This window comes from Lepeophtheirus salmonis, chromosome 8 (genome assembly GCF_016086655.4).
Source record: "Lepeophtheirus salmonis chromosome 8, UVic_Lsal_1.4, whole genome shotgun sequence".
Lineage (NCBI taxonomy): Eukaryota > Metazoa > Arthropoda > Copepoda > Siphonostomatoida > Caligidae > Lepeophtheirus > Lepeophtheirus salmonis.
This window is the reverse complement of record NC_052138.2, coordinates 29736715-29805667: the sequence shown is the minus strand read 5'-3', so window position 1 is coordinate 29805667 and position 68953 is coordinate 29736715. Positions and strand designations below refer to the sequence as shown.

Genomic DNA, 68953 nt, shown 5'->3' with positions numbered 1-68953 from the left:
CTGGATATATATTAAATATGCACATTCTATGAAGACAAAAAAAGGCAAATATATACAAAGTATAAGTATAGAATATCTAATTGTAAAATACCAAAAATAAAATAAATTTATAAAATTTAAGAAAAATTATTGATGCCTCAATATTTCCTACTATTGCACAGGTTTTTGATAATACCATTATGAAAAATATATTATAATTATAGGTTAACTATAACAAATAATTAAATTAAGCCTGCAAAATAGTAAATAAAAACCTCCTAAGACCTTTCAAATAGGTATTAAGTCAGCAGATAATTTTAAAATTATCAGCAATGAGAAGGAAATAAAACATGTTCTTATTCTAGTGAGTCACTTAGTCCTTAAATAAAACCTATTATAAAATATATTTATTTTCCTATAAATTAGTATTTCAAGTAGAAGAAGATACTGACATTTATAAGATTTAATCAAATTTGTGATTTATTAATCGATTGTAATTATATTATTCTCTAAATAGAAGCCAAGTCCACGGGAATTTTTTTTTTTTATTGGAAGAGCCTTGGTTTTTGGAACTTTTTTTAGAAAAAATTTCAAAAATTAAATATCGAATATTTCAAAAATCCAGAGCTATTCACAAAATTTTTTTTTTTTTTTTATAAAATAATGTTTTTCTAAAAATCCATACATATATACAAAAATTGAATTTAAAATCTTTTTTCAAATATTGAATAAATTTCAAAAATTAAATATGAATTTTTTGGGAAAAAATTTCATATATTAAATATTTTTAAATAAATTTCAAAATTTAAATATTTAGATATTAAATTTTGGAAAAAATTTCAAAAAACCATTGCTATTTACAAAAATTAAATTTTTGGAAAAAAATTTGAAATTAATTTTCAAATATTAAATTTTTTGAAAAAAAAATTTAAAAGTCCATACTTATTCACAAAAAAAAATCAAATATTACATTTTTCGCTCTGCCGCATTGCCCGATTGACAAAAAATAATTCTTATAAAGGGCATATATTCCTTAATTTGAGGGAGGCTACAATCCCTCCAGCCTACCCCCTGCGGACGCCCCTGGAAGCTTACAATGCTTAGACTGAATTTTATTTATTGTCAAATCGATTATAAAGAGTTTTATTTAGAATAATTAATCGCCCAAAGTTTGCTGATTATTATCAATATTTTGTGTATAAAAAACATTATGAATTATGTATGTATTATAAAAAAGCTTTTCAATTGTTAAAGACTTACTTAAAGTTCTAAGTAAAATACCCAGACAACTTCATTTTTTAAAAGTTCCCTGTCAATCCTCACTCTTAATTTAATTTTGTAATTTAACACATGTAACATTGAAGTTTGTACTTTACTACGATCCCTTTGAATTATCTTCAATGTTTCTTAAATCTTTGTGCCAGCAAGACTCTAGTTTGATTGTAGCTAACATGTCAAACAAAAAAAAATATTATGTGTAAATGTATTACTTAGAATAAGTATTCTATATTTTTATTTCGCACTTAGTACTGTCATGAAATGGATTTCCTGACATGTATGGAAAGAACATTATACTTTTCCATAACTTATATGTATTTATTTGTTATTTTATTTGGTTGAATTATGACAAAAACTTTACCTGCTTTGTAAAATTATTTAACGTCAACTGATTAATAATTGGAATAATGTTCCATTATAATCGTTCAAAGATATTTTAAATTTACGATATTATATCTTTTTCCCTAATAATTAAATTGGTATGACTATCTGCTACAACCTAACAGGTTAATATTATGACAGAGTTGCATATTTGTGTCATACAAATTAAAAATACATTTACAACCAGAAAAATATTTCCATTATTAAAAATCTTTCCTTTTTACATTATTATTTTTTAAATTAATTTTTATGTGCGTATGCCTTGTATTAATAATGTAAATCCGTTGTGTTTTTTTTAGCTGGCCCGTTAATTCGTAATTGGTAATATAAAGAAGTAATTTTCTTTTCCTTTGCAGTTGACATTATTATTTAATTCCTGAGTAGTGAATCCTTTCCTAAATACGTATTTCTTCCCATGGGTGAAGTCTAACTATTTAGAGGGAAACTATGTTTTCCAGTAGGACTCGCCCCCGGGAACAAGCTCAGGACCATGCAGCAATGAATTGATGGGAATTTTTCCGATTTCTGGAAACACAATTTGTGGTCTCCTTCCTCCCCGACATGAATCTTCTCGACTTTGGTAGCTGTGGCTAAGTTCGAAAATAGGACCTGTGCCATCCCCCATCCCAGCGTCGATGCGTTAAAGATCCACCACCGAGAGACAGTGGGAGGCCGTGTCCGAGGTCCACGTCGTCAATGTGGGTGCAGTCTTCAGGCCTAGGATCGTGGACATGATGGCAGCAGAGGGAGGTCATCTGGAGAAATAACAATGAAATTAGAAAATGGGGGATTGAGAACCTAGACTGACAAAACATTTAAGTGGCGTTTTGGTTCTGTTGCATCGGATCCGATTCTAACGGTCCAAGAATTGGAATTGCTAAGACCCCTATAGAACCCTGAACTTAATAGAACGAGAAGGAAGGAGGCTAAAACGGCACCCTAAAGTTTCATTTTTAGTGTTCAGAAAAAAATTTCATTCAGCGTTCTCTTCATTTAATAGAACCTACAACATTTAAAATAGCATAAGCCCAGGGAAAATATAAATATTGTAATTATATCTAAATTCAATATATATTTATTTTATTATGCATTTTTACAACAATTTATACCAAAGATAGGCAATAATGCTTACTTCAGAGACAGAAGTTAACAACTCGACTTCCTATCAAATAATTAACAAAAAAGAAGAAAGAGTAGATTCAACAACCGTTTTTCCTTTCCTAATTGCTAAACTTAGTTTTTTTCTTTACTGATGAATACTTAAGTCTGTAGAGCGCTCACTAACAAAAAGTGCAGTCTCTTAAATACAAGTTAATTCATTTTGACATACCAGCATTTGTATTTTATTCAAATATGAACATATACTGAAAGTACATATGAATTATGATATGCATAAAAGATAAATAACAAACAGAAAAAGTGCTACATATTCGATGCTACATGTAACAAGCCGTCAGAAAGTCTTGGAACATAATGAGCATTGAACAATTAATTAGACCTAGCGGCTTTAAATAAAGTTCTAGATGGTTTTTTTTTTTAAATTTGGAACTTGTTTATTACTCATTACAAAACATTATTATCAATTTGAGAACCTTCATGCTCAATCACACACTCCCCGCGATCCGGAAACGCTTTGCACACGTTGACAACGTAGTGATTGGACATTGATCGCCACTCTTTCTCAACCGATTGCTTTAGGGACTCAATACTGATGTGACATTATCTACAGGCCTTGTATTCAACTCGCTACCCGATGCTTTTATCAAGGGATTCAGGTTAGGACTATGCGGTGGCCAGAACTTAAAAAACCAGTAGAAAGCGAACTTTTTTGACGGCAATTCGTTTTCAGTTGTAACATAAGTTTTATTCTTTAGTTTTAGCTCAGGGACGTCCGCAAGGGGTGATGTGAAGGGGCTGTAGCCCTCCTTAAATTAAGGAATTTTTGCTTTTTACTACAAAATTTAAAATATATTTCCTGAAATTTTTTTCTATAAAATTTAATTCTTGTGAATAGCTTTGAATTTTTGAAATTTTTTTCCAAAAATTTAATTTTTGAAATTTGTTTCCGAATCCTGTGGACACCTCTTTAGCTATAATTAAGGGTGATAATTTTGGTAAGAATAGAAAAGCGTGCGAGGAGAAGAGAAGAAATACTAATGACATCATTGATTAAATAATATACATCTTCTTCTATCAATCAAGAACGTTATCATTCCCGCCTTTATTATTCAATATTAATATAATATTAGATGGTGATAGTCGATAGAGAACTGAATAAAATGCCTAAAATAACGTCGTCTTTTGTCTGAATTTCTGAAAATGGAGGCCCAGGAATTTGGGAATTACTTACCGGATGAGAAACAGATGGTTTGTCGGATTTGTCGAAATAAATGTGCATTTAGTCTCCTATCTAGAATTACACACCAGTCATTATCCTCATCTCATATCAAGAGCATGGATATTCATCTAAAAAATCAAGTTAATGATGAATACATCAAGTTTACTCTGATCTCACAAGGATGCTTATTGCATGTAATATAACCTTATCCACTGCTAATCATCTATGTTCAAAAAATTTATGGAGAAATACACGGGTAAATCTATCCCTTCCCGAGAAACCATCATTAAATTAATGGAGGATGTTGGTACTGATGTCATTTATAGAAATACATATAAAAATGTTTTGAGTCATCCACACCAAATGACGATCAAGTTATCAGTAAAAAGTATAAAATATTTACTAATTTCGAAATGGAACTCTGAATTTTGTACTATCTAACAGTAAGTATTCAATTTTTTTTTAATCTAACCATAAAATATGATTCTATTTTAGCCAAAATTATCAAGAATTATGACACACAACTCATTCAATGGCAAAAAAGTGCTTAAATGGTCACAACAACGGGAGTAGTAGCTTTGGATGGTTCGCAACTAGTTTGTCTGAGACTAGTTTCTTCACTTAAAGACTTGGGTATGATCATTAGGTTTTCCAATATTACATAGTCAGTAAATATTACTTTTTTATCACTTAAGGCTTAGCTATGGTTGATAGGCTCCAAGAAATGGTGTTCAGAAAACTCATAAAAGGCAAAAACAACTACTTAAATGGTCACAACAACGGGGGTAGTTACATTGGGGGTATCATTATGATTAGCAATTGTGTAAATCCTTCATGATAATAGTATGTTGTTATATAAGCATAAATAACGGGGGAAATATCTTTTTGATGCTCTTAATAAGGAGTAATATCGCCGGACATTACTACATAATTAGCTTTTGCTCTAAATCTTTGAGATGGATTTATTTCTAACATTTTTTTTATTAGTATATTTATTGTCTAATTTTATGATTTTGACATTTACTTTATTAATAATAATTAGTTAGGTCTCATCGGTAAAGATATATCTATCCTGTGCACAATTGTATATAGCAACTTCCACATGAAGAAGAGGGGTGGGTGATTATCTTTTTGATTAAACTCCACGTCTCGCTTGTGTTTTGCAACCTAAAGTTATGACATATTTAACTGGATTCTGGTGTCAGAACAATAAAATATTATTTGGATCAATCTATAATTTCAATATTCTGTATACCGGGTGTCCGGAAAGTCCTGACTGATTTCTAACTTCCAACTTCATTAAGATCTACAAGGACTAAAAGTAGAGATACAGAGAAATGTTTTTAATAAAAAAACTTCGCTTGGTTATAATCTATAATATGTTTTTAACAATTTGGCCTTTAGCTTCCATAACAGCCACAACACGGGGACGGAAGGAGGAGCAGGTGTTCTTGATATAGGTGGGGTCCATCTTGGCCTAGGCCTTGGTGATACTGGCATTGAGAGCTTTGGTACTGCTGTGGCGTTTTTTGCAAGCCTGCCTCTCAATGTGCGCCCAGATGCTGAAATCCAAGGGGTTCCGGTTGGGGGACAGAAGTCCTTAGGCCAGAATTCCACATTCTCCTTCAACCACTTCTGGGTGTTCTTGGCTGTGTGTGCGGGTGCCCCATCCTGCTGGAAACACACCCTCTTGCCAGGATACTCCTTCCTGATCCATGGGATCACCTTGGTCTTGAACACCTTGATGTAGTCCTCCGAGGTGAGTCTGTAGCCCTCTCGGAAGAGGACTGGAGGCATGGCTTTACCATCTGAGCCAACAACTCCAAGCATCATGATGCTGGCTGGGTGCTTGGTCATGGACACATATTTCTCAGATCCCACATAACCATTAAGGCTAATGTAGCGATCATTTTTGCGGTTGAAGACTGGATCCACTGTAAAAGTTTTCTCATCGGAAAAAATGAGAATTCTGTCCCCATTGCTTTTCATGTTGTTCAAAATCTTCTTGCATTGGATGTATCTGGCCTCCATATTGGCCATGGACAACATGGGACGGGTGGTGCGGACCAAGGACTTGCCCCCAATGTCCTTGACAATGTTGGCAGCAGTAGTCTTACCCATGTTGTTCTTCTTGACAGTTGTTCTGATACTCAGAAGAGGGTTTATCTTGATCTGGGCCCTGATCTTCTTCTTAGTGGCCTTGGTGGCCTTTAAGACATGTCTCCTACTTCGAGGCTTGTCTTCAAGGCCTTCCCCCTTGTCCAACCTCCTCCTGATCCTGCCAATGGTGCTGGCGGACATGCTGGTGGCCTCAGAGATCTCCTTGTGGCTGATTCCTGCACGAAGCAGAGCAGCTACTTCATGTCTTTTAGCCTCCATGTCAAAAACAGTTATGAATTTCGAAATGTTATTGAAACAAAACTTGTTAATCTGAAAACGGTCTTTAACTTTTATTTACGCAACCTTTACGTAAAAAGTCTCTGAAGCCTCGAAAAAAGCCATCGAAGGTACCGGTCAAGACTTTCGGGACACCCGGTATATAATTTATTGTTATTAGTTATATGATTCCAATTGTTTAACTTTGTATATTTAACATAAATGTATGATGGTTTATTTTTTAGTATGTATGTAGATTATATTTAATTTAAGCCTTCTTTTTTAAACCTGGAACTTCAAATATATTTCGAAATACTCTACTTTGTCGTTTCATTAGCTATTATTCTGAGAATAAGGTTCATAATGAATTACAATTTTATGGAGTGTGACGTTTTCAAATCTACTGTAACGGATAAAAAAAATGTCTAAGTCAATTATACGTAGTATTTCTTCATTAAACATTTTGCTAATAAATATTTTCGTTATACCCTCAAAAATCATAATAAAGCAGGCAGATGATAATCACATCAGTATTTTAAACAATGATACCATATGTATTTTTTCCCCTTCTCCTTGCACGCGTTTTTCTCTACAATATTATCAACTTTAGCTATAATATAAAGCAATTGGAAAAAATAATGGCTCTCAAATTCTTTATTTAAGATAAATTTACACCTTACCATTAATGTTGTAATATTTAAAAAAGTAATTTTGCAAATGTACAAATGTAAATCCAGATTATGATGAAGTGCTCTCATATTTTGAACTTATGTGAGAATTGAAGATATTATGTCGATTTACTTCTTAAAAACATAACAACGTATTTCCAATTTATTAGTTTGACATTAATTATAGTCTTCCTATTCACCTTTCTGTATAAGTTGGTATACCAAAGGTTATTTACTATTGATACCTCTTAAACATAATATATCATTTTTTAATAATATTTCCATTGTTACGATGAACTCTTACGAACTTTAAACGAAATTTGCGGCACTTCAAAAGAATTAACCAGAATAATTTGTTTGGGGATAGTTAATTCGTCGAAGTATAGAAATTTAAGTAATCTAGATTCAATATCTAGAAAAATCCTTTCAGATTGCTTTTTCATTGACAATCACATATGTACATATAATGTATTGGAATCAGTTTTGCAAATATGTATATTACTATAATCTATTCTCTTGTATGGTTTTATTCTTAAACTCCGTTTGAAATGATATGTGTATTGTGAAATGTGTTAAACATTAACAAAATGAATGAAAAAAAAATAATAATAATAAAGATTAAAACGTAATTATTTATTTATCTTCTTTGGAATATGCGTTAATTATTAATTATCGCTCTATATAGACATGTTAAGTATATATATTATAAATAAAAGTTACAAAGTTTCAAAATAATAAAATTCAGAAGTAAAATAAACTACAAAACAATAAAATATCACATATCTTTGTCCCAAGTTACAATTAAAATAATATTTAAGAATTCTCACCTAATATCAATTATGCTAAATATATTTCTCATACAAAATACTGACAACTATAATAATTATATGAACCTATCTTCATTTTTCTAAAATAGAACAAATATTTTGTTGCATTTTTTAAAGCACCTTCGATAATGTAAGCGAAGGAAGGTGATTGGTATGGTATCTGTTAGAAAAAGCGTAGGCAGTCTTAATCAAAATACATTAAGTGTGGTGCTTTGAGTATTAAAATGAATTGCATTTAATGAAATATTGACTTTAAAACTATAGATCCGTTGGTTGAGAAATGAGTCCCATACCACTTCGAGTATTTCCAGAAACAACTATTTCATTATTTCCACCTACTGTATCGCTGCTACCCGTTTTTCTAAATTTTCGGCCAATTTTTGTATGTTCATCTAGGGCTTGGCGATTAGGAATATCTGAACTGGGTTTACGAGGATTACCTAAGCATAAAATGTAGAGAATAAGAATGTAACAATAAACTCCTATTAAAAAAGGATCCTACCCAATGTAACTAATGACGATGCAACGGCAATACCCGTATAGCCATTCGGCGCATAAGGTTTTCCACCTGTAGGAAGTCTGACAATTAAAGATAAAATCGCTGCACGGTTGCCAACACAAGGCTCCAACGCGATAGGACTAGGCCATGAACGCTATAAGGTGAAAGTTGTATAATGTATCTAACTAATTAGTCTCTTAAACAGGGACTTACCTTCCGTCTTTTACGAATATGAGTAGAAGAAGTGTCGTCGGGCATGCTAGACATATCAGGTAGCCTTTCCATATCAATAAGGACGGAACCAAAAGGTCGGCTAGCCATTTGTTCCATTTCGACAAAAAGCCTTTGCCGTCGTCTATATCGATCATACTTTTGCTTTATTTTCCATAGAATAGCAGCTCCCAAAAGAAGCCCGAGGAAACATCTAGTAATAATAAAAAAGGATGAAGAATTCAATAAGCAATATAGAATTGGATAAATATCTTACATTGAAAAAGTGATAAAAAATTGAAGCAAATTCAGCTTTCCATATTGAGAGAAGGAAACCACTATAATGAGTGGGGGTTGAAACTCATAAACGTAAACATAAAACGTTGTGTTCACTTCAGATCCAAATGAAAACTCCGTTTTGGAGTACCTTTAATAGATCAAATTAATTTACATATAAACAAGTTGTTTTAATATCTGAATGAAAGAAACCCAAAACTTAAGTTTACCTGCTCTTGAATTTCTCACTACAGTTGTAGTTTGCAAAAAGTTTCATTTCTTCAGATTCCTCTCCATCTGGTTTCGTTTGGCGATATGCTAAATCCATCTATTAAAAAAATTATATGAAGGTTTAGATAAAATATGGTATTGTTAATTCATTCATTATGTACCTTAGCTGGAACAGAGCACTCTATTGAAAATTCAACATCAGTATCTGCTTTAGTAGGAATATTTTTAAAATTGATAGCCCTATAATGATGATCCTCGGGCTTTGAGAGATTAAATGTAAACTGATAATCAATAGTTAAATTATCTAAATAAATAAAAAAGGTATGGAAACAAAATTAATTTATTAAAATAAAATAGCTCAATAGTTCTTACAAAAGCAGGAACCGGAGACAGGATTGCCCAAGTAATGATTGACTTTGTCACATTTTTCACACTGATCTCCAATTATGCCTTTGGTAGAGCAAAGACATTTTCCAGTTCTATGGTCACATTCTTCAGCTTGTTCATTACATTTACAAGCTACAAAAAAAAAAAAAAAATTAATTATTTTATGATCATATTTATCTGAAATAAATGTTTACTTACGTCTACACTTTCCACCATTCACGGGATTGCCAAAATATCCTTTAGTACATTTTTGGCAATGTTCTCCAGTCGTGTGATTTAAACAATCATCACAAACTTTTTCTTTTGTACTACATTTACTATGCCCATTACATTGACAATCTATATATAAAATAGAAATCGAATAAATAAATATAGCTACGGAAACAACCCCAAAGATATTCAAATAGTAACCAAAAAACCAAGTCTATTTTGAAATAGATGAAGATTCACTCCGACCAACATACAGTGTATTGGAATGTTTCTATTTCAAATTAGGTTAAGCATTACATCAAGACTTTAAAAAAAACCTTCTATATCATTCCAATATCGTTCTTTGTCGACCAAATTAATTGTTTTACTAGGCTTATTTCTGCAGTTAAATATATCTGAATATGTATATATCTAACTCTTGCACTCGTCTAACCGTCGTTAAAAGTAGGTCATTTTAATATAATAATTACTAATACAATCGATGTAATAATTTACTATTGCTGAATGTACATTCGTTTAATTGAAAGTATACGTAGGTCAATCATTTTGGAAAATTTATATAGCGTGAAATTATTTTTAGAATTTTCACTCGTATCATTAAATGAATTAATAATCAAATAAAGAGTAATTATCTTACTAGGACATGAAGTAAAATGCCATTGTTTTCCTTTAGATGCTGGACATATATCATTGTCAAGCGCCCAATGATTCTCTCTTTTTTCTTTGAGCTTTAGAGGACCACTTGCACCTCCAATATGACAAGATCCGAGTCCTGTACGAGAACCATCATCACACCACCCACAAGCAGGATTACTACGACAAGAAGTGCATGTTTGATAATCTGCACAGATGGGTAGGGAATCTTAAAGATGAAAGAAATATTAAATTTAAATAAAAAAAAAAGTTAAATCCATACCATTTTTTGGACATCCGTCCTTGGTGGTTGTCCAGTCCATACATTGTCCGTAAGGAAACGCGGACAAATAAGCATTGCGGTCAACACAGAGTCCTAAATTGTGACACCACATGCATTGCTTAGCAGTACAATTACTGCATGAATCAAGTTTATTACATGAGTCAAAACACTTATTCATAAAATCTAATTAAATACAAATTGTAATTATTTTAATTCATGAAAGTTAAAAAACATAGAGAAATTGAAAAAATTTATATTTTTAAACCTACCCGGTTCCTCAGTCAGATTTCCAATCGATGTCTTTTTCTTTTCTTTGCATTTGGAACTACTTTTCCCGGTAACCCATTGACAAAGTGAATGAGCTTGACAAGAATGACAGGTATGAAGACGATTACACGTTCCTTTAGAAATTGCCTCAGAGCAATCTTCGAATGAGGTAATTTTTACTTAAGTGATCTAATATTGCTGTTCCTCTGTTAAATTCCTCAAGAGAATCTGTTGATGAGGGTCTTTTACAAAATTTATAACTACATCCATCCCGACACCAAACACAATCTACAGACGTTGATAAACATGCAGAGCATGAAGAAAGTTTGGAACAGAAGCCTGATAGACTGTTTGTGTGGTGCTCATCAATTTGACAGACATCCACGGAAGACGACAATTTAGACGAAGGAAGAAGATGAGAAGGATGGGGCTCACAAAACTCTTTTCTTTTATTCCAAATACACTTAACACCAGGCTTATAATTCAAACAATCGCTTCTAGTTTTAGCAGTTTGACATTTTCCAGGAACATACATAAACAAATCCTTCTTTAAGACACCATCAAAGCCTCCTAATATAGCCATGGATTTATTGACCATCGTTGCAGTGTGACCAAGACGTGGCAAATCAACGTCAAAATCTGTAGGAAAAGAATCATCCATGGAAAACCAATGATCACAGGCTATATCATATGCTAATAAGTCTGAAGAAAAACATTTGGCTCCATGACTCCAAGAGGTATCATTATGAGTATTTCCTCCGTAGATAATCATTAAGCCTTGAGATATCACGGATGAGTGAAGATAACGGAAGCTATTACTTGGTTGATGGAGCTTCCACTTCTTATCAATATTATCGTAGGAATACAGATCCTGAGACAATGTAGCAGAATTCCAACCTGTTGAAACATAGCCTCCATAGACATAAATAAGTTTAGTAACTGGATCATAAGCTGCTGAATGTCCAAATCCTCCTCTCACAGGATAACCATGTGTTTCAACAATTTGCCATTCATTGTTAACTAGAGAAAAGTTGATTTAAAATAGAATGATTAAATATATCCTTTTTTTCTAACGAAAAAAATATCTTACAAAAATGGTACTCTTGAACAATATCAAGATATCCATAAGTTGGTGAATGGCCAAATATGACAATCATTCGATTTTCTATAACTGTTGCAGTGTGTCCTGTAATGTGCAAAGGTCCACACAAGGCATTAATCCCAGAGTTCATACAAGGTCCTTTTGTTGTGCTGATTCTTTCCCATCGATACGTTTGTAAGTGAAATGACCAGATTTCTTTAGAAATATGACCACTTCTCATGGTACCCCCATACATATAAATCTATTTCGTAGGAAATACAGTAAAATAGTTATTTTCCTAATATTGAAATTATCAATTCAATTCTTACTCGATTATCATGAATAACTGCAGTGTGCCCATATCTTGGACTCGGAGCCTTTTCTCCTTCAAAATGTACACGTTTCCATTCTAATTGATTAGTGCCACTGGATTTAATATAGGAGAGTATATGCCTTGGATGCGAAAAAGTTTCTCCTCCTATGATCCAAATCTTATTATCATCACTCAATACCGATGCATGTGAGGATCTTGGTGGCATGGGATCTGAAAAGGATAGTTTTTTCCAGTAACCTGAAGCAAGAGATTGAGAACATGACTCTCCGACGTAGCCTTCAAAACAATCACAGCGTTTTTTTTCTTTGTTACAAGTTCCTCTTCTGGACCCATTATAAACACAATTCTTAGGACAAGAAGGAACAGAACAAGCCTCTCCTTTAAAATCGTCATCACATTGACATATTCCGTCTGAACAAGTTCCATGTCCAGAACAAGTGAGATCATGCTTAAGCGATGGACACGCATCTATAGCATATGTTAAATTAAACCCAGAGGCATTGTAAGCCACATCCGAGTAGAAATGGATAAGCATGGATCCAGATGTGGCCACGACTTCAGGTATAGAGCGTACTTTGTATCGACCCAATCGAGTGAGGCCAGAAAAGACTCCGAGTAGAGGAGAGAAGACGGAATCTCCATCGTAGACATAGAGATGGTCCCAACCGCACTCTGTCGCAAATTCCTAAGTAATAATTAAAAGTAGAATATATATTTGATTTCATGGCTTGAAAAGTATTTGAAGAGAATGAAATGAGTCAAAGAACCTTGAGATGTAGACGGATATTCTTGGAGGCACTTCTTTCAGGACCGGAAATGACCCAAGTGCAATGAGACGTTTCACTGTAGTTCCCGACCCCATCAGAGAGCCATCCTTTGCTTGCCCCACGAAGGCCCTTCTTATCCCCACCACAACTTTCGCCTCCCACTTCAGTCCACACACATAAAAAACACAAGCTCAGAACCTTCCACTCAGAACCCCACATCTTTATATCGTCTTTTCCTCCATCTTCAAATCATACTTGATCCACTCTTCCTAATAGACTTGGTCTTCAAAGTAAGCTCACTTCTTAATCAATCTCAGAAGTCTCCTTTTTTTCTTTATGATTCTCCTCAGTCCTCATTCATTTGAAACATTCCTCATCCATCCAGCAGAAGCTGCTAGCAGCAGCAGCTTCTTAGCTCACTTCTCAATCCACAGCTAGCTAGCTCTCTCTCTCCTTTTTTTTTCTTTCCTTTCTTCCTCCCATTCCCACTCACTCACTCTCTTTTTCTTCTTCTACCTACCTCTATCCAACAAAGAGAGAAAGAAGAACAGACAGACAGGCAGAGAAAGTCTAGGCACAGAGAGAGTTTTTCTGATCCTCCACTCCCCTACGGTTACATTGGTTACACACACTCTCAAACCTTCTCTTCTATCAGCTTCGTTTTAGCAGCTTAATATCTCTTTATTTACTTCCTTGACTCTTGTGTCAGCTTCTTTGTACCATTAACTAGATTTCACTTCTTAATCAACAAAATAATAATTTAATATCATTTTCTTCTAAGAATTTTATATTGCAGCATCAATCAATATTTAAATAATCATTATTCATCATTTACTTCAAAAGGATGGACTCAAAAATCCTTATATAATAACATTAACAATCAGTAATACTTAAGAATATGCTGTTTTTTCTTCTCTACCAACGCATTTTTGAGTAAGTGGGCATCTTTTAACCGTATCGCCAGTTTTTAGAGTATTTTTGACCTCCTCCACCCTTTTCTTCTGTCGTCTAACACCGTTGTTTACGCACATTTTAGAAAATAAAATAAAAATATCTTGGTTTTTAGAAAACACAATTTTGAATAAAGGTAGTAATATAATCGAGTTATTGTGCCGTAGGCCTATAAATATTGATATTCAACGTCAAGTCTGGCTCAAACATTGATCTTAATCCATTGACTTAAGTTTTTATAATTAACACAAAAAACGTTCGATCATTGAACCTAATCTAAGGATTTAGCCCCAATAAAACAACTTGATGTAATAGTATGAATGATATATTACTATCAAATATACTTTGAGAACACAATAATTATGTAGTAATTTTACATAAGAGATACTCAACTGCTGTGAACAAAGGCTATTTTAGACAATTTCCAATGGTTGTATAGGTCTGGACCTTCATGTTATTTAACAACTGTATCGCTTTAAATAAATATGCACTAACCAACATCATTAATATATATTCCTCTTTTGAAGTCTCTCGAGCTACAGCAACTTGACGTGCGAGTTTAATTCGTTCCTGAATCGAGCTCGTAAGTCAAAGCAATGTATACCGAAAGAAGTAACTAAAAAACTAAAACTAGAAGTGGCTCTCGCGTCCCGTTGTCGATTCTCAGAAGAAAAAAAAGATATCGTATGTTAATGAAAATACTTATGCTTAGAATCCACCTCGTATCTCAAAAACTCGTATGCTTGGGGGAATAAATATACCATGGTATTACTGTATATTTTCAACAAAATATGTATACTAATTTTTTTACGTAAAAGAAACATGTCAACAATTCAGTTTCTGGAAAATGTAAAATTACTTTTTATTGGATATTAATCCCTATTTATTTGCTTATTTCCCTTGTGCTCCGCTTTTGTTCAACAGACATTTAAGTAATACCTAACTCTTGGACCCCATACCTGAAAAACAATATAATATATAAGGATGATGCATATTTGTATAATACGTCAGAGGTTACCATGTTTTTTTTTATTTATTAAGTCAATTAACCTTAAAGCCTGTATCGTTCTAAATTAATATGGATCTAACCAACCGAGCTTTAGTATATCTAAATGTTCCTCTCTAGAGGTATTTATTTCGGTGCGTGGACAAAACGTCGACCGTAGAATATAAATAAGGGGCTCCTCCAAATGGTGATGCGATATATCCCATTCAGACATTTCACGCCTGAAACTTTCCCTCCACCACCAATACTGCTATATAAACTACCAGTAAGGGCCCCTCCCAACCCCCTTATAAAACCCCAATGGTGGGCTGTTTTCAGGTACCGCCGTATCCCAAATTGAATTAAACCCACCGCCACTATTTAATAACCACTAAGAGCCCCTCATTTACACCCCAAATGTTGGTGCTATTTTCGAGAACACTCTGGTCCCAAAATGGAATGAAACCCAATGTCAATATCTAAGCAAACACTAAGAGCCCCTCCCATCCCCTACTTTACACCCCGAATGTTAGGACTGTTTGGGAGTACCCCCAGGCCTCAAAATGGGATGAGACCCACCGCCACAACTTACATTTACCCCCCGAAGGTCTTTCGAAATTTGAGGCTGTTTTGGGTTTAATCTCGTTTTGGAAACCGGCGGTACCCGAAAGCAGCCTCAACTTCCTGAATATAAATTGTGGTATTGGGAGTGGCCTTTGAATGTTATTTATCTGACAGTGGTGGGTTTCATCCCTTTTTGAGACCCTGCGATACATGAAAACATCCTAACTTTTGTGGTATAAATGGGAAATTAGGGCCGAGGCGCCATAATTGTTGTTTATGTAGGAGGGTGGGGATGTCTCGGGTGGGAAATGTCTGTAGAGTAAATGCTGCAACACCTGAAAAAGAAAATCATAAAATACATGGAGCCATCCCAAAAGTATGAAAAAGTTAATAAAAAATTATCTAATGTCTTTAATAAATATGAAAATATGGATATTTTAAAATATGAACGTTGCATTGGTCAGAATTTATAATTTTACATTTCTTATTTTATATGTATGAGAAAATAATAGAATATTTAATATTTATAAACGTTATAACTATTAATTTTCCTGGAATAAATTGCCGTGTTGAGAGGGGCCTTAAAAGTAATTTAATTAACAGCGGTGTGTTTCATCTCATTTTGGGCCCTTTGGTATCCGAAATAGTCACAAATTTTGAGATATAAATGGGAGTTCATGTAGGTCCCTTACTGTAGGGGTGGTGGGGTAAATATCTCGGGCGGAAAATGTCTGGAGTGAAATGTTTTAGAAACTGTTTTTCATATTTTGAAATGTAATATTTTTCAGTCAACTTTTTGTCTATTGGACGTTTTGTCCATTCGACGTTTTGACATACTACCTTTATTTCAACTACCCGCCAAAACAGGAATATTTAGGTTGAACCACTCGTTATGTCTCGAGTTCCGAAGCGATTCGAATCGTTCGAGCTATACGTCCCTGTGATCTTAATGTCACAGTTAAAATCAAATTTACAAATACTATCAAAAGCAACAACAAATAACCAAACTAATAATACACAAAGAAACGGAAAATATGAAACACCAAAAATAACATGTTATGGTACAAAGTAATTGAAATGGCCAGGCAATCTTTGATTGCGGCTGACCCTACTTTCGAAGGCCTTATTTTGGGTCCACTACCCAATCTTATCCACTTCTTTGGCTCCTTGGACTTGAGGTGATGACTCAACCATCTTTCTCAAGTCGTAAATGTGCCTTGGTATACCGTTCACGTCTACACTGAATTTAGAGTTTATTTTTGTTATTAGCCCTCTATTCCATTTAATCGAACATCGAGCGCCTGGAGGCTTAGCTCATACCTCGTCCCAGTAGAATAAATGTTATAGGGTTCTCTTTCACCAGTTCGGCAGCTGCTTTCCTCCAATTATGGGTCCCGCCATTTCATCTTAAATAGGCATTCCGCTGGTGTGTCTCTGTTCCTACTCGCCAGTATCATATTGTAACAAAATATACACTCCTCAATGGTTGCCCTTGTCCCTGCCGCCATTTTTTTACAAATCAATGGTGCTTCTCAATAACACCATTACCAGACGGGCGATAAGAACAGCGGAAGATAACTTTCACCGACCAATTTGAACATAAGTTTCGAAGCGTTGCCAACCTGAAACTGCGGCAGTTACGAAGGAAGGTCTTGTGAGGTGGGCTTAATTAACTAAATATTTGGTTTATCATTCTCGTTGTCTCCTCCTCACTTTCTCTCAACACGGCAAAATGACTGTATCCACAATCAATAACAATGAGAAACTTCTTCCCTCCCAATGAGTAATGTCTAAAGTCAAACGTTTCCAGTCCCTGTCAACACCAAGAGACCCTCTGACTGCTGTGATTGGATGTGAATCTATGCTTTGGCAGTTCTTACATTCCTTCACGACGTCTTCCACTCGCTGCTTCCTAAATTTTGTGTGAAGCTTCCTCGCAAAATGCAAAGTTACCTCTGCTCCCCGGTGATGCTTCTCGTGGATTTTCTTAAGCCTTTTTGTATAGACAGATGCAGTATACGGTTTGCCAGATCTACTCCTATGGTACTCTCGTTAACGCGTCTGCTCGGTTCTTGGTTGTAGATACAAGTTGCACTTCGCAAGATACGTTGTAGGAATAAAAGGCATTCATTAAAATAGCAATTCGCCTTTTCACAAGCATCTCCGACAGAACCGATACTTTTATCTTCTTGTTCTTCTTCAGGGACGAGGATAAGAGGGAAACCACTGAGGCTGAATCTGTAAAAAATTTTATCCCAATTAAGCGCCATGTTCACACCGTCCAACACTGCTGTGAGCTCTGCGAGGTTGATGTGATCGCCATATTCTTTCTTTCAAAGCCATGCTCCATCTTCAATAGTACTTTCATCCTTCGTCAAAACCACTCCGTATGCTATGGAACTTGCGTCACACCACAACTGAAACTCTCGTTCGTATCTTTCTTAACTCAATTGAGAACCTCCTCAAACAGCTTCAGTTATAGGTACCCTGAATCATCTTCCCAGACTTCTGCTTGACAACACATCTTGATGAAGCTTACAGCAATCCTCAACCACCCAGCAACCGGATAATGGCCAACTAACATCCCACACATTGAAAGTAGTTTGCGTTTCGTTAGCCCGTCGGATTTAATAGCGAACTAATCTCCTTCAGTTCTTCTACCGTAATGTCCGTTTCTTCCCTTATCAATTTTGAGCCCGAGTACAGTCACATTCTCCAACCTTACTGGATCTTTACACTCGAGGCCGTGACTTGAGAGTAGACACCTTACATCGCCCACCACCACTTTCCCCGTATCAACAATAATGTCGTCATAGTAACTGTCAGCTGCACTGTTATAGCATATTGACCCCCCAAGACTGATCGGGTTTTTGTCGATCATGGTTTCCATGACAAGGCATCGCTCCTCTCGCAACGTGCCCATACTGATTACACTCGTCGTCTATGTTCATTCTTGCATTTGCAAGAAGCCCCCTAGCGACAACAACCACTTCTGACATTGGCATGGACTATATATTAGGAGTATCTTAACTCATCACGAAATGCCCTTTGGCTACATCCTCTTTATTCCCTGTCACGATTATGTCTACCAAGGTCTTAATTTGGGTTAAGTAGACGTCTACCAAAGTTCGGGGCTCCCACATCTTCTTCCGTATCTCCGCGTAAGCCTCAAACCGACTTATTGATGCTGCACTTGGCGAATCATTCTGCAAATCAATATTTACCTATCATGCCTTAACGGGTTGTGACTATACATCGTCATTTAATGGAAGGGGAAAGTAATACCACTAAAGCTCTTCCTGAAAAACAAAGAAGCACAGTTAGCGTTTAGCCAGCTTGGATTTGCATCTGAAATCAACACATCCGCTAATGCCGAAGTTGACAAATTTGTGTGCAAGATGTACACCAACAAGAAAATGACATATATTAAAGAATTGCGGTTACAGTTGTTTTTGAACAAGAACAAACCGATGAAAGTTAAGGAACGAATAATATGTGTGCGGAAGTTGGATGACAGTTTTTTACCACTATGTTCAATATCACTACTCCAAAACATACGTCGCATTCATTTAGTTGCAAGACGGTGGCTAACTGCAACTAGATCCACCCAAGCAGGATTATTTCCCCAGGTGTGTGGATGGAAGAATGTAAATGGTTGCTACCAGTTTGTGTGGTTCGAGGGTGATTCTCCCCCAAAAATCATAGCATATTGATTACACAGAGCCAGATCTTTCCAAGAAAATAGTGCAGAAGGTAAGTTACGAATTGCATGTTTGCCTAACACAACTTTGTGGGTACAAAAATATTCAAGAAAACTCTGAAAGTGTTAGAAACTGAAAAAGTGTGCAAAATTCTTCCCAATAAATGGCTAAAATAAAAACAACTGTTCATATGTTGGATAAAAAGGGCAAATTCGGTTTAAAAACTTAAAACTATTATGTCTGAATTTTGTCCAACTAAATTCCCTACTAATGCAAAATATATCAAAATTATATTTTATCTCAATTTTAATACAGGTAAATGGATAATTTTGTTAAGAAAATGATATTAATGAAATTATATTTCTTTTGTGTTTTTTCTTTAAGTGAATGTGGACGAAGATGACGATACTTGTGAGGAAAGTGAATCCAGTGACAAGGAGGTTTTAAATCCACACTATCTATGGCAAATTTCTTTGTAATTTTTATTTAAATATTTACCTATAAAGTTTATAATACAATGTGTAACTGAAAACATAGGAAGATTAGGATTGTTATAATGTCCTGATACAGAATTATCAACATATTAATTTATTTTAAAGGGGAAGGGGGTACTTTTTGGTGGGTTTGACTTAATTTTTGCGGACAGAAATTGGTTATCAGTGTTGGTTTTTTATAATCCCCTGAGATAGTACTCTACATTAATGCAAGTTCTGTTTATCTACTTTATGAGGTGAAATAAATCATAAATTCAAGATTTTGGGGCGACTTTGGGGTGTTTGACCTCACTTTTTCGACGAAATTTTTTGTCAGTCATGGTTTTTTATGATGTCCTGATATAGTACTATACATTGGTGCAAGTTTTTTATATATACCTTAGCGTTAAAAAAAACCGTCCAGAGGCTATTTTCAGGGGGTCTGGAGGCCATACCCTCCAAGGGAACAGGATAACAAAAAAAAAAAAATACAATGTTCTAGGTGACATAAGTAATTTCAGGAGGTCAAACTTTCTCTACCTTATGGGCTGAAATCTTCCGTGGCAGGCTCCCAGACTATCATTACCATATTTTTTATCCACAATTTTTAAAATGAATTACATATACCTATAAACTATTAAAATCCTACATATTTTACTAGATACTGTATTATAATATTAATTAGTAATATTATTAAAAAAAGCGTATCAATATATTTGTATTTGTACCTATATGATAGTCAAAATTTTCTTCATAGAAATAATGAGATGGACAATATATATATTGCAGTTTATGTAAGAAATCCGTTAATATGCAAAAAAAACTAGTGAATGTGCATAATAACTGAACTAGACTGTTAATGTGCAAAATCATTGAAATTATAAATTTCACAATATGTTCCGAGAGACACAATTTAATGTTCGGCCCATAGGTTATGCAGCATGTCCACTGGGCTTGATTTGGAGTTAGCACCCTTCGTCAACTCATGCATTACAATCAGAGTGGACATCCATTGTAATCCCAGTTGATATCCCGGCCCACAAGTTGTGTTGCGTGCCAACACAACTAACAAACGGGTTAAAACCCGCCGCCAATTCATGTAATATCATCCGAGACGGCATTCACTTTGAGAATATGCAATCCCTTTGGTTTCCAGTAATAAACATATTTAGAATTGACGGTGGGTTACAGCCCGTTTTTTAGTCTTGTTGTTACACAACACACCCACTAGGCCGGGATTTCAACCGTGTCTCCCCGTCGGTTAAAACCAACATATATTATTGTTTTTAGAGCTTTATTAAAAAATCACGCTTTTACTATATAATTTCGATTCAGAGTCGTATTTCGACGTGAAATGTCTATGTAAATGAAAATTAAAGCGAATAACAATTAATAAAAAGTATTACAGCATTCGAAAGATTCATTATTTATTAAGTTATCTTGAATACAGTTCCTTTAAAATACGTCTAATCATAGAAAAATAAATTAAAACTAGAATGGGCACTCGGTAGAGCAAAAACCTTCGCCTATGGTCATTTTTCCAAAATGAAATATCATTTCTTATATATGTTGAAGTCAAAAATGAAGTTTAATATGAAGAACATTCATACTTTAATATGTGTTACATATTTATTTTGTCCCACAAAGAGATGATTTCAGCTTTGTATCTCAATTTTTTCAAAATTGATGGTCGATTATGCATTTTTGACCTTTTGTGTGACTTTGGCTTGATTTTTTTTGTCTATATAGAGCATACTTATTAGACCTACATAATTACACCAATTTGAGTACTGTAACTCAATATTAATATGTTTCAAAGTTATTTTAACATTGAGTACTACATTGACATCTCAAAATTTAATGGCCTCTTAATATAACCAAATATAATCTTCTTGCCAAGTTATATCAAAATTGATTGGTAACTTTTACAGTTATTCTGGCGACCAACATACAAACAAACAGAGGGAATAAAAAAAAACCGTTCAGCTTCGTTGTTGGAGTTAATATATTTTTTAATTGTTTTATATTTATAATAGCTAAAACTTCAGATTAAATCGAATAAATTACGACTTGAAAAGATTTTCTGTCAAAAAAACAGTCTATTTTTTAGTTCAACCTTTTTATGGAATATTTAGTTAATAAGTAATAAAAAAGATGGCGTGAAAAAGTATCAAAATTAAATATACATAAATAAATTGATTAGATGAAATAAATCTGTAATGAATACTAATCAATTACATTGGATATAAAGTATAATTAAATTATTTTCACGCAATTTTTTTTTGATTTTTTACGCAACCTCTTAAAATATTCTATAAGATATTTAAAAGTTAAACTGAAAAAATCACTCAATAAAATATGCAAAAATATTTGATTCACTAATATGATCCTTCATTTTACATTTATTATTACACACATTTTGTAGGAACTATATCAAAGATAACTTAATAAATAATGTATGTTTTGAATATTAAAATGTTTTTATCAAATGTTATTACTTTTAATTTTCATTTTAAATTATAAAAATTGTTTTCCCGATTCGGAACCCTGAACTTAATCAAGAACTATATACTTCATGAGTCTAATATTGTTGCACCTTTTTTTATTTTAGAATTTTTTTATATAGAGTTAGGTTGATTAAAGCTCTATATGACATCAATTAGAGCTTAATGATGTCCTCTAACCTGCGCCTGAAAGTAGAGTATGACCTTTTTATTTCTCCATATGTCTCAAATCAAATTGACAGAGGCTTTCAAGTCCACAGGGTTGGGTGTCGTATTCTAGAGGCCTTTCTCTCTACATGCACCCAGAAAGGAAAGCCCAACGGGTTCACATCTGGTGAGTAGTGTGGCTACTGTTGTCTTTTCCCCAAAAACCATGTTCTTCTGGAGAAAGGACAGGGTAACATTGCCGTTATGTGCCAATGCTACATCCTGTTGGAGAACCATATTCAAAGGTATTGATCCGGTGTGGAATGGCCATATTAAAAAAAAGAAACCGAAAATCAACATGGTAATCCTAACAATTCGAAGAATGTTTTGGAGGAGAGAAAGAATAAGTTCATAACGTTTCATTAGATCAGCTAAAATCAGCTGTGACAAGAGAGGAAGGAAAAAAGAATATAAAAGAGGACATTTGTTAGAATTACTCCGATTTTAATCCCCAATTCTACTATAAGTCCAGCAAAGACTTACAATTATAACTCCCCAACAAATCCTTAGGGTTACGCTCCGTCTTTTATGAGTACACACGAACGTTCAATCAAGTTTTGAATATAATTGAATATATTTAGAAAAGGATGTTCACTACTCAGGAATTAAATAATAATGACAGCTGTTAAGGAAAATAAAATTCGTTCTTTATACTACCAATTACAAATTAATGGGCCAGATAAAAACACCCCGGAAAACATGTATGGCCAAATAGATGTAAGTTTATCTGGTCTTTACCCATGGGATCAACTTGGACCTTAATTCGATGATTCAGCCGGCCGTTGTGAGCCTATAGTCGGATGGGAAACACATCAAGGCCATCTAGAGGCCAGTTGATGCGATAAATCTCAGACTAAGGCCGGGTATTTTGTGGTGAAAATGATGTCAACGCCCTCAGGATCATTTTGACAATTAAACACTGAGTCCACAGTCTAAGTCTTCTCTTCACAATAGATGATGACCCAATTGGGCAGCACTTTTCATTGTCATTTTTGTACTCTACGAAATAAATAATAATAATTAAAAAAAACTGAGTTTAGTCAGCGGGACTCATAAATACGGGTTTAAAATGGTTTAATTTATTTCTAGGAGCTTTAATTATAATGAACATCAAATCATGTCAATTATTATTTGCAAAATAAAAAGATTTTGTAATTATAAATGTTTCTTGTTATGGGGAGAAAAGAGCAAATAAATGTCTATAAAATTCAGTTGTTAGTTAATCCACTATGTAATTCTGAGGTTTCTTATGAGGAGAATACGAATTTATTCATATGTCCTATTCTTGTCAACTAATATTTGAAATTAAAAATTGAGTAAATGTTACTTTCCAATAAAAATAAATAATGGAGATAAATATAGCCTGTCAGTATCCCCCTACATTATTAGCAAATTGTCAAGAGGGAGTTGTTTAAATTTTAAAAAATATATATTTTTTCGATTAGTAACCTTATTTTAACAACCAATTGAACAAATTTGAAGGAGAATGACCGAAGATCTACAAAACATTTAAAATTTAAAACTTACCAAAATTAGATTGAAAACCTAATTTAAATTATAAAATACTGTTAAAAATAAGTTGAAGTTTGAGCAAACATGTAATCAACTTCATATCCTTAACAAAATTTATATTGTATTTATCCTCCAAAAAAACAAAAAAAGTGCTTAAATGATATAATATCCATATAGTAGTGTACAAGGGCATCTGTAGGGATTTGGCTGCCACCCTCCCCCCTAAAAAAATAAGGAATTTTGACTTTTTTCTAGATTTTTTTTGGTCAGGAGAATAAAATTTGGCACATAAATAGGGGTATCAAATTTTTCTTCAAAATAAAGGTGGTTCTAGCAAATTAAGCAGCAGAGTTAAAAAAAATTGTTAATAAATGTAGATTTTGAAAAAAACCCAAAAATTTAATTTTCTCTGAATAAAAATTCTGCCTTGGATTTGTATATTTTTTTACAAAACATTTGATATTTGAAATTGTTTTTTCGATTTTTTTTTTTTTTCATTATTAATTATGTTTATTTGGTTTCTGGAAAATAAACAGGCAAGTGAGTAAAGACAAGAAGGATACATTAAAGATGAACATCAGTGCATTGAAAGTTAATTTACATTACAAAACAAACAATATTTTCAACTAGTTGGCGGCGACTCCTTTAAAATAATATTATTAATAATTAATTACTAATTTCAATCGGTCAGCACGTTTGGTGGATCTCAAAGAAACCCATGTACCAAAATTTAACGAAACACTTTATAATTTATTCTTTTTTTTTTGTTTAAAAAAAGAACCCACAAAATTATCTTAGGTTTGTAATATAAATCACATAAAAAAAGAATGATTCGGTTACTAATAAAAGGGCAACATAAAGTTAATTTGACATCGATGTCTTGTAAGGCATAAACACAATAAAAATGTGATAAATAAAATAATTTGGAATGTTCAAATGAAGGAAAAAACAAAATAAAAATATTATTAACAGCGTTAAATAATAATAGGCATATATAATAGAGATGATCCGTAAAATAAATCATTTTTCTTCCAAATAGAAGAATAAAATGTTTTGTAGTGGTTCTTTAAATCTTCGCTATGATTTTTAGCTTCAATATTTAGTTGTGAATAAGTCCCCCAATCAAAATACAAAATCTCTTTTTTTCTTTTTAAACGAGTGTATTGTTCTAGTATTGAAAAACTCATCGATAGCATGTGTCAGACATTCAAAGAGACTTAATTAATAGGCACATCCCTCTGCCTCCGTTTGTTTGGTTCCACCTTCACTTTTGGAAAGGAGTTGAAGAAGCAGTTCATGGACTGGATCAAACACTTTTTCGTAGCCCTTTTTTTGTGAGATGAAAATTATCAAACATAACTTGATGTGAAATAGTACCATCAAGTTGAACCAAGCCAGAATCACTGTTTACACATTGAGCCCGACTATTTCCTTTCATTTGTTCAGCTATTAGTCAGTTTATATCTGCATCACGCTCTCTTAAGGGTTTATGGTTGTGTAAACGAGGTAAAAGAGTCATACCAACAAGATAGGGCCGAGGTTGCTTGTTCCTAATAAGAACACAAATAGTTTTAATACCATCAGCAATTTGCTCAGCCTAATCTCAATTATTGTTAGCCCCAATCATAAGGACGATAACCTAGGGAGAACTTATATTTCTCCATTTTGTTGTCTCTAGAACAAATTTTCCGTTCCTAGAACATCAGGCTCAGATTTGCAAGCTTCTGATACAAATCCTTGATGCAAAGACAACCAACGCCAATCCTCATGGGAGTATTCATATTTGTTTGCCAATATTGTCTTATTTAATTTGTAGTATTCTTTTAATATAAAGTTATATCGATTTCGTCCAACCAATAAATAATAATTCCAATTAAAGTCCTGGAAAGTGAAATAGTAATTCAACTTACAAGTCAACTGAGAGGATCTTCTCCTCCTTGTGAATCACCATCGATGGAATTTAATTATAGATTTATTTGCACGTGCATTATTTTTGTTTTTTATAATAACTCCATGTCTAATCTCTTTTTCAGATAGGCATTTGTTGAAGTATATTTCCAGGGTAATTGTTGACAGAGTTCTCTGATTGTAGAATATAGCTCACAATTTTCTTAATTTGTTTGCCACACCTGAATTCATCATTTTCTTTTGTTCCTGGATTTCCTATGTATAGTGATCCCGTTGCTAACTTGTACTTCATAAGCATTTGAGGCGTCGTTAGCTCCTCATTAAAAATTTTTTTATTGTACTCGCTCAGACTGTTGTTGACTTCCCCAGTTCTTTTAAGTAGATAAAGAAACCCTATTTGCCTTCCTCTTCCATTTAGTATTATTTAATTTATAATTGATTTGCGTGGTTCTTGGTATTTTTGGTTATGTAAATTGATTACCTAACTGGACCTTCGCATTTCATAACGCCACTGATTGATTTCTTATATTTTCTGTAGATATTAATTCTTGTACTGTATGAATGTTTATTTTTTTAAACTTATGAATGTCTGTTTTTGAAACAATGAGATAATTCAAATTTATATTTTTGAAGTCTTGCAGAGGAACCCTTTGATTTTTGAGCAAGTATTTAATGGCTTAAGACCATGGTGGTCCTACACAATCTTCGTCGTGAATTATATTTTTCCAAAGCATTCCATACAATTTCTTCTTGATCCCTCTTGTAGTCATCGTATACATATATTGGCCTTTTATTACACTTTCTCCTTTTCTTATCTGTAACCCGTATTTTTTCTCTACAAAAATACTACCCTTCATATTTTTTATGACATCCTTTCAGGCTTGATTTTTAGGCTCACGAAAAATTGATCTTTTTATCATCCCTCTTTATACATTATGAATAAATTTCGACAAATTATAATATTTTGATTTGATCAATAAATTTTATTAGTTACAAAAAATGAATAACAGTGCACTATAAAAATATTTTCAAATCCGTAAGAAAATAATTAGATTCAAATGAAAATTAATGATTATATGTACATATAATTATAATTAATGTGTTAAACAGGTAGGTATAAAAAAATATTACCTCAAAACCCCAAAACTCGATTAGTAATTACATTAAATAAGCAATTACAAGATTTTTATATTTTTGTTTATTTTCAATTAGAAAAACATATTAAGTAATATTAGTTAATTTTTTCTTTTACCCAAAAAAGTCTAAAAACTTTCTCCAACCAGATTTTGGATGAGGCAATTCATAAAATTCCACAAACACTCTAAGTGGAGGTTGAAGTTCGTGAACATACACATAAAACGTTGTATTCACATCTGGTCCAAATAAGAATTCAGGCTCTGTATAGCTATAGTATAGATTTATATATAAGAAGGTAAATTAAATTTAGATATAAGATACATTCAGATAAATCAGGAATGTACACTCTTTTTCCCTTACATGTTATGAGCAACGAATTGTATTTTTTAATTTTTTTACATTTTACTATTAATAGAATAGCTATGAAATAAGTTATAAATAATATAACTTGTTGGTAGAGCCTACCCTAAAAATCTTCACCAACACTTTCCTCAACTTTACATAACCTGCTACAGCTTTACTCTCCTAGTCCTTCTTGCAGCAAAGGCATCCACAACATCATCATCATTGAGACCAAAAGGTTTTTGGTTATGACGGCAAGTCCACTTATATATTCTTGAATGATAGTAGATCTAAGGTATGTTTTAATTCGTTTGAGCTTAGAGAAGCTCCTTCCAGCAACTGCCACTATGACAGGACGATTAACAGAGATTCTCACAGCAACCCACCTATTGTGCTAAATTTCTGATAGCTTCTTCTCATGCAGGAAAGTCAAGAGTTCCATGTTTGTCATATTCTTTAATGGGAACGGTGGCAAATTCTGCAGTTCCTTTGCAAGTAATGTTCCGTCAATGTCCAGCTGGTTGTCATGGGCTAGAGCTGTACTTCTTCCAAGTTGGGGAGCGCATCAAACTTTTTATTTCTCTCTGCAAGATTTTGAAATCTCTCATCCAGTGAAGAGATATTAAAAAATATGGTTTCCATTTTTTGTAGTGTATCTTGTATGGGTTCATTTGAAGACTCATTGGCAAAGTGCCTTTTTTTTAGTTCAGTCTCCAAGTTCATCTCTTCGTATATGTCCTTTGTAGTTGTCCTTGCGTCAGAAAATTAATATGGTAACCCTAATAACTAAAGGGAAGAAAATAAACACACATTCCACTCCGTATCTAGCAAGGACATGGGCAATAATTACTCTAAAGTAGATCCTCAATAAAGCTCTGAAACCAAAAAGTACTTAAACTTACAACTCCTCAACAAATTATCAGTGTCTTTCATGAACCCACGCAGGAGACTAGGGGTGCTATTTTATTACTTTTTCAAACTTATCTACTCAAATATGATAAGGTGATCTCATTTTTTCGTAGTTCTAAAAAAATTACTATTAGGGGTTTAAATTTAATGTCCAAAACGTTGTGTGACATTTCCTATTAAAAATTGACGTTTAATAAATAAAAAAATGAAAAATTATTCAGAAAATGACAGATATTTCAGTTAAACATCTATTTTTATGTTGTTTTGTTCGTCAAATGAAATAATGTAAAAGAATTTCCGGACAAATTTATAGAAACTAATTTATATTATAATATTCTATTGGAAATCCATTTTTTTTTTTTGCAACTGAAAAAACCCGTAATTGCAATTTTCAACGATTTCTTTTAATGCCCATAACTTTTTCAATTTTGAATAAATTTCAGAAACATATTTATACATATAGTTGTTTTTTGAGACGCCGATCACTTTTTGGATTATAACCCAACCCCTTATCTAGTTTCTTTCAGCTCCAAAAGACGACTTTTGTTTTGTAATTATAGAATAAACCCCTCAAAAAATAATAACACCCCCTCTTGGCCTAACCAAATTCAAAGGAGGAACATATGAAAAGCTTCAGTCTCCCAGACCTATCGGTTTGGGGGCCCATAAAAGACAACCACACACACAAACTCTATAATATATATACAGATAACTATATATTTTGCTAAAAAAGTAATCTATATTAATAATTAATAGTTGGTCTATCTGAATACATGAAAATAAGTTAACGCATGTACTGTATATAGTGCTCCCTGATGTATATCATAAACATATTTTGATCTTAGAAATAATAATGTAGTCGTATAAATGAAATATTGCATGTGTGTGCCTGCATACAAAGATCACTGTTTCTGTTTGTTTTAAACCTATTAAATAATGAGCAAATAAGAAGGAAGAGCACACGCATCTATTGTTTTTTCTTTTCTTATCCATATACTTAGTTTTTTTTGTTTTTTTTACGCGGATGCCTTCTTTATTCATAACTATTACTTAGTACGATAGACAAAATAACCCTTAGTTGGTCAAAATATGGAAGGGGAAAAAGAGTGCACGATCCATGTATAAAATATTCCTTGAATTCAGAATCACTTACTTTCTTTGGATTTTCTCACTACAGTTGTAATTCGAAAAGAGCTTCATTTCGTCAGATTTCTCTCCTCCAGATTTAGTTTGAGTATAAGCCATATCCACCTATTGGAACCAAGATTAAAAGGTTCAAAACAGTAAGGATGAAGCTTTTTCATGAATAAAATTCATACATACTTTAGCCGGAATAGAGCACTCTATTGAAAATCCAACATCAATATCAGCCTTTATAAGTGTGTTCTTAAAGTTGATTACATTATATTTGTAATCCTCAGGTTTTATGATACTAAATGTAAACCTATAATCACTTGTTAAATCAACTTAACATAAAATAAAGAAAATTTGCATTGTGAAATAGAATTATTTGAGTAAAGAAACATTTACAGAAGCAGGTTCCATTCTTAGGATTTCCGAAGTAATTATTGTAGTTATCACATTTGTCACACTGATCTCCAATTATGCCTTTGGTAAAGCAAATACATTTTCCAGTTCTATGGTCACATTCTTCAGCTTGTTCATTACATTTACAAGCTACAAAAAAAAAATTAATTATTTTGTGCTCATATTTATCTTAAATAAATGTTTACTTACGTCTACACTTTCCACCATTCACGGGATTGCCAAAATATCCTTTAGTACATTTTTGGCAATGTTCTCCAGTCGTGTGATTTAAACAATCATCACAAACTTTTTCTTTTGTACTACATTTACTATGCCCATTACATTGACAATCTATATATAAAATAGAGATCGAATAAATAAATATAGCTATGGAAACAACCCCAAAGATATTCAAATAGTAACCAAAAAACCAAGTCTATTTTGAAATAGATGAAGATTCACTCCGACCAACATACAGTGTATTGGAATGTTTCTATTTCAAATTAGGTTAAGCATTACATCAAGACTTTAAAAAAAACCTTCTAAATCATTCCAATATCGTTCTTTGTCGACCAAATTAATTGTTTTTCTCGGCTTATTTCTGCAGTTAAATATATCTAACTCTTGCACTCGTCTAACCGTCGTTAAAAGTCGGTCATTTTAATATAATAATTACTAATACGATCGATGTAATAATTTACTATTGCTGAATGTACATTCGTTTAATTGAAAGTATACGTAGGTCAATCATTTTGGAAAATTTATATAGCGTGAAATTATTTTTAGAATTTTCAGTTGTATAATTAAATGAATTAATAATCAAATAAAAAGTAATTATCTTACTAGGACACGAAGTAAAATGCCATTGTTTCCCTTTAGATGCTGGACATATATCATTGTCAAGCGCCCAATGATTCTCTCTTTTTTCTTTGAGCTTTAAAGGACCACTTGCACCTCCAATATGACAAGATCCGAATCCAGTACGAGAACCATCATCACACCACCCACAAGCAGGATTACTACGACAAGACGTGCATGTTTGATAATCTGCACAAATGGGCAAGGAATCTTAAAGATGAAAGAAACATTAAATTTGAAAAAAAAACAACCAGTTTGATCAAACCATTTTTTGGACATTTGTCCTTGGTAGTTGTCCAGTCCATACATTGTCCGTAAGGAAACGCGGACAAATAAGCATTTTGGTCAATACAGAGGCCTAAATTGTGACACCACATGCATTGTTTAGCAGTACAATTACTACAGCTGCTTTGATTGTTACAGGTGTCAGTACATTTCCTTGGATAACCTAATAGAGAGATATATAATATATAAAACTATAATATGAGTGTAGTTTCATTTCTACTTGATTAGCAAGCTACCTCTTAAATACAGTAGATAGTTTTAGCTTATCATAAAAAAGTAAGAGGTTGATCCCAACTCAATGAATAAATTGGGATTACCCATAAAAACTTTACACTGATCTCAAGAAAAAACTATTTGGTTTAATCTTTTTTATATATTTATAAAAGGCTTGGACCCATTCATTTTTCCGTTCTTTCGTTCATTTTCTGAAAAGTTCCCGTTCTTCGTTCATTTGTTCACTTTTTCCTGTTCATTCCTTCATTTTTGAACTATGGAAAAAACAGAAGAATAAAGTTTTGTGGGAACGATAAAAACTAATTTTCCCATGACATGGCAACAAATCCAGTAAAGTAAGAGGTTCTCAATATAAGTATACTAGAGGGAGAAATTGAGTGGGGATTACATTTTATTAACTCTTTGGGTATGTTTTCTTAATTGTACTTAAGGTAGCCTAAATTGATTGATATAATAACGGAAGGACATATGGATAGATTTTATTTGAAAGATCATATTGTAAATAAAGGTTCTATTGGGCATTTTAAATCATCCCACAAATTTGAATAGAAACCCCAGAATTGATTTAAATATGTCGAAGAAATGTTTGGCTGTGTGTATATATGATGTAAATAAATTAATTCGGATTTTTGTCTTTTCTTGAATTTTGTTCAAGATTTTTTTGATGTTGATGCACCAAATGTGACACTCACCTTTAGTTAAACACGTTCGTCAAAATATGTCCTCCACAAACATATAAATTTTGCTTGATTTTAATATAGATAGTAAAAAGAATTAATGATAGAATCCTTTTTTGGGTTTTTCTAAAAATATATAAATTTGCATTCTGGGGGCTCTGAAGGTGAGGATCCTGGTCATAATGAGTAAGGATTGATACTTTAAATTTATATGATATGTTTGCTGAAATGATTTTCATCCCCTCATAATAATTAATAAGGCACTTCTGTAAATACCAATGATTATAATTACTAAAGATAAAAATTTCCTGTAACCTCAACTTTTTAACTGATTCGACCTCCCTTTACCCTTTATAAGCTAACACGGATGCCAAATCATTATCAATAAAAAAATTATTAATATTCATTATATAAATTCTTATATTGGTCTTGGGTCGGAAAAAATAAATTACATAGGTATACAAGCATCCCTATGAATCTGTTTGATTTGAAACTACATTCACCATCTTGAGCGTTAAGAACCTACATGAAAAATTTCAGAAAAACCCATCCATTGGTTTAACCTTGATTCCAGAACTCACACGCATACATAAATTTGCATTTAATATATAGATTATATCATGAATTCATGGCGTTAATATAATAAAGTTCACTCTATTTTGTAGTCAGCAATGATTTATCTACTCATTTTTCCCTTTCTAATAGTGATGGAAGTCTTGTGTATTTTAGGCATTTAATAAAAAGAAAGAAAGCTAAAATCCACATGGTAATCCTAACTATTTGAAGAATGTTTTGGACGAGAGCAGCTTAGCTGTCTTGACGTTTAATTAGATCAGCTGATACTAGCTGCGACAAGGGATGAGTGGGAGAAGGATATAAACAAGGACACTGGCAATAATTACTCAATGTCGATCCTCAATTCCAGCCTGAGTCCAAAAAAGGATTTACAATTATAACTCAGCAACAAATCCTCAAGTTTACTCTCCGTCATTTATGAGCACATACGAATATTCAATCAGATTTTAATATAATTGAATGTATGTATTAGAAAAGGAAGTTGACTACTCAGGAGTTAAATAATAATGACAGCAGCTGAGGAATATAAAATTAATTCTTCAGATTACAAATTCCAAAAAAAAACAGGCCTGCTAAAAAAATACACTCGATTTACATCATTACGTATAAGCAAAGGTGAAAATCCAGTGTGGAATGGGCATGCCAAAAAAAAAAAACAGAAAATCAACGGGGTAATCGAGACAATTTGAAAAATGTTTTGGAGGAGAGAAAGAATAATGTTCATGACGTTTCATTAGACCAGCTATAATCAGCTGTGACAAGAGAGGAAGGAATAAAGCATATAAACAATGACATTTGCTAGTATTACTCCGAATTTAATCTCCAATTCTACTCTAAGTCCAACAAGGGTTTACAATTATATCTCTGCAGCAAATCCTCAGGGTTACACTGCGTCTTTTATGAGCATACACGAACTTTCAATCAGGTTTTGAATATAATTTAATATATTTAGGAAAGGATGTTCACTACTCAGGAATTAATTAATAATGACAACTGTTAAAGAAAAGAAAATTACTTCTTTATATTACCAATTACAAATTAACAGGCCAGCTAAAAAACACACCGGATTTAAATGTATCCGTATCAGTGTTCCGAACAAAGGAGGTTTTAGTGTGAGTGGTACTTGGGTCAAAGGTGAATGTGTATGGCCCTTTTCTTTATTTACTTTTTTTTAAAAATATTTTCACTTAAAATGCAGACCTTTTTTCTGAAATGACACAATAAATAGATTTTTAGTGACCTAATTTAAAAAGTTGTGTCTAAGCAATATTTTTTTTCTTTGAAAAACAGATCAATTCATTTTCCATTTTTATAGCCATAAAAATATCTTATTCCTGTGTAGCTTTCAATTAAAAAAAAATTATATGCAGCACATTGGTTGAATTGACCAATTGCCAATAATTATTGAATAATATGTCCATAGTTGAGAAGAATTGACTTTCTACCAACTTATTTTAGGCCTTTTTCAGTTTCTTTTCATACAGCAGATAGCGTAATACAACAAAAGTAACGAATTGATATATGAGTAATAAATAATAGCCAAAAGAAAGCACTAGAATTACGGCATATGTTAATGAAAATTGTTCCCAACAACAATCCCCAATACTATGTCTTAACTCATGTATATAAAATATTTGTTTTTGATCATTAAAACAAGCACCGAACCCCCTGGTGTTTTTAACAAACTAGAACTAATCTTAGTTCTAAATTTACATAATTTTATTGAATGCTTATTAATTAATGAAGCTATTAAATATATGTACTTAAAGCCAAACGTACCAGTTTCTTCCATGAGGTTTTCCATAGGTAATTTGGTAGTACTCGAACGGTAATAAGAATTATTTTGTGTAGCCAACTCACAAACTGAATTATTATTTACTGTAACCCAATGACAAAGTGAATTCACTTGACAAGAATGGCAAGTATGAAGACGATTGCAATCTCCTTCAGAAATCGTCTCAGAACAATCTTTGCATGAGGTAACTTCTTTACTTATATGATCTAATAGGGAGGTGCCTTTGTTAAACTCCTCATGAGAATCTGTTGATGAGGGTCTTTTACAAAATTTATAACTACATCCATCCCGACACCAAACACAATCTACAGACGTTGATAAACATGCAGAGCATGAAGAAAGTTTGGAACAGAAGCCTGACAGACTGTTTGTGTGGTGCTCATCAATTTGACAGACATCCACAGAATCCAACAATTTAGACGAATGAAGAAGATGAGAAGGATGAGCCTCACAAAACTCTTTTCTTTTATTCCAAATGCATTTAATACCAGGCTTATAATTCAAACAATCGTTTTTAGTTTTAGCAGTTTGACATTCTCCAGGAACATACATAAACAAATCCTTCTTTAAGACACCATCAAAGCCTCCTAATATAGCCATGGATTTATTAATCATCGTTGCAGTGTGACCAAAACGGGGTAAATCAACGTCAAAATCGGCCGGTAAAGAATCATCCATGGAAAACCAATGATCACAGGCTATATCATATGCTAATATGTCTGAAGAAAAACATTTAGTTTCATGACTCCAAGAAGTAACATTATATGTGTTTCCACCATAGACTATCATTAACCCTTGAGATATCACGGATGAGTGAAGATAGCGGAAGCTATTACTTGATTGATGGAGCTTCCACTTCTTATCAATATTATCGTAGGAATACAGATCCTGAGACAATGTAGCAGAATTCCAACCTGTTGAAACATAGCCTCCATAGACATAAATAAGTTTAGTAACTGGATCATAAGCTGCTGAATGTCCAAATCCTCCTCTCACAGGATAACCATGGGTCTCAACAATTTGCCATTCATTGTTAACTAGATAAAAGTTGATTTAAAATAGAATGATTAAATACATCTTTTTTCTAAGTAAACGAAAAAAATATCTTACAAAAATGGTACTCTTGAACAATATCAAGATATCCATAAGTTGGTGAATGGCCAAATATGACAATCATTCGATTTTCTATAACTGTTGCAGTGTGTCCTGTAATGTGCAAAGGTCCACACAAGGCATTAATCCCAGAGTTCATACAAGGTCCTTTTGTTGTGCTGATTCTTTCCCATCGATACGTTTGTAAGTGAAATGACCAGATTTCTTTAGAAATATGACCACTTCTCATGGTACCCCCATACATATAAATCTATTTCGTAGGAAATATAGTAAAACAGTTATTTTCCTAATATTGAAATTATCAATTCAATTCTTACTCGATTATCATGAATAACTGCAGTGTGCCCATATCTTGGACTCGGAGCCTTTTCTCCTTCAAAATGTACACGTTTCCATTCTAATTGATTAGTGCCACTGGATTTAATATAGGAGAGTATATGCCTTGGATGCGAAAAAGTTTCTCCTCCTATGATCCAAATCTTATTATCATCACTCAATACCGATGCATGTGAGGATCTTGGTGGCATGGGATCTGAAAAGGATAGTTTTTTCCAGTAACCTGAAGCAAGAGATTGAGAACATGACTCTCCGACGTAGCCTTCAAAACAATCACAGCGTTTTTTTTCTTTGTTACAAGTTCCTCTTCTGGACCCATTATAAACACAATTCTTAGGACAAGAAGGAACAGAACAAGCCTCTCCTTTAAAATCGTCATCACATTGACATATTCCGTCTGAACAAGTTCCATGTCCAGAACAAGTGAGATCATGCTTAAGCGATGGACACGCATCTATAGCATATGTTAAATTAAATCCAAAGGCATTGTACGCCATGTCAGAGTAGAAATGGATAAGCATGTACCCAGATGTGGCCACGACTTCAGGTATAGAGCGTACTTTGTATCCGTCCCATTGAGTGTGACCAGAGAAAACTCCAAGTAGGGGAGAGAAGATAGAATCTCCATCATAGACATTGATATGGTCCCAACTGCACTCCATCGCAAACTCCTGGATAGTGTATAACAAATAAGATAAAAAATAATGGTTTTTGAGACATTGTAATTTCAACGAACCTTGAAATGTAGACGAATATTCTTAGACCCATTACTTTTGGGAGCGGAAATAACCCATGTGCAATGGGAATCTTCACTGTAATTCCCGACCCCATCAGAGAGCCACCCTTTGCTTGAACTGAGAAGTCCAATCTTAGCACCGCCACAACTTTGGGCTTCCCCCTTAATCCATAAACATAAAAAACACAAACTTAAAACCTTCCATTCCGAACCCCACATCTTTACTTAACTTTAAAAAGTAGTATGGAGCTTCGTAAGAAAAAAAAATAGCAAAACCTGGACCTGGAAATGCATAAAGGTAGGAAACACTGCGTATGAAAGAAATTGTCTGAAGAAGTATGAGTATAATAATCCTCCCAGTACAAAAAAACACTTAGGTAGGATCATGCTTAAATTTAAAATAGCAAGCACCATTACTGAAACTAAGTAACATTACGTTATTACCTATTAGTTATAGGTTATGTACTATATTTATAGACATAGCTAAAAATAATACTGTAATGGATGAGGGCCCGCCAGGGCCATTGTATTCGCTACCTGAATATATGTTTTATTTTATTTTCTAAAGATGTTCTCTGTATTATTTCATTCTTGAGAAGAGAATAATATAATATATTATTATAAAGTGTAACCATAAATGTAGAGTTGGATTGGTCTGAAAAAACTAAAAAAAACTGCAGTCCCGTCAGTTCGGTCCTAATAAAATTTTCAGTCCAAGGACTGGTCCTTATCGGTCTTTTGAAGAAACTACAGCATCTGAAATGACGTAGTTAGTACTAACTAGGACTGATCTAACACTACATAAATGTATTCACTCATGAATGAAGAAGAGTAACCCTTAGGGATTACAAGTGTAAGTTCTTCTGAACTCGGATTACAATTGAAGATTGATGTCATTGAGTAATTCCTCCATAGCACCTAAGCTGAAAAGTCCTTCGCTTAACAAAGAAAACGCAGTTTTCTTCCTTCAAAATTGGCTTTATTCATCAATATAATATTCATCAACAGCAACACAATCATTCCAGCGCTGCTCAAACATTTCAATCCGACTTTTATAAAAACCTTTATCTTTTGCCTCAAAATAGTCCTAATTTTCAACGATTACCTCTTCATTGAAGCAAAATTTCCTACCGCCAAGCATTTTTTTTTTTAGGTTTGCAAACATGCAGTTGGTGCTGGTAGCTAATTCTGAAGAGTAAGGTGGATGGGAACGCAATTCGAAGTTGAATACATATAGTTTTGCGATTGTTTGGATTGACTTGTGACATGGTGCGTTATTCTGGTGAAATAGTAATTTATTTTTCTTCAAATGGGGGTTTTCCGTAATTTCGTTCTTTAAAGGCTCTATATAATATTCACTGTTGATTGTAATTCCCTTTTCAAGGTAATTTATGAATATCATGACATGTGCATCCCAAAAAATACCGAGGCCATAACCATTCAAGCTGACTGTTGTGCTTTTGGGTCAGATTCACTAGTTGATGTCCCCTCAGATGATGACTGTTTTCATTCCTAAGTGAAATGATGGATCCATATGTAATCCATTGTCACATACAGAGACAAGAATTTTGGTATGTTAAGTTTAAACATGGTTAAACACTGCTCAGAATTATCAGCATGTTTTTGTTTTTGGTCACCAGTGAGCAAATGCGGCACATACTTTGAACAGAACTTTCTCATGTCAAAATGCTCAAGCAATATAAAGGCAACACGTTCTTTTAATATCTTTACGATGTCAGCTAACTCACCCATTCAAAACTATTGCCGATTTTTTCTGTTGTTACCGTCTTATTTGGACGCCCACTGCGTTCTGTATCATTGGTGTCTCTATGGCCACGTTTGAAGTCAGCAAACCAACGTTAAATTGTTGTTTTTGAGGGAACGGAGTACCCATAACCCTTTTCAAGCCATGGCTTAGCTTGAACAATATTTTTACCCATCAAGAAGCAGTGTAAAGTTAAAACAAGAAATTGTTTTTAATCCATTTTTTTTTTAAATAACAAAAGTAGCGTCACAATTAACACAATAACTCAGAAACTAAAGAACATATTGTCATGACATTTTTACAGCTATCTTTTGAAGGTTGGTGCTAACTGAAAATAAGCTGAATTTAAAAAAATAGCGTCATCTACGTGTGAAACCCGGGACTTTTCAGCACATGTCCTATATCATTGCTGGATACGGAAGGGGACTTTTGTTTACATGGTTGATCATATCTAGTGGCACACTTAATTTAAATTTTAATTAATCGTAAATTTATTCATACATTGTATTCAAACTCGGTGAAAGATAGGTTTTGTGACTGAATATTCTTTATGTAAAGCTTCAACTCAATTAAAAACAAAACAAACGGATTCCGAGTAAAATGGAGCAACAAAAGAGTGTCAAGAAGAGGAAGACAAGCCCAAGAACCGCCCGAACACTCCACCTGGTGAGGAAGGTTAAGGTTTCACTGATGAGTAACGTCATTTTGCAAAGTCAGCATTACAAGCATTATAAGATCTCAAGGGCACTATGCGAAGACAATCTGGAATTACGTTTGGGTAAAATAATGGAGGAGACAACAAAACATAAAATAATGGAGCTCCGTGTCATCGACAACAAAACATCTTTTGGGATCTCTGAAAAACTACTATATCTAGTTCCGGAGGGGACAGCTCTGGCTTTCACATCAAAAGGAGGAGCTGACCGTGTCATCAGTTACCTCACTATTGAATAAAAGACCTATTTTCAGATGATTTTGTTAAATAAATGTCCTTCTTGTTTAAATTTTACTGAAAAATTGACTTTTGTATTTCCTTCATTTCATATATTCCAATAACAATATACATCTATTTTTTTATAATCTGGATATTATCACTAAAAAACAAGAAAACAAAAGGAGAGTAGTAAAGATGACAATTCAAGAACCAAGAATCTTTAAATGAAAATGTAATTTATTCAAGCTATGAACACCACTCACATAAACTTGTATCTATTACCAAAGGAGCTTTAAATAGAAGCATGCTTTATTCAAGATGTGAATTCCTTCTGACGGAAACTCGAACGTATTAAAAGAATGAAAGGGATATAGCCAAGAGCCAAAAGGAAAATACAAAATTGTACCCGATTCCATTTAAGCAGTTATTTTATTTCAACAATCGGTTCAAACTAGAAGTATGGGATACTGTCCCACAATTATACTTTGAAATGAATTGAACTATGAGAGAAAATGAATTACTTCTATGAAGAGGAGAATCTTCTACATTTAAAATAGCTTTAGTGAAGGGAAAATTTTGTAATTATACTATATATTAATTTTATTATGCATTTTTAAAACAGTTTAAAATCGAAATAGTCGAAAATGCTTACTTCAGAGAGAGAATTTATTACCTCGAAGACCTATGAAATAATGAAGAAAAAACACACACACAACCGTTTGTCCTATACCAATTGCTTAACTTATATTTTCTTTACAAATATCCCTCCTTTGTGTGGAACAAAAATAATTCACAAACATCACAGGACCGTAGAAACCGGGGTGCCCCTGGAAAATGTCAATGATATTGGGTTTTTATTATATATCATTACTAGATTTGAGTAGTTTGTAAATGACAGCCTATTATGTAACAGACAGCTAATATTAACAAGGGTCTTAATCCAGGTGTACCATATGTCTCACTCTCACCTTCTCCTCGCTCTCTTTTTTTCATTAAAAACCACTCAACTCTGTGTATAAGTATACATAGATGATTTCTAGTTGACTCTTAAGCCTTAATTTTTTGTACACGTTTTTCCATTGAAATTTTTCCTACAAAGCGATAATTTTTTATTGTAATGACAAAATTTTCTCGAATTGAGGAGAGAGGGGAGGGGCTCAAACCCCTCCAACCCACTCCCTAAGAACGTCCTTGACAAATTGTTAATATTTACACAACTCAAACTGAACCCATGACAGATTTTAAAGTGCGGCTGATATTCCTTTCATTTTAAATTTATTTTTATGAGATTACTGGGGATTACACAAATTTTGTTGGATGAATCAAAGTAATTGATGGAATTTATCTTTGAGAGAAAAATCCAAAACTGATCTCAATTTTTCTTTGAGTATTCTGAATTCTGAAATATTTGGTATTATAGTAATTCGGGGCAATTATTTCCTTTTTCCCATGATTATGAAAGTATTTTTATTGATCCTATATCTTGTTATGATATATATATTTATGGGTGTACCGATGCATCGTAATCGTAATAAAAAAGAATCGGCCTTTTTTGAAGTATCGGAATCGGCTCAATACTGCCGATTACATATACCTATGCGTAATTATTCAAAAATTCAAAAAAGAAAAGAAGAGAGAAAGTGCATAGAGAGATTTAAGAAAATTTGCAGGTTTGTACGGGGAATTTACTTGAAAGTAACAATGTATAGCTACACTTTTAATAAAATATGACATTAATACAATAGACTTAGTTAATGTTTACTATTAACTAAGTTTCCAGTGCCCTAAAGCGTTAAACCAAGTAATACATCGAGCACCGTTAGTCTAAGGAAATGGTAAGGTCAATATTTGTCATAATATTTTCGTTACATGTCACTTTTCTACGACGTCACTCATTTATTTATTGTACGTAGTATTATTAAGTTTGAATAATTATTAAGTAATATTCCGTAGGGGAGAGTGAGGGTACTTCTTACGGAGGATGTTCTTATACGATTGAATGTCTTCCTTTGCCCATTAAATCAACATAAAATTGGGGTTCCCTAATGCATACAGTTATAGAGAATTTTGACATTGAAATTTTTGACACTAAAAGTAAACATTTTAGGTAAGTGTTTGTTGAGATATTTTTCTTTTATTAAACATGAGATTTTAATTTTATTTTACTAAATGTCATAGTCTAGCATGTTGTTCAATTAATTATCATGCTTGTAATATATTAATCGTTTCAATATTCAGTTCACATCATTTATTCTTATTCAAACACTATAGAGGAGACTTGTTACACCCTATTTTTATTATATATACTCGTATTTTATATAAATAAATTTTGTTTTTTATGTAATTTCATGTCATACTTTAATTATCAATCACAGTAAAAAGTAAAAAAATATTGGTTTAAGTTTATTATTAACTATGCTCTATTTCTATAAATGTTTTATTTGTTTATTTTAAACATATATGCAATTATAAGTATTTACTTTATGATGACAAACTGTAATAAAAAGTAAAATAAATGCTTGAATATAACAAATGGCAGTTTTTACATGTTTCTTCCTGTTATAACATGTTTGATCTTATCCTGTACCATGTCTCCTCCTACCCTGTATCATGTAAGTGTATCCTACCTACTTTTGATTAGTTCCTAAAACACCAATAAATGGTTATTAATTATTGCACTACATCAAAAATACTTTGGAATTATTTGTCTTAGGCATGTTGAGTTATCTTTTTTTAAATTGTGAAACTTATGACAGTTTAAAAAAATATATGATTTTTGTAACATGTACCCTCACTCTCCCCATATAATTTATTTTTTGTCTTAAATATTTTTATAAAGCAAATTGAAACAAATTACTCAAAAATAATGGGTCATTGTAGTTTCCCAGAATGCAAAAAAAAAAGAACTGAGTCAAATTTCCAAAAGCTTCAAGGAAACGTTCGCTTTTTTAAATTTCCCATTCCAAAAATCCAAAAGAAGTGGCAACAAGAAAAAATGGAGATGAAATCTTAAATATCTTCCTAATGGGAAACCTGCTGAATTCTGAAAAATCATTTTGAATCATAATTCCGTCTCCATAATTGTTCAATCAAAAAGTATATAAATAAAAGTAGAAACAGTACAGTACTTGACTAATTCACGAAAGAAATGGATATTATTCTCCAAAATGCTTGTAACAATAATACCTCTGTCGGACAAAAAAAGTAAATTTTGACCAATATATTTCCCCCCCCCTAATAACGACGTGCTACTTGGTTTAATACTTTACAATGCTCTATACATATACAATTTTATGATAAGTCGTTCAAAAAGTCTATACCGGTAGAAGTTGGGTCGGTCGGTTTACATTGAAAGCATTAATTAACTTTTTAACTAAATATTTATTTTTTGTAAGTCTGTTAAATACAATTGTTTATAGCAGAACTTAAGTCGAGTCCATATATTCTGAGTCAAGTTTGAGTCATGAGTATCCGTCCCGGGTCGATTAAAAAGACCCAATTCAGGAACTGGAGACTGTTCAAGACCATTTGATCTGACCGAACTGACCTAAAGCATTAAAATGCTTTCAATGCGTTTGCCCGAGCCAGTAAAATAATAGAAAATAGCTTTCTGTTAGTGTCGCAAGTATATATATATTTTTTTTTAGCAGTGAGACAGTTGAAATTAGATCAGAGGCCGAAGGGTGGCTTTCAATATTTAACAAAGGAACCTTCTAATTCTCTCTTATAAGCCAACCAGAAAAATTAATTAACTCCTGAGCACTGAGAGTAATTAACTTTTAAAAATTTTAAATTTGTTAACAACTAATTATGATTGAGAAATTTATAATTGATATAAAAAACATTCAATCTAAAGTTTGATGTTATATTATAATATGAAAGTGTGTTCGTATATTATATTTTTTTAATTATTGACTTCGAAGGCAATGAAAGCAGGGTCGGAGGACCGAGATAATTACGTTTGAGTTTAAAATTGTTATAACACACTGTATTTTATACATTTATGTCGAATAAAATAATGTATTAATTAATTTCTAATAATAACCTTTTAATTTAATTAAAGGTTGCGTTAGAATATAAATAATAAAATATAAATGTAAATAGATGGAATTGACTTTTAGGACTCTAGGGAAAGAGCGGTTAAGGGAAAAATAAACAACTCAATCAAAAGACAAGGAAGACTACATTACATAGTCTATGTTCCGACCTATAAATTATAATATCGTGTTATTTTTGTGACGTAGTAGCCCTTATTCTTCTCTTTATACTAAGGGGAGACGGCCTGTTAAAACTGGCTGCGTGTCTGGAGGAACATGTAGCAGCTTCTAATTTTAATCTAATCAGAATTGAGAACTGCTAAATCCTACCTTCCTTGCCTTGAATGTCCACTCTTTGCCTAGAGTCCTTTAGAATTGGCCATAGGATGTGGCATCTACCAAGGACTTCTACTGATATCTGGAGTGAACCAAGGATCAATAACTTAACCTCACGTAAGGGGAAGTGTATTTTTATAGTTAAAAATCAAATGACAAAACCTAATTGACTTTTTACAATATTATTCTATTTATATTACAACAGTATCAGAAAATCTATGGGAAGTCACGTGCTACAATTAATATATCTTCCACCAAGACAACATTTTTGAACTGAATTAAAAATGTTTTTGATTAAAAAACTTTCGTAGAGTATATTTTTTAGCCTGTAATTACTAAAGACATTACCTTTAACATTTTTTCAAAAGACAACTACAAAAAAATAACCCAAAATAAAATTTAAATAAAATATTTTACCCTTTAAAGTTAGGAGTGATTTTTTTTTATTTTTTTTGGCAAAGGATGAATAATATATATAACGTAAATCTTAATAGAGAATTAAGAAAGAGAGAGAGAGTGTTGAATGATGATTAATAATATTAATATGATATTAGACAGTATTTTGTCCGTGTCATTTTCATTTCATCACTGAAAGTTATTATTAATTTTGCTTTATATAATAATAGCATAATTAGTAGTGTAGTTCTAAAAATACATTCTATCTGTGATAAATATGAAAAGGTAATTTATGATTACCTCTTCACCTTCACACTAAGATGCAGCTAGTTTAATGGCTTCACATTCGCTTATCTTGCTCAGATTAATAGAAATTATTAAGCTTGGTTGTTACATTATTATTTTGCTATTTTCTTCTAATACACCATGGATTTCTCAAATATTAAAAAATTCATGAATACACTTATAATTTTTTTATGGCATAATCATTGAAATGTTTGAATAGAAAATTAAATTTTAAGAAGTAAATTCTGGAAATTATTTTCGTTAGAAGAGGTTCCCTATGATTTTGTAAGTAATAATTGAATTGCTATTATTTTACATATAAAAACAGCAAACAATTTTTGCAACACTTGATAAAATCTTTTTAAATTATAGTTTGTGTAGTACACTTAATAAAATAATTTCATATATTAAATCATAGGCAAAATGGAGTTTCGCCAATAAAAAGTCATAAATTTTCCGGGATATACATATATGCAATAAATAATTGCAGTGTTATTATTTAGTTTTTTAGTTGTATTTTTGGTTTATCATTTATTAAAAAATATAAAAAATACTGTGATGTGTACAATTCATTATTTAAAATAGAATATTAAAAATAACTATAATGAGGAATTTCTTAAAATCAGAACTTCAAGAACACTTGGTAAATATGCTATAAGTCAAAATTAGTTCCTAATATTCAGTGAAAAAATGACAATGACACGCACACAATACTGTCAACTATAATATGAACATTATTTAACAAGTAATCATCATTCAACCCTTCGATCCTCTCTCTCTTTCTCAATTCTCTATTAAGATTTACGTTATATATATTCTACATACTTACCCAAAAAGATGACTTCTAACTTTAACTCATAAAATGTTCAATCTAAACTTTACTTTTGTTAATTTTTTTTGTAATTGTCTTGTACAAAAATGTTAAAGGTAATATTTCTGGCAATTTCAGGCTGAAAAATATATTCTATGCAAGTTTTTTTAATCAAAAAGATTTTTATTTAATTTCAAAAATGTTGTCTTGGTGGAAGCTATATTAATTGTAGCACGTGACTTCCCATAGATTTTTTGATGCTGTCGAAATGTAAATTTTGTAATATTGTTCAAAGTCAATTAGATTTTGTATTTGATTTTTAAGCATAAAAAATACACATTGACATGGTTCACTCCAGATATTAGTAGTACTCATTGTATCTACCCTATCTATATAAACATAAAATGCAAAAAAACAAGTGATGTCATTTTGTTAGGAGGTATTAGAATAAATTTCAAGTTTTGGCTTAGAAAAAGTTCTTATCTAACAAACAAAAGTTATTTTGGTGTCAAAAAAATTATACACTCAAAATACATGGCACGATCCTATTTAAAGTCCTCGATTCAGTTATATTTGATTTTTTGTAATCTACTTACAATATAATACTTTAGTTTATACAGTTTTGGATTTGCCACTACAAGATAAATTCCATCATTTGCTTCAATTCATTTGAACAAATTGTAACCCTCTGATTATTCTTTTGTGTTTTCTGAGACAATGATGTACGATGGTTGTCTTTATATAGAAATGAAACATGATCGCATCTGCATGAAAATATACAAAGATGAAAATTATTTTCTCTTAACATAGATTACTACTGACTGGAAAAGTAAAATATGAAAGAAAAAAATGATACCTTTAATTTATGTGGGTACAATATTGGTTGTTTGTTATTTTGAAAAGGATAATAAATACTCTTTTTTATAAATTAAGTCAAACTTTGGGGTTTATTTTAAATTATACATATTGTTTTATACATGTTTTTTAAGCAGTTTGTCCCAGCTTGGGAAAATACAATTGTATAATATCGACAAAGACGAAATGAAATAAAATATTTATCTATTTCATATAGTAAAGTAATATTTTATTAGTAAACTTAAGAATACAACTGTTGGATCCTACCCTATCGATTGGTTTAAGAACGTCTGAATTAATTAGTAAGGGACTAACATAAGATTAGTATATAAGTATTGATGATAAATGTCAAATTTAGTTTTATTGAGATCGTTCAATTGTATAATTAAAGTATACTAATGAAATATGAATATACTTAATCATAAAAAAAAGTAAATTATTTTATACTTTTTAAAGAACTGAATCAAAACTGTGAGGTTTCTGTAGTATGTAGTAATTAATATACAGGAGGTATATTACAGTATTTTGAATTATTTTGACTCCCCGTATAGTGGGTATATTCCCCCCTAATATCGTCTTTTTTATATTGCAATAAATTATAGAAAAATTATATATTTAAGTAAACAAGAATTTTTGCAGTTGTTGATGAGTTCGTTCATATTTTGCCTATATATTCATATACTATAATTTTTCATGGGGGGAAGTGTCTACCAAGTATTTGATTTGATACTTAGCTAGAGTTAAAACGTTTGGTTGACTAATTCTGGCACTATTAATTATTATACAAACATGCAATTAAAAAGGTTGCTTAATAAATATTGGTTAGGTCTAGAATATTTAAATTTTAGAGTATTAAAATTAAGGGATTAAACAATCAAGTAAATACACCATCAATTTTAAATTTAACAAGTATCTTGTCCGGCATACATTATTTTAAATAATTTATAAAGAATAAAATATTGTCCTAAACATACTTTAAAAAAAAAGGAAAAATAAGAAAAAGCTGATATTAAAAAATAATTTAACCTATTTTACGTATTTTAGTATTAAAAAATCCATGTAAATTCTTAGATTTCATATAATGAAGATTTTTTTTTGTTACTAAAAACCGCAATATATGGGATGGGGAACCCCTAGCTCTCCATATTGTATTACAGTATTAGAGAGATTGGACTACAACATAACTTCGTATTCACTTTAAAAACCACACAACCTATCTAACTTGTTTATATTATTTAAAAACAAGATAAACAGCTGATGTTTGGATGAACACATAGAAAGTCCGTATAGTTATATTGTTATTAACTTCAGTTATTATGCAATGATGAATGTAATTTTCAACAAATGTTTTTCGGGATTTTCTTCGAAGGTTTTCAATGAAGCTTGCAGATTCTCATCAAAACCAAGTAGTACCATTATATTTGATGTCCTTTAATTCAGATTTGATGTTCTAAAAATTGTATTTCTTAGCAGATATTTACAAAATGACTTCCTTCGAGTCGATGGTGTATCGAAAAAGAGATGAGCATGGTCAAATACTTTCATCTGTTCCGTAAGTGTAGATAGAGGGTTTTGTCTATTGATGACTATTCTAATTTCATACCATTCAGAAAGGGTGAAAAAGAAAAAGTGAAAGGAAAGGCGCTTATATATAGGTCCAACATATTTATAGTAATAACCTTATTTGGTGCTGGGTGGTATATTTACCGTGGGAAAACATTCAAGCAGAGAGGAGAACTTGATCTTCCTCATAGAAACATACACAAGCATGAAAATCTTGTATTGGAGGAATTGTCAAAGAAAAAAGAGTAGTCCAGATCTGTTGTCTATTTGATTTACCATTTAGTCTATTCATACAATCATCCATGATATATATTTGTACTTGTTTGTGCTGAAGATATTATAAGCTGTGGTTATAACTTAAAATCAATTTTGTATTGTCTATTTAATTAAGATATTCGACGCACTCTAAAGAGCACATCTTCGTCTACATTCTCCATATTAATAGTGGTGCCCGGTAATTTTGCAATAAACTATTTTACCTCAGGATATTTTACCTTAAACCAATTTGCCTCAAGGATATTTCGCCTAAATATATAAATAAGTTAAGTTAATAAGCCGTTATTGTTTATTTTTGGTTGAAATCAAAAATGCTATATACTATTATTATTAGTATTTATACTATTAAATGTTTGTTTTCTGCTGGAATTATGTTCTCATCTCATATTTTGCTTGTTTCTTCAATTTTAATATTCAAATATACTCTTGTTCATTGTCTTTGGTATCAAGTCTTGTGTCGATTCTCAAATCTGTATATACAAGTCCAGTTAAATTCATAAAATTTTTATCGAGCTCATTTTAAGTCCATAATGATTTATTTGGTCTTTAAGTCTTAAAACTTTTCTTTGGTCTAGTATTTACGTATATTATATAATAAATCAAGAGTAATTGTCTCAACCAATCCTCAACTGCTAAGTAAGATATCGTTGATACTTATTTTCTCTCAAATTGAGCCCCTTATAAAAAGTACTTTATATCCATTGATAAAATTTGATAGAAAATGATCTCAAGTTTCTACTCTTTAAAATAAAAACTTGAGTCCAATTCCTAATTTCTGGTACCCAGTTATTGTATTAGTATAAAATGTGTACTTTAGTCTTTACTTTTTAGAATAAGTACTTTTCATGATTAAAAAAATATATAGATTGTATTTTTAATAACCTTGCATATAGTGTCATGACTCGTGGGAATTGTTTAATGTACAACAAGAATGGCCACTAGGGCCCTCTCCATCCAAACAATTTACAACTTTTTATAAAATCTCAAATAGCAAAAACTAAGTGGAAAACGTAATTTCTGTCAAATAATTCAAATTACTCTGTCACTGTTCAATAAATATGGGAAATATTGAAATGAAATTTGGAGAAGAACTTGCATCAAATAAAATTAATTATTTACGTCACATCTATTTTTTTTATTGTTAATATACCTAGTATTAAAAAGTGTTAAAGTTATATAAAAATGCGATTGCTTTTCAGTGGATTATCTGCCATAAAATGGCCAGAATAACATCCGAGATCTTCAACAAAAAGGAAATACTTATTGTAACTAACCATCTTTTCAATGTCCAATAAGTTTTCTTTGAAATTTATTTGCCTTACACTTAAAATAATCATTTTAAAAAGTGAAATCCTTATTACAGACAAATCTAATTTAGTATTAACTATGGTGTGCATGTCCACTACCGAATGGCTTAATAACACTTTAAATTACAATTTAATTAACATTATTTTTCAAGTAGACTTTGGAAACCATTTACTTCATTTTAACCCCCTTAATATTTCTGTAGTTACCAATCTTTCAATACAGACTAAAGAAATTTAGTCTGTATGAAATTAAATTGATATAATTATTTTTAGAATTTGTCATAACTCATAATCAGTATCAATAATTCCATAGTCACTTTCATTTTTTCCTTTTAAAGGAGAGGAAAATAATTTTATAAACTTTTTTTTATTATGTAGCTCTCTAGTTAAATTAATATCTTTTTAAATCAATCCTTGAATAGCTCTTTCCACGTGAATCTTATAGGAAGCTTTTTTGTAGCAAGCATCATTTACTTATGATATGATCTTTGCATTGAGCTTGGATTTTTCACATTTCAGTCATAATTATCATTTCAAAGTCTATGAGGTTTTCGATGTCAAAATTGTATTAAAAAATAAAATGAATTTAACCATACTGTTTATAATAATTTTATCCTAATATTCCTTATTTTTATTTTTTAAATATGACCCTAATATAAAATTGCTATAGTAATATATAATAAAATTATGTTATTACTTTGTTAAACAATATAATTTCCATAATGTAGACAAAAATTAAATTTCACTAGGGAAATAGGATACTACTTTTATCGTCCATAATATCAATAAATTTCAAACTCTAGCCAATTTTAGAGATATTTAAATAAAATCAAAGTAGCAAATACTAAGAAATCCTAAAAATAGTTAGATTTGTACTTTTTTTTTTATCAATCAGGGACGAGAAAGTAGAATAGTTAGGGAAAGTTATCTTATTATTTCCATTGTAATAGTTAATGTGTATCTACAATACGAAAATATTGACATCGTTTTTAATACATTTTTGATTTTAAGGTTAATATATTTATATATAACAAAAAAAGATAACTGAGCGACGAAATTTTTATAGATAGCACGATTTATATCTTTCTATTTGTTGATCCTTTTTTGACATCCAATAGTTGACTATTTTCCTTAATATTAATGAAAAAAGGAGCTTCATCTTTGTAAAACTTGGTTGATTAGGCCCTCAGAATGGACGACATCAAACTTGTGACGTCACCTGAAAACGCTCTCTATAGAAGGCCTTGTGACGTCAATCCCCAACGTGTTTATATAAATAAATATTATCTTTAGTGGTCACAGAACATTTTATTTCTTAAGTCCGACTCCGAGAACTCGGGGAGGAGTTGTTAATTTTCTTAAAGGTTAAAGTTTGTAGATTCTCAACAAAAAAAAATCTTCTACAATATTATGGGCTACTAATGAGTTATTACTATGCCATTTCCATTGCCCCATATGAAAATCCATCTTTGTAATACTAATACATATAAAAGTTGCGTGCTGATGATGATGTCCAGTAAATATATGCAGTCTCATCGGATATTTGGAAAATGTACATCCTTTCAAGTACAGAGTCGACATTTTTCTCTCTCTTCTTCACAACTGATAAGAAAACGTAGTGACAACATATTTCGTGAGCAAGGTCTGGATCCGGATCAAAACCTCCATGCAAACCCTGTTCATTTAAGATCAGTCATACGAGGCCATAATCGGGATTTGAACTTGTCACTCCAAAAAACTCTTCGTGTTTCAATTTTGGGGATTCCAAACAGTGGGAAAAGTACTTTGGTCAATGCATTGACGAAGACTTGTGTTAGACCTGTCTCTAAAAAAGCGCACACTACAAGATTCAATGCAAAAGGGGTTCTCACGGTTCTCAACACTCAAATTTGTTTCATAGGCATGTCATACATAGTTAATACTTTAATAAATTAACTTATTTATAATTATATTTTAAAGATACTCCTGGTGTTGTTGGAAAAGAAGAAGTGCAAAAATTTAGACTTAGAGGGTCACTTCTGACTGATCCTGAATCATCTGGGATGGATGCAGACTTATTTATTGTCCTTCAAGATGTTTCAAATCGATACATAAGAGAGTTCATTAATCCCGAAATATTAAAAATATTATGCTTATATCCTGAGATACCGTCAATTCTCGTTCTAAATAAACTGGATACGATTCCAACATCTAAACGAATTTATAACCTCATTCGAAAGTTATCTCTAGATTCATTACAGGGTCAACGTGCGTCGACCGAAATCTTCAAGACTAAAGAACATTTGATTAGTAAATATTTTTCATCACCTAAAAATACATCCACCCAATCTCTCGATGGAGTTATTATCAAGGGTTATGATGGACTTGTAAACTTGATCAAATCTGAAACGGACTCAATTAAAAAGAGAATATTAATCAATGATTTGGTAAAAGATCTTAAGGGTTGGCCTGGATTTAGGGATATTTTTACGATTTCTGCATTAAATGGTACTGGTGTGGACAAGTTGAGAAGCTATTTATTGGAAACCTCAAAACCTGGGCCTCATGTAAATTTATTGCAATGTGGAGCCAAATTAAGACCAATAATAATTATATCATTTTCTTTTAGCTTTTTCCATCTGAAATTAAAACTGATTTAGACACCCGTCGTTTTGTGAAAGATATCATCAAAAGTAAATTGCTTGATTTTCTTCCATATGATATTCCATATCTGCTCGACCCTATCATTGACTTTTGGAAGTTGGAAAACGAAGTCTTGCGCATTTGTGCAACAATTAATTCCACTCATCCTCGTATAACAAGCCAAATTCTACGCAAGCATAGACTCAGAGAAATTGCTTTAAGTGTTGAACAGGATCTCCAAAACTTTTTCGAAACTGACGTTTTTCTTAATATAAACGTGCAAGTACTTCATGGTAAACGAGTCGAAAAAGTTCAACACTCCAACAATACTTCTGAAGATTTATTACTTTAAAAATGGACCTTCGACAATTTTTATTAGTATCTGTTTCTTCCTCATTTCTAACTTCCTTGATATTTATGCTTTTTTACAAAAAATCCTCCATGAAGAAGGTCCTATTTTTTCCTGGTCCTAAAGGTCATTCCTCTACGGAAATCGATACAATTGTTTCAGAACTTATGAAGGCAAAAAAGTCAGTTGACTTATGTCTGTATTTACTCACCAATCCAACCCTTGTAAAGGTTATTATGAGACTATTGTCATTAGGGGTGACTGTTCGATTAATAGTGGATAAGTCCGCAGAGAGCAATGCTACTGGTTCTTATGTTGACAAGCTTCGTCAGCTTGGCGTTTTTGTGAGAATGAACTATATGGAAGACATATATTTGATGCACCATAAATTTGCTATTATTGGTGAGTAGAGGTGTCAAATGATATTTAATAATTATACATATTAATTGCGTACTTTGCCTAATAGACCGTAGGACCGTTATATTTGGATCATTTAATTGGACCAAGCAAGCAGCAGATGGAAACAAAGAAAGTCTCATCATAACAGATGACGCTGAATTGGTCAATCCTTTTATTATAGAGTTCGACAAAATTTGGTCGGAATTTTCTTAGTTTTGTTGATTATTTATTAATATTCATGGTATTTAATAAAAGCGTATATATTTCAACATGATGGGTATAATATTAAATTAGATATTCCTGATATATAATGTGATAATTAACAGTCTAATAAAGTTCAAATATTAACGTAATGAGCAACTTTGGTTTTCAGATATATGTAGTATTAAGGAAGGAATGGTTTCGACTATGTTGATACATTTTCCAAAACATCTGACATGAAAGGAAGAAATGAATTATTAATAAATTTACTGACTTTAATATGAAAGTATTGATCAGAGAACCAATTTTTAAAGAGTTCTACACATCTACAATGTGATGACTGGCTTATAAACTAGGTGTTAATGTGAAATAATTATTGTTATACCGAATAATACCGTACCAAATAATGTTTCTAAAAGATCTTCGATGTCTTGAGTGGTATTTTCATTTTTTTGTAGACTAGAATCAACTTGAAGTTCAAAACTTGGACCGTAAGAAGGAAAATAGGGATCACAGTCGGGAATATCTGAGGGAAGAACATTTCCAGTTAGCAAGGCAGTCAAATATGTCCAATATATAGAAGTGTTTGAAAGGTTATATCCTCCGCCTCCAAGATATAGAGTAGGTTTATTAATGGACATAATCTTTTGGATGCATATACCAGCACCATAAAGAGTAACATTAAATCCTCCTAGAGGATCCCCTGCAAGAATATCCCCTCCACATTGTACTACGATTGCGTCAGGACGAAATGCATAACAAATTTCATCAAATAAGCTTGAAAAGAGGGGATATTAAATTGACTATGAACACACTCTTATCACTGATAATTAATTATATTCTAAGAATTTCTCACTTTGTAAAGATATAAGCATACTGTTCATCATCTATTCCTCTTTTTATAGGAACATTGGTCGTAAAATTTGTACCTTTTCCTCTACCACAATCTTCCAATTTACCAGAGCCTGGAAAGAACCCAGCTTCATATTGATGCATAGAAAATGTGTAAACTTTGGGTGTAAAGGCAAATGCATTTTCTACGCCATCCCCTATAATACAAAATCAATACATTACATAAATATATTTCTCAATTTAAAAATACCGTGATGCACATCTAAATCAACATAAAGAATTTTGTCAAAAGTCTTTCTCAAGGCATGAATAGCTAAAACTATGTCATTTACGTAGCAAAATCCTGATGCTGTATCTCTCTGACAATGATGCCAACCACCAAACCAATTGACTGCAATTTCACACTCATTTTTTGCTAAAGCCTCAGCAGCAGTTATTGAACCTCCTGCAATTCGACGAACAAATGACATTATATTTGGAATCCAAGGGCAATCATAACCTAAACGGATTGAAGTAAAAGATAAGACTATCAATACATAAATGACAATTATTGAATTCAATTTTTCGAATAGAAAAAAAAAAAAGTCTGGAACTGCGAACATTCCCATTAATACTATATTTCCCGCTCGAAAGTTCACTACATCAATACCTTGAATAGTCCGGCTAAGCATGAGTCAGTCGAAAGAATTAAATTTTATTTTTCCGCAAGAAAATGTTGGATTTTAATTATAAAAGGGTATGAAATCAGCTAGTCACCATTTAGAATAAATTTCAAATATTGGGTACTTATAGTACACATAATATGATATTTGTAAAATTCTAAGAAAAATACAAAAAAATGTACTGATTACGAAACACTGAAAGAGTTTAGAGATTCTCATTTTTTTAATTAGGTCGAAGACATACAAAGTTGATCACCAACATTAAAAATAATACTTTAAAATGAATGACAGCATTAATTTAAAATGAATCCTCGAGTAATTTCTCCCTCAACAAACTGGATATAAATATTTTAATTCTAAGTAAATAGTGTTCCAAGAACTTAACCTGACGGGAAAACTAATATGATTTGTAAACTAAAATTGGAACTAACAATTTTGTTGATCTTTGAACACTACTACCTATGGAAAGTAACATTTGATGAGAGAGAATATTAAATATATACTCCGCAGTTTAGTTTACAATTTTTCAAAGAAAAAAAAGGGTGTAAATCCCTATTGACTACCAATGCCAATCTCCTCCTGATCGTTTTCGTTTACTGCATCTTCTTCAGTCTCCATTGCTGCAAGTTTGTCTAGATAGTCCTGACTATGAAAAGATTTTAATTCATCTTCAGTCGCATCCCTTGAGGATTCAATCCTCATGTGCTCTTTTAAACCATAGCTTTGTATGAGGCTGGATACCATGGAAGCCTTTAAATATTATTCCATTATTTAAACAGTCCATTAAAAAATCGAATATTATAGGTATATAAGCAACTCAACTCACTCGTCCCTTGATTTTCTGTATTCTATTACATTCTGTAATAATTTGAGGATCTTCTATAAAAGTAACTTGTGGTCGAGACTTCATTATTAAATATGTGGCGGGAAATGTTATGAATGGATTTTTATTTTAATGAAATGAAGCAAGAAAAGAATACGAAGCTGTTGAGCTGAAGAGTGGCCGGCCCAGCTGCTCATGACAATCAGATGAGACGTACGTAGTTTTTTTACATCCTTCTACAGTTGTCAGAATCCGAATCAGATAATGTTCTTCCCCGTTATTATTAAATAAATTAATTTGGCGCCATCTGACTACCGTTTTTAATTTCATTATTTATAACAGTACATTATGTGATTAATTATACTAAATAATTATTGTCTACTTAGCTTGAATGCCTAATGCTTTTTATTGAGTACGAATCTTAATATTTAGGTAATTTAGCCTTAACTTATACGAGAATAATATGTACTATTTTGAAGTAAGAACGTTGTGAATCATCAATAAGGTAAAATTGAAATTATATTAAGACAATAATGGTCAATGGGTCAATGGGCCTCAAAACAGGAAATAAAAAATAATATAAGCATAGGAAATAAAATTGAACGAAAATCATTCTACTTTAAGATGAATGAAAAAAATAATGTTCAATAGCGATGCTTTAATTGAGTTTATGTATTGCCTGGCGCTGAGCTTGTTACTTTTAGACTGAGAATGGTTGTTTCAGAAGCTGCAAAGTGGGTATTGAATGGAGAGGGTGCGAGAGTGTCATTATTCAAAAGAGATATTGTGCTGAACTGGCACGCAGGGTCCCTGGGTAGTGGAAGAAAGTAAGTTTGTTATGCGTGCGTGTGGGTAAAGAGAGAGAGAGAGAAAGAGAAAGAAATGGAGGGAGAGAGGTGGAATAGAAATGAGCGGAACGGTATTGCTGCTGCTGCTACTGCTGCTGCTGCTAGCTGACGAAAGAAAGATGATTTATGGAAGAAATACAAAAAAAGAAGAAAAGAAAAGAAGAAACTGAAGCTGACTGAAGCTGACTGAAGAAGAAGAAGAAGGAAAGAAGTAAGTAAGTACGAAGAGGAAGTGAGGAACTTGGAAGACTTGGAACTAACGGATCGCCTAGAGTTGGAGCACATATATAGATGATATTGGATGTTCCTGGATTGAAGTGTTGAAGAAGAGAAGAAATAGGAGAGAGGAGTAATGAAGAGACGGAGTGCTGCCGATGGAAAACTCGCCCGACGCCCCCTCAAGAGAACCAAAATAGCGGAAAACTTTTACGGAAAGTCAGTAGTGATTGTCGTCGATTGACGCTTAGTGTTAGCTGTTGATGTGCCATTCCTTTTGGAGCTCACGGATTCTTTTTCTTTTTTTTAGTTCCCTGGTGTATATCAAATTACTGCTTCTTTGGGGCCTAGTTCTTTTCGCGGATTATTTCTTGGAGTTCCGTTTCGAGTATTTGTGGCCTTTCTGGTTGTTTTTGCGGAGTGTGAGTGACAGTTTCAAGTATCAAGGAATGGCCTTCTCAGTATTTTTTATTTGCATCGCACTGACTTCGGACATGATTTGCTTTCTCTTTATCCCACTGCATTGGTTGTTCTTTGCGGCGAGTACGTATGTCTGGGTACAGTACGTCTGGCACACGGAAAAAGGAATCTGCTTTCCCACTGTTTTTCTTTGGCTCCTCTTTGTATATATTGAAGTCTCCATACGGCTCAAGGAGTTCAAGGCTCATGTTGACTTTAAACATTATCCCTTTCATTTGGATCTCTGTAGGCCTTTTGCTGCACATTGGTAAATCCCTCCTTCTTTACTTCATATTCTTTTCATTCTTTCCAAAATCCACTTCTCAGCTTTCTCATCGTTCTGCCTCATACCATTTTATAATAAGTCTTATTCTCTCTATTTTAGTATAGGATATCCTGTAGTCACTCTGAGCTTTGGAATTAAAAGCTACGTTGGATATCGAATCCGAGTGCGGCGTCAGAAAGAGGTCCATAAAGAAAATGAGTATTATTATGAATTTTGTAGAGAGGCTTTACCTCCTGGCTCCGTTCGACAGGACGCATTTAATCCTCATCCTAGTCCAAAGCCTTGTACGTATTCATTTTTTTTAATTTATAGTTCTTAGTTTCTATTATATTATCTTCTTTAAATTTTTTTATTTTTATTTAAGGCTCTGATGATAAAATATCGGATCAGCAAGGAGGAAATTCTGTGATATCAGTTTCAAACTCATGGTCAAGTTATGGTGTTGTATCGTGGAATGGTCATAACAGTGACAAACAAAAATCTTCTCCGAGTGCTGGTTCAACCAGTAATTCTGTCGAGAGCTCAATGGCAAAAACTGCTTCGTTAAATGAAGGCTATAGTTCAAACTCTCTTATTTCATCTCTAAGTAACGGCTTACTTTCTGCGTCAGCTGGACTTGGAGGTTGTACTAATGGACCTGATCTCAGCAACGGTAAGCTTATAACCAAAAATTCAAAATTAAATGGTTCTGCAACAAATGTTGATGAAAGTGAAGATGTACCTCCAAATAATGGCAATAGTTCTGGTGGAGGAGGAAAAGGAAGGTCTTCTAAGTCTGGAAATGCATCCCAGTCCAGAGATTCCTCTTCTAAGAAAAGTCGTGATTTGTCTAAACTCTCAAAAGATGAATTGATTACCCGTACGGAATCAGATATTAAAAGACTTAAATGTGATCTTCAAATCTCACGTAATAAGGAAAACGAACTGAGGGATCAGATTATATCTTATATGAGTAGTAAGTGTTATACACCCGTCTTTAAATATAACATGTCAGTATTTTTTTAATTTCTTGCAGATGAACGTAACTTGAAATCGGAAATTTCTAATTTGCAAGTAGAAAAATCTGTTCTTGATAATAAAATATCTTCTCTTTTGTCAACTCGTGCCTGTGAAAAGGCAACTGTCTCAAACCTTGAGAAACGCTTGGCAGATGAGCGTAAACAGAAAACTGATTTTCAAATCAAACTTGAAACAGAGCGAAAGGCAAAGAAAGATGCGGACAAAAGTGAACGAAATGCTCAGCAAAATCGGAGCGATGTTGCCAAGCTCGAAATTGAGATTGGAAAAATTCGAAGTGAGTTGTATTCGTCTCAGGATCGATGCTCCAAAGCAGAACAAGAAATATATGTTCTTAGAAAATATAAAGAATCTCATGGTGATCCTGAGCAGCTTGTTAGTACCTTGAATGCGCTCAGGGACAAAAATTCCTCTTTAGAAAGTTCTCTATCATCAGTTACAAAGTTAAAGATGGATTTGTTCTCAGCTCTTGGTGAAGCAAGGCGTGACTTGTCTCTCAGACAAAGTAAGTATCAAGTTGCTTCTTCGAAAGTCATACTCGGAAATCATATGTTCAAATATATATTCATTTTTCTCTTCCTTTCAGATATTATTATTCAGAAAGAAAAAGAAATCAGGGAGCTAAAGCAAAAAATTTCTGAAGTTCTTGCCGTGATGCCGCCTACATCTGTCTGTCCAACAGGGGCTCCCAATCCGAGATCATCAGTAATAACCAACTCTTTCGGCCACAACCCTTCTCTTTCACTGGATTTACCGGTATCTACGGATTTGTCTTTCAATACTGGTAGCAGTTCTTTAGGGCTGTCTAATCTTGATGATAAGCTTAATGCCCAAATGGAATCTTCCAGTCTTTATTCTCCACCACCTCTCTCTGGGAGTGTTTATTCTCCTCAGACCAACGGAAGTGCGAATGATATATAAACAAAAAATGCTAGTCTAATATTATACCCCTTCTTTTGAGCATCTCACACTTAAACGTTTAAAATTAATTAAATTCAGATTTCTTGAACATCAAATTCAATTTAAAAGATACTGACTTGACCACACAAAATCTATTTATAAATTGAAATCATGCTTTCGTAATTATTGTATCCAAATATTTTTTTCAATGTCTAATTTATGATAGTATATAAATGTGTTTAATCAATACTCTAAAAGATATTTACAATTAGTATTAAATGAGAAGATGCTACAACTACTCAACTTTTCTGTTTTAATTAACAAGTACTATTTCATATCTTTGTTCAAATATCTTGGCATTGTCCAGATGGAGAACAAAGAATGAATTTATATTCTAGTCGTTCAACTTAAATAATCATTTTAAAAAGCATCTTACATAGTCTAATAGTATTCAGGTATTTTTACTTAAAATATTTTTATCGCCATCAAACTATTTGGAAACCTAATTATATATATATATATGTGTTTGTGTATACATATTTAATTCAACAAACACCAAGGTATTATTCAATTGCATTACTTAATTATTTATTCATGAACATGATAATTTTTTTTTTTGACAAATTTCAAATCTTGTTTCATTGCTCCAACACCGATTTTTAATAGCTAGATGTAATTTCGTCCTTGGTGAAGGTGTTATTTATAATACACTGCAGATTTAATTCATATATATATATCCATGGTGGCATCTTATTTAAGGTAAAAATACTTGTTTTTGGCTTTCCTGTAGAGGAAGAACATTTACATAGTAAATGCCAATCAAATTCTATTTATATATTCTCAATTTATGCCCTCAAGATTTTGGTCAATGTCTTCTTCAATTTTTTGAGATGAAAAATTAAACATTATAAAACAAAAAAAAAAAATATATATTCATTTCAATAGTTATCTACACTTTTTTGTTTAGCTATCCTTCAATTTTTTGCAGACATCATCTCTACATCTACATTTACCCAGTCATGGGTAAACACAAATGATTAAACTTGTTTTTCCCTTCATTGTTTTAATTATTACTTAATATTTGACGTGTATATTGGTATATTCATAAGCAGCCAATGGAAAATGTCACTGAAAAAAATCGTCCTTAGAGGAAATCTTAAAAACAAAAAATATTGATTACAATTTTTCTTGATAATGACCAACTGTTTATACTGTGTATTGTTCGTTCTTTTTTACCATCTGTAAAAAATAACTGTCATTAATAGATCTGAATATATGTGAAGCATTTTTAGGTCATTTTTGTTATTCTATAAATGTCTGTCAAGTAGAATTTGTGATGAGTACCTCATGCATTAATATAAATATATATGGTCTGGTGTATATGGACCCTGATCCACTAAATAACTAATGTTTTTTTTTTCTTCATGTATTTGTTCCCACCTTTATATTGCAGACTTGTAAGCGTTCCGTTCAATTTTTTCCCCGTTCTGTTCAGCGTTCCAATCATAAGGTAGTGCCAGGCTTGCACAGTATACATACATACACACTATAGCGCTCGTTAAATGAAGTTGTACAGTTTTTGAGTCATAAAAAAGTCGGATACTCTAAATTAGATAGAACGTTTTCATGTGTGTTTAGGGCACCAAAGCTTTTTTGTCTGAAATGTCTATGGGAATCATAAAAAAATTAATCAAACTCAAGTTCAAAACACTAATAGCCGACTAAAAATAACAATATTTCATTTTCACAGAAGTAGAATAGCTAAGTCTGTTGCGATTCATAGCAATCTCCTCTTAATCCTGAATATAGATGGATTAAGTAATAATTCATTATTAAAATATATTATATATAACTTAAGAGTTATGACCAACTCTTAATAGTACTGAGTCATTATAATAAAATTGCATATTTGCAGTACGTCAACTGATAAGGAAGCTAGAATAATTTTTCTCAAAATTGAATATGGAATACATTTTCCAACAAATTATAATTCATTTCAATGAACAAATGATTCTGGTTAATTTTTTGGAGATACCGCAAATTTTACTTAAAGAAGCCAAAATTCACTGCCACATTTTTAGAATGAGGAAATTAATAAATTATATTTTTAAGACAATATTAGGGCCAAATTAAGTAAAAAAGATTAAACGAGGTTTATCAACTACAGTTAACACTCAGGTATTTCAATTCATCCCAGAAATTTGAATTCAAGGCTTATAATTTAAAGTTCATTTTTTGTAATTTTTTTCATAATTGACTTGTAATAAAAAGTTTAGGTAGGTAAAGCCATCCCATGTTAAAACACTTCGCAAGTTTTTTTAATCAAATTTTTTATTTATTTTTGTTGTAATTGATGTCCTTGTCGAAGATATTTTTATTGTAGCACGTGACTTCACATGAATTATCCGATGCTCATGAAATAAAAAGTGACTAATATTATATTAAGTCTATTAGATTTTGCCATTTGATTTTTAAAAAAAAAAACACTTCCCCCTACATAGGTTAAGTGATTGAGCTTGGGTCCACTCCAGATATTAGAAGTAATATCCAAGGTTATTATTAATATTTCTATTAACCTTGTAATATCTACATCATATGCCACTTACGTATGTTTGTATGTATGCAGCGATATCGTCGTTTTGGAACAACATTTTAAGCTAAAATTTGCTTTGCTGGTGTGGTTTGGCATGAAGATTATGTAAGTTTAATTAAATTTCGATTTTGATTTATTATTATAAATAAATATATTGTTTTATTTCAATAGGTTAAGTGATTGTAAAGCTTTGTAATATTCCGTCATTTAGTATCCTCATATACATATATCCAGTTATACCAGGAGAACTATATAATACAATACATTTAAAAAATTACGTGAACTTTAATATTTTCTCATTATCGGAACCTCCTTGGAACAATCGACCACTGCTTGTACACAAGTAAGCCTGTCACGATAACCTGAACTATAAATCAATATACTAATTATCTTGACTGGCCTGTACACAGGTGACTCCTCCAACAACACCTGCACACAAGAGGCCCTGACTTCCACGTTCAACATCCAGATGGGTCCTTCAATCTACTCCTCTGATGTCTCAACAAGAAGCAACATCAGGAGTAAGATCATCAGGTGAGTTGATAAACCAGACTAGAGCAAGGACAAAAGTATTAACAGGAACAGAAGTGCCACTTCTCTCTGGGCAGCAACAAACGCCCCCTCCAAAATTAAATAAAAGGGAGGGGGCGGCTGCTAGGAGGGAAGCTAATCGAATCCGGAATGCAGAGACACGAGCAGTAGAGACAACAACTGAGAGGATTGAAAGGTTGAAAAAAATTAGGGATTACACAGCAGCCACAAGAGCAAGAGAAAGTTCAGCACAGAGGAATGGAAGATTAAAAGAGATTAGGGAGAACACGGCAGCCTCAAGAGCAGAGGTGAGTCCAGGCAACACAACAGGATATACTTGAACAATACCAAGGTTAATAGAAATATTGATGTCATAATGGTTGTGTATGTTGTCAAAATCTGTTTTTCTTGCCCAGCAGTCGGTACGTGACATTAAATTGAAAATTCTAGCGATCGTGACGTCATAGACAATGAGTGGTTGCGTGTTTGGTAAAAATTTAGGTGTCTTGCCCAGCATACGGTACGGTACATCAAATACAGCAAGCCCGATTACATGATGGGTCAAACCTTGTATTTCTATTAACCTTGAACAATACGAACAATCCAATTCCGCAAATTTTGTACTTATTTTCGTCTTAAATTTAACCCAGCGCACATCGGGTAACTTTTGCTAATTATTTCATATTTTGTTTATCCGCCTTTGCAATTAAGAAACAAAATTTCACGACTACAATAATGTATATGCAAGCCGATATAATTTTATGAAATTTTACCACTTAATAGATAAAGGCTAAAGTTTACGGAATTCTGCCCATAGTTCATCGGATATATCAAAGTTGACGAATAATCAACAAAGTTGTTGATAACAAAAAAAAATTATTCGTAGCCATGGACAAATTTCTCTTCTATCTCTCGTAGCAAACTAACTATGTTAATAAGAATCAAATTTTTGCAAGTTCATTATATCTATGTCAGCTGATATAATTTATAAGTTTTGACAGTCTCAAAAGTCTAAAGTTTTCCGTACCGTAATGGAAGTTTACAGTTTAATTGATTCTAGAAGTGGACGAGAATTAACTTATCTTTTAAAAAACGAGTTATAAAAAATCGATTTTGTACGTATTATAGGTATTTGATGTAAAGAAAAATAAAGAAAAAGTTGTTGCTGACACAAAAATGTATAAGTAGCCATTGATAAATTGTCAAAGAGACGAAATACCTGAAGTTTAAAGTAGGTGTGTGGCTAATGGAACGTATAATTCTCATGTATATACATTCTAGCTATGATGCATTCTTTTCTTCGTTTATATTTTCTTGAATCCTAGCTAAGAGTTCAAAAGCAAAGGAATTTTTTTGAAGCCGAAAGTTAGTTGAGCAAAACAATGGAAAGTTAAAGTATACTTATTTATACATCAACCACTCCAAATCTTGTATGATAATAAAAAAATGAAGAATTCTATAAAGAAAATTATAGTCAAATTTAGTGAGGATCGAATATAAAACATTTGAAGCGCACCCCTCTATGTTGTTAGCACCGATTTGTTACTACTAATCTTGTGTCAGTCCTTATTTATTCAGCCAGTCTAGTCATAGGATCTGTCCTTAAGACTGTTAGTCCTTCGGACTGTTAGTACTTGTAGAACTGATTAAAAAAGAAGAAATAAAGTCGAGTGACGTAATCAAGTACCAAACTTTTAAAGTTTTAGGAATGGTATACAGGACTGAACTAGACCGAGACCGAACTGGATGGGACTGGAGTCTTCAGTCCTATATAATCAAGGATATCGTAGTAAAAGATGTCCTCGCTATATAATGACTGACACCAAGATACTTAGCGACAAGGTAGGTCAGAGACGCTATTTTCATGAAAATTTTATTGATACACACGCCCAATTCTGTGACGTCATAAATATAAAATATCTGGATTTATAAATATAATTAATGAACTTGTAAACAGAAACAGCTGACCATATTATATTTTATTCAGCTAGGGAGCGCTTTTATTTATCGCCTTGACGTCATATCTGCCTGGCGAGGTTAAAAAAATGATGACTGACCTACCTTATCTGTAAGTATCTTGACTGACACTAGCCAAAAATTGAAATTTATTCTAATAACTCCTAACAAAATGATGTCACTTTTTTTTTTATGTTTATATTTATATAGATAGGTGGATAGATGCAATGAAAGGACTCTAGGCAAAGAGTGGACACTCAATCAAAGGAAGGTAGGATTTAGTAGTTCTCAATTCTGATTGCCTTAAAATTAGAAACTGCAACATGTTCCTCCAGGCACGCAGCTAGTTTGAACAGTCCGCGATATTTAAGGTCGGTGTTAACATAGTCTTCCTTGTTTTAAGATTTAATTGTTTATTTTTCCCTTGACCGCTCTTTCCCTAGCTAGAGGCCTTTAATTATTACTACAATTTGAATATTTTGGTCAACTCCGACGGCGTCAACTTCTTCTTCACATCATCACTATGTTTTTTATTTATATGAAAGAGAGTTAGAACGGAAAAAAACTGAAGCAATGAGTTTTAATACTATCTGGAGGAGCACTAGCTCTTATCACGCAACCTGTTGTGGGGAAAACATCATTTTTGATGTAAAATTCACCTGAACTGCGTAAAGTTATAAAGCTATACAATTTGTCGGAGTTGTGATTTTATATCAACGTCATGTGGCATTTTAATCAACTCTTCCATTTTGGGCATATATTTGAAATCCCCCAAAAAATGTTATTGTGGGAAAAATGATTGACTCACTACATATTTACAGCTCAAAATAAAAGTAGATATTTGTTAATTGGTTTTCTAAAGTAAATGTTAAAAAAAATTATTGAATTGATTATTTTATTTGAGTAATTTGCACTTCAAAAATAAAGTATCAACTTCAGATCGTATTTGTACATATTATTATATATTAAGTTTCATTCTAATAATTAATTCATATGTAATAATATTATTCCTCGGTGAATCTTTCAATATCAATGGGATTAATTCATAAAGTCGGCAGAGTTGAGTGTATTTGCAAACGGAGTTTGTATTTTGAATCGCTTAATTCAAACACTTGGATTCAGAGCTAGGGTCACAAAATATTATTCGAAACTATAATTTAAGAAAAAATGATTCTTATATTTGTGTAGTTTTTATGAAATTCTTTATTATTTTAGGGACTAATAATTTAAATATAATTCCTAGATTCTGATTCGTATATGTAGTTTCTAGAGGTTTGATTTATAATATTTAGAAATCCCGGCTCGGAATCCAGCTATATGAAAATTTACGACCCTAAATCATAATTAAATATAAATATTCTCCATGTTTTATTACTTCATGACAATTATATGGTCATAATTACTAAAAATTACATTAGCTTGCTCCTTTAAAATCCATGAATGGGGATATAGGAAATCGATATAGTCTGACTGATGTTTCCAATCAGTTCTATTTTGACACCGAACATAATAATACCTGTTCATCACAATGAATTAATTACATTATTAACTAAACATAAATGGATGAATATTTTATATCATATGAATTCCAAATCCATTCAACTCCGTGCCTCAATACATGCAAATTTACTGACTTTCTGCTCAATAATATGTAATTACTTCAAATTATATTATGCTGATGCTTTTAAGCTCATAAATTATGGATATGGGCAATCGATAAAGTCTGGATAACGTTTTCTATCCATTTTAGTTCGGTAACTAACATATGAATACTAGTCACCGTTATAAACTAATTACATTTTTATTCTAATATCAATGGAAAATAAAATATTAAAGACATATTATTGAATAAAACTTACAACATAATCTTGTACAAATACGAATTCAAGATGATACTTAATTTTTGAAGTGGAAATTCGTCCATAGAAATAATTAATTTTTTAATTAACATTTAATTTAGAAAACCCTTCAATAAATATTTACTTTGATTTGGAGTTGTAAATATGCAATGAGCTCATCATTTTTGGGTCCATAACAATTTTTTAGAATCCCAGATATTAGCCCAAAATGAAAGAGTTGATTAAAACTACAACTATGTCAGAAAATTACTCTCGCATAATTATACAGAGCTCATAAGAGTTTATCAACTGGAATTTATAATCAAAAATAATGTTTTTCAGTACAACAGGTTGCGTGATTGGAGTTATTAGTCCTCTAGTAGTATTAGAACTTATTGACTGAAGCTTAAAGCTACAGAAGAAAGGTGAAGCTATCAGAAATTGAAAACTGATCGTCCGAATTCCAAATTTATTCACCTAAATCATTCTTTGTTCTCTAGTATTGGTTGAGAGCATGAGAATGTTGTTATAGGGCAGTTTTTAGCGGGATTGAGGATATTATGGTAAGTTAGGATATAATATGCTTCATTATTCATTAAAAATTAATAAAAATAGGTAATGTAATCTTAAATTAAATTCTGTTTGTTCAGGGACGTGTACGGTGTTCCGTGATCGGATGCGAGCATCGGGGCCCCGTGAGCTATCATCGTTTTCCAAAAGATCTCAGCGTTCGGCAGAAATGGATTCAATTTTGTAAAAGAGGTCCCGCACTCAACCCAGAGTCTGCCCGAGTTTGTGGCCTTCATTTCACGGAAAGGGATTTTGAGAAGCATGTTGAGAGGGAGCATTTGGGACCTAGTTTCAATAAGCGAAGGCTTCGAAGGGAGAGCGTTCCTTCAGTTAGAACTCTTAAACGAGTTTCAGAAGATACACGCTTTACCATTAAACCCGTAGAAATTGAAGAAAGTGAGGACTTCCTTTCTCAGTTGGAACCAGAAACTATTTTAGTGCAAGGAGGAAATAATTTATCTTACGATCCTTGTGAGCATTTATTACCCCTTATAGTTATATAATATAATTATATCTGGATTTGTATGTTTCAGTGTCGAGTCTATACGAGGAAAATCCCGACTTTTCCATAGATAATGCCTCTAGTAATGGTAGTAGTTCTAGCTCTTCAACGACACTCAGACGCTCCACTCGAACTCGATATACAACACGGGAAGATGAAGCTGGGAATGCACTCCTTGTTGATGACTCGAGTAATGATGGATCATCTCGAAGGAAAGATGAGGAACATTCTAGAGTACGTCGAAATCTCACAAGGAAGTCTTATTTTCCCGTACCAAAGAAAGGAAATGTCTACGATGACAAGGGACTCCTTGTATGGAATAAACTAGATTTATGCGATTGCTTTGATCACGAGTGTTCAGGCTGTCACTTTCCTTGCCCCAAATGTAAGTCTCCCAAATGTGCTCATGAATGCCGAGTAAATAGACGCTGGCAATTTGAAACTAGAGAGCTTGACGGTGTAAGAGGAAGTCTTTTGCGAAATCAATACCTAATGTCCAATACACAGAAGAAAATATATTCTACTTCTATTTCATAATAATGTTGGTGATGTTCATATCCTAAGCATCAAATTTTATATCATCATTTATTTCTCTTTCCCCTATGGATTTAACATTTTTCTGTTATAATTAATATACAATCATCATTGTATTATCTCAATGTACGATTCAAACTCTTTTATAATGTATACAATTATGTATAGACCTATTATTCGACACAGCGTTGGCAAAAATTGTCATATTCTTATTTGCTTACGTTGAAATCATTCTTCTTTCAAATCAATTTAATGTAAGAAGATTAATACTCTATGTTCAGGAGTGAACAAAAATTTATAATTTAATTGTCTTAATTCCTCCAGCCTTATTTAAAAATAATTTGTAGATTCAAGTTGATTTATTATTATTCTCATCATCATACCTTAATTGTAATTCAATTAATAATTGAACACACCATATTAACATCTTTATATTATCTGAATTCAAGCTTTGTAAATAGTCGATGTATTTTTATTGCAATTTTTCATGAATGCTACTGTATACTTATATAATAATATTTTGTGTCTTCAAATCATTTTCTGAATATATCGAATCTTATATTCTTCTTCATGAAATAGTATTTGTGTATCATTGTTAATTACTTTGTGTCAAGCTTGCAAATTTTATTTGACATGGTATTGATTTGAATTACAAAAATTGATTATGCACATTTTGGTATAAAAATAAGCCTGCAATATGAAATGTTTTGACCTTTTGGATTTTGAGAGAAGTGACAAAATACCCCGTGTTATGGATGCTGCATTTGCATGTTAAGTAGTACTGGGCATTTAAAACAGTACTTTATTAAAATGGACTTGAAACCATTACTTGCAGCACCACTATACCATTAAAATTGACCTGGTGATGACGTTAACGCTCTCCAAATTTTAGATCCCCTTGTTATACAAAATAATCCTTTTAAGGACGATTTCCCAACCTGGGGTACAGTTAAAGTTTGAGTAAAATAATACATAAATTAGTTTATTATTTTATTTTTCAAAAATAATATATAAATTTATAAAATCTCCGTCAACTTGGATTTGTGACCTCTTCAATACTGCTGAGCATTAAAAACAAGCACAGGTCAAATATGAAAACAACGGAACACGATGTTTGATGTGTAGTCTCATAAATATATCCTCGAAGAGATACACTTGCTAATCAAAAACAAAGTAATGGATCTCATTAAAACGATTAAAATATTTTTTATCTAAGTTTACTTTATTTTTCATATAGACTAGAATAGGTTTACCCGGCGCTCCTCGGGATATTAAGATATTAAAAATAATTAAAAACTATTCTGCTTAATATCAAATAAAAAATAAAGACCGTAACATTTTCAGAATCATTCTCGTATCAGTTTGATGAGTATAATTATACTAATATATAGGCATTATATAAGGACTTTTCTTTCACGCGATGAGGAAGTAGTTGTATTATTCTGAGTCAGACTCAGAACTCGCAGCCGCTTCCCTGAGCATCAAGGAAACCTCCTAATATGCTATAAGTAATACATCCCAGTCCACAGTTTGTACAGGTTAACTGCTGCGCCGGAGTGAAGTTAAATTTATCTCCTGCCACTTGACATAAAGACACCTTCTCAATATCTAAAAGACACCCCAGCAATCAGATAGTACAGGTGAAGTGCTGGGCCAAAATATAGTATAAACTCAACCTTTACCGTGTTTCTAACCACCAAGGAGTCCTTCTAATATTCTATAGTATACCCCAGCCAATGGGTTGTGCTGGTGATCTGTTGGACCCAAGGCAAGTTAAATTTATCCGCCGCCCCTTCCTTGAGCAACAATGAATATCATAATATCGAAAAAGAAAGAAAAAAACACCACGGCTCTCAGGTTGTATAAATGAAGTAC

The 68953-nt window shown here is 32.4% G+C and overlaps 7 protein-coding genes, 2 long non-coding RNA genes and 1 pseudogene across 16 annotated transcripts; 6 read left to right on the top strand and 4 right to left on the bottom strand.

The window, feature by feature from the left end:
- Positions 1-7638: 7638 nt before the first annotated feature.
- On the bottom strand, positions 7639-13430 carry LOC121123672 (attractin-like protein 1). The gene is given in 15 exon segments (XM_071890761.1): positions 7639-8287; positions 8350-8500; positions 8560-8770; positions 8834-8983; positions 9063-9160; positions 9225-9367; positions 9436-9582; positions 9649-9789; positions 10298-10522; positions 10577-10759; positions 10846-10998; positions 11000-11863; positions 11934-12186; positions 12254-12943; positions 13026-13430. Coding segments are annotated over 15 exon segments (3810 nt in total). The 5' UTR covers positions 13245-13430; the 3' UTR covers positions 7639-8105.
- An 11713-nt stretch (positions 13431-25143) lies between these two features.
- LOC139906259 (platelet-activating factor acetylhydrolase IB subunit alpha1-like) lies at positions 25144-26600 on the bottom strand (annotated as a pseudogene).
- A 192-nt stretch (positions 26601-26792) lies between these two features.
- LOC121123670 (attractin-like protein 1) lies at positions 26793-36779 on the bottom strand. The gene is made up of 11 exons (XM_040718800.2): positions 36356-36779; positions 35601-36290; positions 35281-35533; positions 34155-35207; positions 30869-31051; positions 30589-30813; positions 29956-30096; positions 29749-29895; positions 29542-29684; positions 29372-29469; positions 26793-27235 (listed from the first exon to the last, which is right to left on the bottom strand). The coding sequence occupies exons 1-11, from the start codon at positions 36572-36574 to the stop codon at positions 27079-27081; spliced, it is 3309 nt and encodes a 1102-aa protein (XP_040574734.1). The 5' UTR covers positions 36575-36779; the 3' UTR covers positions 26793-27078.
- Positions 36780-47040: 10261 nt separating this feature from the next.
- LOC121123281 (uncharacterized) lies at positions 47041-47704 on the top strand. The gene is made up of 3 exons (XR_011781395.1): positions 47041-47180; positions 47245-47326; positions 47385-47704. It is a non-coding gene; the product is annotated as an uncharacterized lncRNA (long non-coding RNA).
- A 2470-nt stretch (positions 47705-50174) lies between these two features.
- Positions 50175-51894, top strand: LOC121122986 (GTPase Era, mitochondrial). Its single transcript, XM_040718067.2, has 3 exons — positions 50175-50820; positions 50880-51466; positions 51529-51894. The coding sequence occupies exons 1-3, from the start codon at positions 50355-50357 to the stop codon at positions 51892-51894; spliced, it is 1419 nt and encodes a 472-aa protein (XP_040574001.1). The 5' UTR covers positions 50175-50354.
- A 2-nt stretch (positions 51895-51896) lies between these two features.
- Positions 51897-52643, top strand: zuc (Mitochondrial cardiolipin hydrolase zuc). The gene is made up of 2 exons (XM_040718071.1): positions 51897-52293; positions 52358-52643. The coding sequence occupies exons 1-2, from the start codon at positions 51897-51899 to the stop codon at positions 52501-52503; spliced, it is 543 nt and encodes a 180-aa protein (XP_040574005.1). The 3' UTR covers positions 52504-52643.
- LOC121122987 (histone deacetylase 8) lies at positions 52535-60221 on the bottom strand. 2 transcript variants are annotated; one of them, XM_040718069.2, is made up of 6 exons: positions 54832-55078; positions 54569-54755; positions 53594-53842; positions 53348-53540; positions 52892-53268; positions 52535-52722 (listed from the first exon to the last, which is right to left on the bottom strand). In XM_040718069.2, exons 1-6 carry the CDS (start codon positions 54913-54915, stop codon positions 52697-52699), a joined length of 1116 nt encoding a protein of 371 aa, XP_040574003.1. In that variant the 5' UTR covers positions 54916-55078; the 3' UTR covers positions 52535-52696. The 2 variants fall into 2 exon arrangements, with proteins under 2 accessions (XP_040574003.1, XP_040574004.2); XM_040718070.2 differs by lacking the exons at positions 54569-54755; positions 54832-55078 and adding an exon at positions 59995-60221.
- LOC121122985 (macoilin-1) lies at positions 55580-59955 on the top strand. 7 transcript variants are annotated; one of them, XM_040718066.2, is made up of 7 exons: positions 55580-56111; positions 56203-56619; positions 56737-56921; positions 57002-57592; positions 57653-58159; positions 58241-58558; positions 59543-59955. In XM_040718066.2, exons 1-7 carry the CDS (start codon positions 56029-56031, stop codon positions 59593-59595), a joined length of 2154 nt encoding a protein of 717 aa, XP_040574000.1. In that variant the 5' UTR covers positions 55580-56028; the 3' UTR covers positions 59596-59955. The 7 variants fall into 7 exon arrangements, with proteins under 7 accessions (XP_040574000.1, XP_071746507.1, XP_040573999.1 ...); XM_071890406.1 differs by having other exon boundaries at positions 55756-56111; positions 58241-58584; positions 59500-59955; XM_040718065.2 differs by having other exon boundaries at positions 55765-56111; positions 59522-59955.
- A 1144-nt stretch (positions 60222-61365) lies between the features above and the next one.
- Positions 61366-62859, top strand: LOC121122989 (uncharacterized). The gene is made up of 3 exons (XR_005865877.2): positions 61366-61490; positions 61558-61986; positions 62496-62859. It is a non-coding gene; the product is annotated as an uncharacterized lncRNA (long non-coding RNA).
- Positions 62860-63757: 898 nt separating this feature from the next.
- LOC121122984 (uncharacterized) lies at positions 63758-67654 on the top strand. Its single transcript, XM_040718063.2, has 3 exons — positions 63758-66035; positions 66123-66513; positions 66576-67654. Exons 1-3 carry the CDS (start codon positions 66033-66035, stop codon positions 67079-67081), a joined length of 900 nt encoding a protein of 299 aa, XP_040573997.1. The 5' UTR covers positions 63758-66032; the 3' UTR covers positions 67082-67654.
- Positions 67655-68953: the final 1299 nt, after the last annotated feature.

What these genes read in the sequence shown, in the direction of transcription:
- LOC121123670 (XM_040718800.2), bottom strand. Translation starts at nt 36,574, where the DNA reads ATGTGGGGTTCGGAATGGAAGGTTTTAAGTTTGTGTTTTTTATGTTTA. An exon ending in AAACCTCATGGAAGAAACTG is followed by an intron (nt 31,052 to 34,154) that starts GTACGTTTGGCT and finishes TCTCTCTATTAG; the next exon opens with GTTATCCAAGGAAATGTACT. An exon ending in GGACAAATGTCCAAAAAATG is followed by an intron (nt 30,814 to 30,868) that starts GTTTGATCAAAC and finishes TTCATCTTTAAG; the next exon opens with ATTCCTTGCCCATTTGTGCA.
- LOC121122986 (XM_040718067.2), top strand. Translation starts at nt 50,355, where the DNA reads ATGCCATTTCCATTGCCCCATATGAAAATCCATCTTTGTAATACTAAT. An exon ending in CACTCAAATTTGTTTCATAG is followed by an intron (nt 50,821 to 50,879) that starts GCATGTCATACA and finishes TATATTTTAAAG; the next exon opens with ATACTCCTGGTGTTGTTGGA. An exon ending in CCTCAAAACCTGGGCCTCAT is followed by an intron (nt 51,467 to 51,528) that starts GTAAATTTATTG and finishes ATTTTCTTTTAG; the next exon opens with CTTTTTCCATCTGAAATTAA.
- zuc (XM_040718071.1), top strand. Translation starts at nt 51,897, where the DNA reads ATGGACCTTCGACAATTTTTATTAGTATCTGTTTCTTCCTCATTTCTA. An exon ending in CCATAAATTTGCTATTATTG is followed by an intron (nt 52,294 to 52,357) that starts GTGAGTAGAGGT and finishes TTTGCCTAATAG; the next exon opens with ACCGTAGGACCGTTATATTT.
- LOC121122987 (XM_040718069.2), bottom strand. Translation starts at nt 54,915, where the DNA reads ATGAAGTCTCGACCACAAGTTACTTTTATAGAAGATCCTCAAATTATT. An exon ending in TACAGAAAATCAAGGGACGA is followed by an intron (nt 54,756 to 54,831) that starts GTGAGTTGAGTT and finishes TAATATTTAAAG; the next exon opens with GCTTCCATGGTATCCAGCCT. An exon ending in TCAGGAGGAGATTGGCATTG is followed by an intron (nt 53,843 to 54,568) that starts GTAGTCAATAGG and finishes CAATCCGTTTAG; the next exon opens with GTTATGATTGCCCTTGGATT.
- LOC121122985 (XM_040718065.2), top strand. Translation starts at nt 56,029, where the DNA reads ATGAAGAGACGGAGTGCTGCCGATGGAAAACTCGCCCGACGCCCCCTC. An exon ending in GCGGAAAACTTTTACGGAAA is followed by an intron (nt 56,112 to 56,202) that starts GTCAGTAGTGAT and finishes TCTTTTTTTTAG; the next exon opens with TTCCCTGGTGTATATCAAAT. An exon ending in GATTATATCTTATATGAGTA is followed by an intron (nt 57,593 to 57,652) that starts GTAAGTGTTATA and finishes AATTTCTTGCAG; the next exon opens with ATGAACGTAACTTGAAATCG.
- LOC121122984 (XM_040718063.2), top strand. An exon ending in TAATTTATCTTACGATCCTT is followed by an intron (nt 66,514 to 66,575) that starts GTGAGCATTTAT and finishes TGTATGTTTCAG; the next exon opens with TGTCGAGTCTATACGAGGAA.